The 71,767-nt window shown below is 46.9% G+C and overlaps 1 protein-coding gene and 1 pseudogene across 4 annotated transcripts; both read left to right on the forward strand.

Moving 5' to 3' along the window:
• Positions 1–4,204: 4,204 nt before the first annotated feature.
• On the forward strand, positions 4,205–55,949 carry LOC142429687 (uncharacterized). Of its 4 annotated transcripts, none has more exons than XM_075534724.1 (5): positions 4,205–4,292; positions 10,691–10,932; positions 18,016–18,142; positions 23,371–23,521; positions 24,373–26,410. In XM_075534724.1, the coding sequence occupies exons 2-5, from the start codon at positions 10,930–10,932 to the stop codon at positions 25,322–25,324; spliced, it is 1,233 nt and encodes a 410-aa protein (XP_075390839.1). In that variant the 5' UTR covers positions 4,205–4,292; positions 10,691–10,929; the 3' UTR covers positions 25,325–26,410. The 4 variants fall into 4 exon arrangements, with proteins under 4 accessions (XP_075390839.1, XP_075390838.1, XP_075390836.1 ...); XM_075534723.1 differs by lacking the exon at positions 4,205–4,292 and adding an exon at positions 8,243–8,377 and having other exon boundaries at positions 24,370–26,410; XM_075534721.1 differs by lacking the exons at positions 4,205–4,292; positions 10,691–10,932; positions 18,016–18,142; positions 23,371–23,521; positions 24,373–26,410 and adding exons at positions 33,190–33,241; positions 36,459–36,653; positions 39,687–39,813; positions 48,444–48,597; positions 49,544–55,949.
• Positions 43,152–47,448, forward strand: LOC142429688 (retinitis pigmentosa 9 protein homolog; annotated as a pseudogene).
• Positions 55,950–71,767: the final 15,818 nt, after the last annotated feature.

The following is a 71,767-nucleotide window of genomic DNA, read 5'->3' on the forward strand; positions in this document are numbered from 1 at the left end:
GGGGAACATATTAACAGGATTATAGGATTAAGGTGTGGTGTTACTTAATTGCAATTCTGAAGCTAAAGACTATGTACAGGTACCAAGTTGGCAAGGAGTGGATTGAGTTAGTGAGTTTATTGTGCCAACCTGGCTGATAAACACATGTGGGATTAATTGAAGGGCGGAAGGATAAATGGCTCCGCGAGCCTTTCCTTTTGAGTTCTTGAGTCTTTTGCTTTGTGATGGTCGCAACAGGATGCAGCTGCCTTAGCAGTTCCCTGCTTCAGCTTGCACGGCTAACTTCCTGCAAGACATTCCCGAGAAGAATCCACATGGACCTACCCCGATGCAGCCCTGGGTGCTGGAGCACCTGTATGGAGACTCCTGCCAGCGCTGACATGCTTACACATTCATTGATTCAGCTTTCCTCCTGCAGTCGGCATCATAATGTGTGTTTTGTGAGATGGAGGAGAACTTTGTGGACTGGTGTTGGACATATGGATTAATATTGGACTTGTGGGCTTGGGCAACACTGGGTTCGGATGTTTTTTTGGTTTGCACTTAACCTTTACATAAAATTCGCTCTTATAATGAGTTTCTGTGCATTTGTTTCTCTAAAGTACCCAGGCTAATACACAAACCTTGAGGGCAACGTGACTACCTGGAGCAATGCACGAACAGAGTGGGATACAGCGCTGGCCCCAATCAGACAACCTGATCCCTTCCCTAGCAGAATGTGCTACAGAGGACAACTCTAAACCTCCAAGTTGGGGAGAGTGGCTGACATGCACACTCACAGGGAAGAAAACCAAGAAGGAAAGAGAGCATGGGCCTAGACCCCATATTGGCTCACCAAGCCCTAAGGACGATGTCCCTGCACAGAGCTGCTCAGGCACAGAGAGGACTGGAGGGCCGACAACAGCTGGAGACATGATGTCCCCTCACTGGAGCGCACTGTAACAGAGGACAATACTGGGGACACACGGCAGCGAGTAAGTCCAGTCTCATAACCACAGCGGGGAGAACTAAGAAGGAAACATAACAGATCAGCAACGGGAGCAAAGCCAAGCCACGATGCCCTTGAGGAGCCCGAAAATAGACTTCAGGCTAGGAGCGGCAGTTCCCAGAAACACCCCAGGGCCAGTTGGGACATCATCATAAAGATCAGTGGACATACCTGGAATTATCTATGCCTTTTGGGGTTTTTTGGCTAGTTATTATAATTTATTATTTGCTAATTATTATTATATAGTCTTTCTGTTTCTCTTAATTCATTTTTTGTTTGTATTTCTATTGTCTACATTATTGCGGGTTTGCCTGCCTAAGTAAGATAGGCGTGGGAAGCAAGCCCGAGGAGAAAGCAATGGGACCCAAGGTTCCTGAGGGACTTAGTGGGAGGAGGAGATAGGGGAAGGAAGTGGTGAGCAGACAACGCCATAGACGAATTCAAGGAGGAGGATGTAAAGATCCTGGGCATGTTGGAGCAAAATCAATCTAGCTGACAGGAATTACTAAGCAGCAGGAAAAGGTCAAGCATGATGGTGGGGCAGGAGAAAGGCAAACGGAAACAGGAAAGGTCTAGGAAGCAAAGCTATGGATAGAGGTATAAACATGGGTCTGCACTTGTGTAAATATATTATTTTCAATCCATATAAATAGAGGTATTGGCACATGCACATATATTTATATGACAAAACACTGAGGAAGTGGACAGACTTTGGGCCTCTGCTTAAACCCTCTCTCAACGCAAGAACACTTTGTTCTGACAACCTGGCATTCTGTGATGTTCACCCTCCAGGCACAATAGCCGAAGACAAATGGGTGCACAAGCAAAGGTGGTGAAGAAAACTGATGAGGTCCAGCTATCAAAAGATACAGCTTCTGGGGTCTGAAAGGCTGACGTTAAACAAGTGGCCATCTAGCAGAGAAACAACAAGCCCACACAGAAGAAACACACCAGCCTGTGCGATCATGAGGTACTGACAGGATCAGGTAACAGGCATCAGAAGACCACAAACAAACAAAAAAAGAACATTGTTGAGAATGAGGGGGTCAGAACAGAGACCAAAACCCATCTGTGCCATTGTTCACCTTGCATGAAATTTAGAAAGAATTATGTATTCACTTGTTGCTATTGGGTGCCACTGACCCATAGCCACCCATTGCACAACAGAATGATTAACTGCCCAATACTGCACCATCTTCACAATCCCATGCTTCAACCCTATGCTGTTGCCACTGTATCGATCCTGACGGAGCACCTTCTTTTTTAGCTGCCCCTCTCCTTTACCAAGCATGATGTTCTTCTGGGGCTGGTCTGTCGTGAAAACATGTCCAAAATATGTAAGACAGAGTTTTCCCACCTGTGCCTCTAAGGCTCACTCTGACCATACTTCTTCCAAGACAGATTAGTTTGCCCTTTTGGCAGTCCATGGTACTTTCAGCATTCTACACCGGCACCACAATTCAAATGCATCAATTCTTGTGTCTTCTTATGCGATACGCAGGTTTTAACAGGCATATGAGACAATTGAAAATACGTGTCTTGGGTTAGGCTCATCTTAGTCCTCAAAATAGCATCCAGTTTTTCAATACTCTAGAGCAGTGGTTCTCAACTTCCTCAGGCTGCGACCCTTGAATACAGCTCCTCATGTGGTGGTGACACCCCCCCCCCAACCATAAAATGATTTTCGTTGCTATTTCATCACTGTCATTTTGCTAGTGTTATGAATTGGGCGACCCCCGTGAAAGGCTCTTTCGACCCCCCAAAGGGGTCGTGACCCCCCCAGGTTGAGCACCACTGTAACTCAGATAGTGGCCAAAACAAGTTCACCTTGGGGTAAAATCTAAAGGAAGAAATTGTGAATATTAGCACAGTTCATTTTTTTAAAAACCAAATCTCATTTATTTTTCACAATAGTAATGCTAAACTCCATTTTAGCAACTTCCTCGACTCTAACCTTCCAATGCGTCAACAGTAAAAGGCAACCATCATTTTCCTGGAACACCGAGAGTGGTCTGTCCTAAATGTCATCCTTCTGGGCAGGAGATCAGGTCTCAATCCTGGCTTAACCATGAAATAAAAGACAACACATCTCCCTGTGGGGAATGCTCATTTATATCAAACTATCTACGTGAGTCCTGTTTCTCTTTGACATCGTAAGCCTGTAATAAATTATGTATAAATTACTAGAACTTCACTATACATCTTTTAGAAATTCCCAGATCTTGGTTTCCAAATGGTTTGGGTACAACTATTAAATCCTGTGGGACATTCAGAATAACAGAAAATAAAGCACACAGCCAACGTTGCAATGGAAGCATCTCCGTGCTTGAATATGTTAGGTCAAGCTGCGCACCCAGCAGCTCTCACCCCCTGTCAAACGCCTTCATTCTCGGTTTGCAAAATTCTCTCTGACTCTCCCTCCTTTCAACAGAGAAGACACCTACTCCCACAGAGAAGGGAAATGCACCTCAAGAGAATTCTTTCAGAAAGAACATAAGGAGTTTTCACTGAAGAATTTTCCCACATCAGTAAGACACAGAGCAACAGTATGATATGCAGCAAATACACCCTGCTTCAAGCTCTGCCATGAGCAATGGCCTGGACCCCACAGGGAGGCTTTCTACTGTCACAGGTTGGTACACTCTCTGAAACCCACAGGACGGTCCCAGCATGTCCAACAGGGTCTGTGTGAATAAGACTTGAGGGGATGGCTGATTTTTGTTTGTTTGTTTGTTTAATTTATTTTATTTTTTTGCTTGTTTAATTTTTAAAATGTACAACAGACATAAACCCTGCCCTGTGACCTCAGTCCTCTAAGTTCAATACGGCCAGCATTATTCTTGGAGACGGACATGGTGACGGACCAGCTCTTTGCTTACTGGACCTGAAAGGCTCCATGTGCATTCGGTATCATAAATGTTGCCTGTTAAAGGGCTCCCCAGATCTCTTGGAGCTCTCTGATTCCCCGTTTCTTCTCACTCCTGAGAGCCGTGGTGTGTAGCCCTGACGGTGTGCTCTCTAAACTGCCATGTCTTCATTTCTGCTGACAAATCTCTACGTGGATCTTTATAACCAGTGGGGTAGGGGGAACAGGTCCTGTCCCTGTCCAGACTGTACTTGGGGGCTCTGCAGGCAAGACCCCGCCCTCCCCTGGCCCCGCCCCCAGCCGTATTCCTGGATCCGCCCTTGACGTAAGGCCCCGCCCCTTCCGGGAGACGGTCTCGTCCTACTAGGATGATGCAACTTCCGGTGGCCGCCACTTCGCCGCCAGGGAAGACTCCTAGAGAAGGAAGCGCGAGCTACGGTAGGTGTTTTTGTTTGTAACTCCACGGAGCACGTGGCGTGCCTGTCGGGCCTGCGCCCCAGCTGCTTCCGGGGTCCCCGCGCACGTTAAAGCGCCCGCACCCTGTCCTCCCCCGTTCTTGTCCTCGTGGGCCCTGTGATTTTTCCGGTTAAATCCACTCCCGGTCGTTCGCCGACCGCTCGGACTTCGGTCCCAAGGACTCCCTACCCCGTTGTCCGGCTCGGAGCCCCTCGCGGACCCTTCTCAGTCCCCGAGGAAAGGCCCAGGCGAGGTGGGTTCCGACCTTTGTCCTGACACTTCCGAGTGGGGTCGGGCCGTGAGAGGCCCGGCCTCGGCTGACCCTTGCTGAAAGGGGAGGCCAGCCCGTCACACTGCCCACTAAGCCGCTGCCTGGATTCTGAGTGGTCTCTGCCTAGAGGACCTGAGCGCGCGCGCTGTTGGAGGGGGCGGGACAGCCCCATCTCAAATCGAATTTAAGGAGGACTTGAGTCCAGGCTGAACAGAGACCTCGTCTGGATTGGGAGCCCAGTAGCAGAAGTCAAAATAGCTTCTGGGTATTACAAATGGGGAATCAAATTCAATAGGGCTTGGAAGAAAGGAAACACAAATTCACGATTGTTGGCAGATCAATACATTAGTATTAGTGACACCTGGGACTGCCGCAGCAGCAACGGGACCAGGATCGGGGCAGTACATGGTCAGATCAGAAGATCTTCCCAGATCGGTCCAGGGCTTTCTGACCATGGCATTTCGTACACAACTTACAGTGCTGAGGATTCTGACCTGCCCCTGGGCTGGCTGGAACCAGGGGAAATAATGCACTTCCCAAACCCTCTGCCGGCCAGAAAGGTTATCTATGTCCTTGGTTAATGATCAGAATTCGAGAAGACTTACTCCTTTACTTTTTAATTCTCTGAATTACAGATTCCAGGAATTGTTTTATTTATCTTTAGGCCCTTTTGTGTATTAATCTGGAAAAAAAAAAAAGAGCCTTTCTCTACGGGTAAAATTTAGTCTTGAAAATCCCCAGGGGACAGATCCACTGTGCTCTGCAAGGTTGCAGTGAGTCCAAATCGACTCAATGGTTGTGAATTTTTATTTTGTGCATTACAATAATCTAATGACACATGTCCTCACGGTCAGCACGTATTTCAGTTGTTTTGAGGCATTTTATTCCTGATGGGGTCACAGAAGTTAAATGGGTCCTTTATCACTGTACGTACAGAAACCTTACGGGAACCAAGGTCTAAGTGTTTTTATTTATTTCATTAATTAGTTGTTCCCATCACTTTTGTTTGATCTCACTGTGTAAAAATTGTGGTCTAATAACCCTTTTGTGTGTGTGTGGATATCTGTTTATCTAGCTGTGTGTAATCTTATCTAATTGAAGAAATAACCAGAGATAGGATTATTTGGTGGGACAAGATATTAGCTGACATTTTCTCTGTCTCACTACTTGATCATACTTGACCATCCAAAAGGTGTATCCAAGTAGCTTTATTAAAAGACTTGTTTTATTCGCTACTTTGTTCTCCGTTGCACTCCTTGTATTTTGTAAGTGCCGCCATGTGACCTCAGTCCTCCTTAGGGACTCCAGGCTCTCATGTGTGTGAAGATTGTTCCATTCAGTTGTAGTAGTCAAGTCTTTCACTCCTGTAGGTATGAGATGCCAAATCTGGGATCAAGGGCCAGAGAAGGGTATGTCTTCTCACTTGTTCTTTTCCCGACCCACAGGTCACCCCTGGGCAATGGCAGAATGCCTTGTCCCCTCTATCAAGTTCATGACCCCAGCTCCTGCCACTTTCTAGAAATGAGTGTTCCTTAAGTACATGGCAAACAAAGGAGTCTTGGTGATGTAGGATTTACATGTGCTTCTAACCCCCAGGTCAGCAGTTCAAGCCACCTGTGGCTTTTATTGAGAAAGACAGCGTCTAGTCCCTAAAGAGTTACAGTCTTGAAAACTCATGAGGACAGTGCTACTCTTTGCCATATGGTTGCTCTGAGTTCCCACCAACCTCATGGACGTGCATTTGTTTGAAAGAGCATATACTCCACCGCAGGTTCCTATAAAGTCCCCCTCAGATCTCTTGGAGCTCTCTGATTCTCCCTTTCTTCTCACTCCTGAGAACTGTCCTGTGTACTCCTTGACTGTGTGTCCTCTAACTGTCATGTCATCATTTCTGGAGTCAAATGTTTAAGTGTGTCTTTTCTTTTTTAATCATTTCACTGGGGCCGCATACAACTCTAACACAATCCACACATACATCCATTGTGTCAAGCACATTTGTACATTTGTTGCCATCATCTTTCTCAAAGCATTTGCTTTCTACTTGAGCCCTTGGTATCCAACTCTTCTTTTTAAACCCCCTCCCTCCTCACCCCTCCCTCACGAACCCTTGACAGTTTATAAATTATTATTTTTTCATGTCTTATGCTGTGCAGTGTCTGCCTTCACCCACTTTACCATTGTCCCTTCTCCAGGGGGGAGAAATATGTGGATCATTGTGATCGGTTCCCCCTTTCTCCCTCTTGTTCCTCTTACCCTTCTGTGATCTCTACTCTCATTATTGGGCCTTAGGGGTTTATCTGTCCTGGATTCCCTGTGTTTCTAGGTCTTATCTGTGCTGGTGTACATCCTCTGGTCTAGTCAGATATGTAAGGTATGATTGGGATTGTGATAGTGGGGGGAGGAAGCATTAGAGAACTAGAGGAAAGTTGCATGTTTCATTGGTGCTACACTGCACCCTGATGGGCTGCTGTAAGGGGAGGTCCAGTTACTTAGCGATGGGCTTTGGGTCTCCACTCTGCACTCCCCTTCATTCACAGAGATGTGATTTTTCTTTGATGCTGGTACCTGATCCCTTTGACATCTCATGATTACACAGGCTTCTTTCATATAGGCTTTATTTTTTCTTAGCTAGATGACTGCATGTTTACCTTCAAGATTTTAAGACAGTGGTTCTCAACCGTGCTAATGCTACAACCCTTTAATACAGTTCCTCATGTTGTGGTGATCCCCAACCATAAAATTATTTTCGTTCCTACACCATAACTGTAATTTTGCTACTGTTATGAATCATAATATAAATATCTGATATGCAGGATGTATTTTCATTGTTACCAATTGAACATAATGAAGGTATAGAGATTAATCACAAAAGCTATGTAATTATATATTGTGAAACATTCTTTCTAATTGCAAGTAAATGAAATTTTGTCTTGAAGCATGGTGTAGCATGGGTCACAGTCTTGATGCCGATATGTGGGCATTTCTGCATGTGGGCGGACCCCCTGGAGATGGAGTGGTGTCTCCTATCCAAAGAACATGGGAAATATGTGTTTTCTGAGGGCCATAGGCAACCCTTGTGAAAGGGCCTTTTGAACACCAAAGGGGTCTGAACCCACAGACTGAGACCTGCTGCTTTAAGACCCCAGATGCTATATCTTTTGAGAGCCGGGCACCACCAGCTTCCTTTACCACATTTGCTTTGTCTTGGGCAATCATGTCGGGAAGGTAAGCATCATGGAATGCCAGTTTAATAGAACAAAGTGTTCTTGCATTGAGGAAGTACTTGAGTGCAGGCCCAATGTCTATCTGCTACCTTAATAGTAAACCTGTAAATGCATGCACATAGATCTGTTTCCCCATCCTCATTTACAAATATGTTTACATACGCCTGTCTTTAGACCTCTATAAATGCCCTTTGCCTCCTATTTCTTTCCTCTTATCACATTATCATGTTCAGCCTTCATTTGGGCTTGATTAATTCCTCTCAGTTACAGTGCCCTTGATCACGCCTTACCAGGCCTCTTATACCCTCCTCGCCATTGATTTTGGATTACTTGTGTTCCCTTGTCCCTGAGTTTTTTTAACACCCCCTTCCTTTCCCCTCCCCCTTCCCCTCTTCCATATCCCCCCTGAACCTTTGGTCCTGTTGTTTTCTCTTCCAGATTTATCCGTCCTATCTTATTAGATAGACTTGCAGAAATAATAATATGAACAAAAAACAAGACAGAGCAAAACAAAGCAACAAAAGAAAACAAAACAACCACTACCACCCAAAACACCAATGACAAAAAACAAAGTAAAGCCTGCCAGTAGTTTAAGGTGTGTTTGTTGACCTTTAGGAGTATTTCCCCATCGGTCTGATGGGGTGACACACTCTGGCCCCAAAGTCTATTTTGGCATTCCTGTGGGACTTTGTTGGTTTGTTCCCCTTGCTGTTGCACACCCTTAGAGTTTTGTCTCGGTGTGGTGGGGTCAGATAGGGTGCAATTACCCCTCTGTGTCTTGCATGTTGTCCCCTGTAGCATTTTGGGTCAGTGAGGAATGTCGTGTCTCACAGTGGGTCTGGCCCTCTGGTGCTCTCTGTGCATGGGCTGATCTGAGTGGGGATATCATCCTCAGGGCTTGGTGGGCTAGTATGTGTTCCACTCTCCCTCTTCCTTTCCCTTCATTTGCTCCTGTGTGCTCTAATCAGACATGTCCCTCTCCCTGAGCTGTAGCTTCAGTGCTGTCCTCTGAAGTGAATTCTTCTGCAGGGAGAGGATTGTCCACATAGTTAGAATTGGAGCCTAAGTTGAAGTGTATCTTTATAACCATAGAAACTCCCACCTGACTCCATGGTTTTACCAGCGGCCTCCCTCTGAGTGCCCCTGTGGTTCCTCCTGCAGCAGGTGTTCAGTAGGCAATAAATATTTTCCTCCTATAGAAAAACGAGGTCCAAATTTCTGATCATATGGTTTGCCTTTCTGGCCTGAGCTGGTCTCACTGTGTATAATCTGTAGTAGGAATTATCAGGTGCAGACCAAGGAGCCCATCTTAGTCCCTAAGCAAGCTCTCTTACTAGATCGTAGAGGTGACCCTCCTGGAGTCAGGACAAAGGCTAGAACTCTTTGTTGTTATTTCCCTTTGGATCCACTCTGACTCATGGTGACCCCTAGTGGTGCAGAGGAGAACTGTTCCTTAGGGACTTCCAGGTGGTGCCTTTTCAGGGAGCCTTGAGGTGGATGTAAATCGGGCTTGGCCATCAAGCACTTCACTGTGCCACTGAGGGGCCACAGCCAGGCCTTTAGATGAGATGCGGTCCCTCAGCCCAGAAATACAACTAGAGCTAGTCCCTTGCACTCCGTTCTTCATCGTACACTCCCTCCAGAAATGCTTGAGTGGTGCCCATATCTTTTGGTTTGATGACTCGTTTTCTTTGATCCTTCTTTTGAAGCTTCTTGAATCGTCCAATAGTTTGTGTCCAGACTCCTTCACAATTCCAGTTGAGCCTTGGATTGTTTCTCCCTTTCTTTCACCTTGAGAATTGTTTGTTCTTCCTTTTTGGTTAACTTATTCCAGGTGTTTGCACATTCCATTGTAATGCCTCTTCTGATGCTCACTTTGTTCTGTTTTCTTTCTTTGTTGTTTTTTAAATGACAGTTTTTTTCTTCATATAGGATATTCTTGATGTCATCTACAGCTCGTCATTTCTTTGGTCATTAGTGCTCAATGCATCAAAGCTTGCCTTGAGATGGTCTTTAAATATAGAGGGGACATGCCCAAGGGTCACACTTGGGCTCTTGTACCCTTGCTGAGGTTTCCAGTCCATAGCAACCGTACCTTACAGCTACCCTGTCTACACCTGAAGGAAAGGCTGCCTGATTTTGTACCTTCCTTTCAATCGCTGTTATGTTGTAGCTTATTGCTGCAGCCTCTGTGTCTGTCCATCTTTTCAGTGTTCTGTCACACCAAATACTCTCTATTGCTTAGCTATGAGTTCATAGCACAGAACCTAATGATGAAATTCATGAATAAGGTGTTTATTTATGAAGGTGTCGCAGTGCCGTGCAGGAGAGAAGTGCTCTAGATAAAGTTCTTTCATCAGTGCATGGTGGGGAGGGCGTGTTGGCAATCAGTGGTCAAAGAGTTTGCCCCTCTGCTTTAAAGCTCAAGCCAAAGGCATTTACTTCAAGTCCATGGATCAGCAAACCCAGCTTCCCCAGTTGAGGACAAAGAGGCACCCGTCCACATTCTAGCCTCTTGACAAAATGGACTAAGCTTTAGTTTCTTGTGAGGCTCACCTACCTTTCCTGCTCTGACTCCTGCTTCTGGTTCTGCGGCTGCACCTCCTGGATCAAGGAGGTTCATGTTTTCTAGCCTGCAGAGGCTTGGGTTCTTGGATGTGGAAATACCCCAGAATTTAGAATTGTGGTCAGAAGTCTGGGCCTGTGGAGCTACATGAACAATGCAAGCCTGTATCTGGCATGCTGGAAAAGCATTCACCTTCAATGCAGACCCCCTCAGAATGGAACATGACCTTGAGCCTGTGGGAAGCTCTAGCCAGGGAAAGAGCCAAAGGCCCCCATCCTGGCAGTTCCTCCTTACTCAACTGTGTGTCTCTTCATTTCAGGTCCCAGGTGTGGTGAAGGGGGACCTAGTCTATTCTAGGCAACTGGAGACCAAAGACAACTGTCTTGCTCACGCCTGGCATTCCCGTCTCGGTTTTCCCCGTTGTGACTGACTGTGGACCACACTGCATTCGTCTGTGTCCATACTGCGCTCTGCTCTGTCGCATCCCAGCACTGTCTGTGAAGTGGGTTCTTGGCCTCTGAGAGCACATTCAACAAGATTCCAGAAGCTGCAGTTGGGATGGTGAGTGCTATAGCAAATGGGGGTGTGGTAACTCAGGGTGGAGGCATGTTGGAATAGTAGTATTCACACTCGGTTCCCTAGTAAGGTTAAAAGCTGGTTGTAACTCGTTGGGGCTTATTTCCTGCTGACCCTGAGTTTCCTCAGAAAGGTGAAAAGATGGCAGAGGACACCAAGTCTGAGCACTGAAGCATCCTGGGACCCAGTTCTGCTCTATCTGGGACTTTGCTGTGGACCTACGTGATTTTCCAAACCTTTTTGGCTTGGGTTCCCTCGTTGTTTGCCTCTTATGTGACCCTGAGAGGTGGCATGTTAAGGAGTCAGCATCCCCATCTTGGATCTTGGTTCTCTGTGTATCATGACAGAACTGTGGGCCCAGAGTCTAAACATGGATTTCTGTTGGTGTTTGTTTGGTGCAGAAATATGGGAACAAATGGATTTCTATTTTTGCGGAACCTGGGCCCAAGGTTCTCCAGAGCCATCCTTGTCCCGTTTCTGCAAGTCATTTCCCTGGCTCCCTCAAACCCTTCCCTGACCCTGGAGCCCTTTCTGCAGCAGTTCTGCAACAGCAGGTCCACCCCTCCCGCTGTGGGGTGTGGAGAAAGTGGAAACGTTAGAGTTAGTAGCAGGAGGTGCAGACTGTTCATGGGGTCCTGGCTGGCCGGGGTCCTCCTGTGAACTCTTCGATGAACTCCTCTGAAATGATGCTCTGGTTTCTCGTGATCACTGCTCCTCTTCGCAGAGCATTCTGGAGCAGCTGATGTTTCTGCTGAGACGTTTTCAATTTAATGCATACCAGTTTCTCGAATACAGAAAACACCTATTTAAATCGATATAAGAGTGATAATTGAAGTAAACCTGTTATTTCCCCTCTCTTACGCGTAAGGTATCTTAGATTTAACACTATTTGAAGAACATATTTGCCTGGAATTTTTGTAACGGGACATAAAAACTCGCCCTCATTGAGTCAATTCCAGCGCAAAGCAATTGTCCTAGAGGACAATGTCGAACTACCCCTGTGAGTTTCTGAGACTGTAATTCTTTATGGGAGTCGAAAGCCTCAAAATTTCCCCTCAATGCCTGGTGCTTTCAAACTGCTTTCACAAAGCAGCCCTATTTGCTACCCTGACCACTCCTCAGTACTGGCCGTCATTGATCCCCGTTTGTCGTTTCCCCATATTTTTCAAGTGGACATTTGCATTCTGTGTACTAGTTGGTTTGACCAAGCTTGCTCTCAAAAAACTCCTTATCTTCAAGGTGATTGCAACTAATAGCGACCCTGCAGGAGTGGCTACAACTGCTGACCTTGAAGCTGGCAGCTCTACACAGGCGTCATTAGGGCCCCTCTAGTGGTAGAGATGTGAGTTCCAAGATGAGGTTTCCAAGTTTGGTATAATAGCCCTCTGAAATGAGACAAATGACTTTCTAAATTACTTTTTGAGAAATGTCTTCCTTGTGTTGTGCCATTGTTTATCACATTGAATATCAATTTATGGCAAGTCTTGATCTGGAAACTCTTTGCAGTTCAGTTTGGCCTGTTTTGAGCTTTCTGTACCTGGCCCCATAACCCTCCTGCTGGAGTCCACATGGCAACCCTGAGTGTGTCCGAGCGAAATTTCAGTCCTTAGGGTTTTCATGGGTGACTGTTCAGAAGTTGGTCTCCCATAATTTTTCCAGGCCCTTGTCCCTGCCCTTCAACCTCCAACCTCCACCCTTTTCCGCTTGACCGTGGAGAGTTCCGTGTTCATCCTCTTTAGGCCTTGCATTTAATGACACAGACCTTTCAGGGCGAGTGCTTTGTCAGTGCCCTGCACTGCCCTGAGTCATGAGTCAGCCTCCCTCAGGCGTAGTCTCTTATGTGTTCCGCTAGAGATCCTTTATTGTGGACTACATGGAAGCTCCACATAGGAGTGTAGCCTGTAGGAATACCGTTGAACATGTGGTACATGTGTGCAAAGGAATCCGGGTGTTACAGCGGGTTAGACCTGGGGCTGCTGCCTGCACAGCGTGCTATTCCACCTCCCGACGACGAGGACGAGTCGGCCGGCCCGGTCAAGATGTGCAGTGCTGCGGGCCTGTAGGGCAGGGGTCCTCTGTCTGCCAGGGTACTCTGCGGTGGACTAGACGCACTGGAGCAGCTATGTGTGCACAACTGCAAGCCTCAATCTTCACAAGCCCTCGATCATTTGTGGCTAAATGTACTTATACACGGTCTTTATGGACTCTTGTGACGTACAACAAAAATTGTGGTTGTATTTTATTGTTGGAGAACAGTTGCTTAGTTGCATGCTACTTATTTTTTTACTTCAGACGATTTGAATATTATTTTCTCATTAAGTCTCCTTTCTGACTGCTCTGATCTTTATTAACATGTATTTGCTCAAGCTGGGGGGTGACTTCCCTTCATCCGCACTAGGCACACTCCCCGCTGCTGCCCTGTGGTCTGGTGTTTTCTTCTCTGAGCACAATCTCTCTTCTGCAGCAGCCCCTGGGCTCATTGCACCACGTCCTTGAGCTCACTGTTTGCACTGAATTCCATGAATGAGACTACAGAGACCACAGGAGGAAAGACTGGAAAACACAAATTTCTGAGGGTCTTAGGAACAGGACACTGCTCCTATCTGTCTCCAGGCAGGTCCGCCCACATGCAGATATGCCCACATCTGAGTACCAGGTGTGATGACATCATCGCACCAACCCCATTGCATGCACCTGTACAAATACAGGTGTATGTGACAGGGTTGTCACCACAATGTTCTTATGTGGACCAGTCACACATGTAGAGAGCAGCTACTGTGTTGAAAGCAGCAGTATTGGAGATAATTATAATAACTGGATAAATGTTGTGGAAGATGGTCTTCGTTAGGCTCTTTCCAAGACTGCCCCAAGAATCTCTGATCTGGTGAGAAAGGAGCTATCTCCACCTTCCCCCTGACGTTGGCTTCTGACCCATGCTGTGGCAACAAGTAGCAATGCTGTTTACTGTTGTTACAGTAACACTGTTACCCATGCTACCCCATGCTTCCAGACAACATTCCATTTGTCATTAGAAATAAATGTTTGACAATATATCATTACATACTGTTTCTGTGATGAATCACTATGCTTTCATTGTGCTCAATTTGTAACACTGAAAATACGTCCTGCATATCAGATGTTTGCAATACCATTCATTCCCTTTAGCTAAATGACAGCGATGAAGTAGCAACGAAAACAGTGTTATGGTGTGGGGTCACCACCAAGGGAGGAGCTGTGTGAACGGGTCGCGGCATGAAGAGAGTTGAGAACCCCTGCTCTTTTTTTGTTTTCTTCCCCTTTTACACAGAACTTTATTTGTCACGGTATGGGAGCGGAGGCTGGGACGGGCAGGACTAGTGCCCACCTTTGGGGGCTTTCCCGGACATCAGATGTCCCTCCATTCGGGTTTAGAAGAAACGCCCTCATGGATGAAGTCCCCGCAGAGGGCAGCACAGTGACCGCCAGGCAGCCTGAGGAGGGCCCTTGGCGAGCAGGGCCTGGAGGCGGCTGGACCTGCACACAGGCACACCATCGCAGCCCACGGGGGCTTCTGAAGGTTCCCAGCAACCAGGTGCTGAGAGTGGGGTCGGTCATGAGAGCGGTGGCATCCTCACCGGGTGCCCGCAGGCCCTCCCTGAGGAAGGCGAAGAGCCGGCATGCATTGGCGCCGTGCACCTCACCCTGCTCATACAGGGAGAAGTTGGGCTCGAACCTGCTGCCAGGTCGGATGGGCTTGAGGGAATTCAGAATCTCTTGTGTTTTGGCGTTCTCCTGATGCTCAAACTGATTGCACGGGAAACTTAGCACGACCAGGGGTGGAGGCGCTGCTATAGATCGTTCTTCTGGGTGTAGTCCCAGACCACGGTGCCGCAGAGCAACGCCAGTTCTCCATGAGCAGCACCTGGCCTGCATGGGGCTCACAGGCTCCCCACAGACCCAAAGGCTCATGAGAAGGTGTGCGCGGAGCGCGCTGCTGCTGCACAAAGGGAGCGGTGCACGCGATGCAGCGTCAGGGGCGGACAGGGTCGGCCTGAAGAACGAGTGAAGGCATGAATCAGAATTGGCTGAATTGCAGTGAGGATTTGATTTGATTTGAAGTACAACAGACAGCAAGCCTGCTCTGTGACCTCAGTCCTCTGAGTTCAATGTGGTCAGCTTTTTCGTGCAAGACTCAAATGGTGACTGCCTTGCCCATCACATACTGGTCCTGAAAGCCTCCATTTGCAATTGGTATAATTATTGCTTGTTTTGTTTTAATGACTTGCTAGTCTTTATGCTCCTACTTGTTTTTGTAGAGTTCAAATTTCTGTGTGTACGTATTGCTAGTGAGTGTTTCATTCGATCACTGACCATGGCGCTTCATTTTCCCGGCCATGAAGGCTGATGGTTTTCTTTGCCTCCTCTGCCTGTGTGTGTTGGAGTTGTTGAAGTCTGTGAGCCTCTCAACTCTAACTGCGTGTACAAACCCATCACAGATCACTCCCAAACTGAGGGAATTTCCTTATCAAGCCATGTATCCCGGGTCAGGGTTCCCTCAATGGATCATTTTGTTTCTGCCTACTCTAGCCGACTAGAGGTTGAGATCCCCCGCTACTGCTTCTCCCCATTGGTGCTGTAGTTGCATGGAGTCTGTTTCAACTCACAGCTACCCCGGGCAGGCAGGGCAGAACTACTGCTAGGTAGGATTGGAAATCCAGGACCCTTACCCCAGAACAGATGGATTTTGCTTGGTTGACTGGTTTACCCAATGCTGTGTCTGCTCTGCCCGGCTGTCAGTATTACATAAGTAAATTTAGTGAGTGACAAGCCAGAGGCAGGGCTTGACGGGAAGCAGTGTTGTCTGAGAAGTGTGGCTGCGCTGGGAGATTGAGCTCCCGGTTGTCTGAGTTGAGGAGACTGTTGTCCTCATCTCCTCTCCCTACTACACAGCAGATGGCTAGTCATCTCTTCCTCTGATGATTGACAGCCAGAGGAACAAACAACATGTGAACAGACATGTAGTTGCTGGGAATTTAGTGTGGGCCCTGTGGACCCCTATGCTGAGCCAGCAGTGCACCCTTTGAGCAACACAGAGCATCCATCCCCTTCAGAGGCTGGAAGGTTCAATAAGCTCTTGTGAAACCTTTTTGAAAATTCCTTCTCAAATATCACAGTTTCTCAATAAATGCGAACCTGGATCATGAATATATTGTAGGATGGGAACCCTATTGGTACACTGATTTAATTTTTAAATTTTAGACCATACCTGGTTGGTTTAAACATAGTGGCCAAACTAATCGAAAAAGATGAGGCTCTTTGCTCCCTTATAGATGTACAGCTCTGTCTAGCAGGGAAGCAACAAAGTTCACTTAGAAGAAGCACGTCAGCCTGTGTGGTCATGAAGTGTTCATGGGATTAGGCATAAGTAGACCCAAAACAAACAATTATATCGATGCAAATGAGGAGGGTTGGAGTAGACCCAAGCCCATCTGTAGACAATTGGACCTCCCCTCACAGAAGGGTCACAAGGAAGGAACGAGTAGCCAGGATGCAATGTAGCACCTCTTGTTCTTTAATGCTTCCTCCCCCGAGTATTATGAGCCCAGTTCTCCCTGACAAACCCGCCTAGACCAGAGCATGTACACTGGGATGAATACGGGTCACTACGGCCGGGAGGGTGGGGTAGGGAGTGAAAAGAGAGGAGCTGATATCACGGCTCAAGTAGAAACAAAGGGTTTTGAAAATGATGATGGCAGTATCTGTACAAATGTGCTTGATTAGAGCTAAAGCCTGCTCCTGGGCCAGCCTCGCCGTGTTCCTAAGTTTGAGTCCATTGTTCCAGCCACAGTGTCAACACAATACGTGAACTGCTTTCTCTTTTCTGCTGCCCCTCCACTTAACCAAGCTTGCTGACCATCTACAGGGACTGCTTTGTCCTGACAAAAGGTGGGAGGAAAAGTGAAAAGCCACTGAGGTCAGGCCCACGAACAGACCAGAGGATGCAAGTGGTCATCCCGTGCAGGGAGTCAGCTGAGGGCCCTTCCAGGATTCGCAGCTGTGTGGTCATGTGGAGTGGAGCAGCGCAGGGCTGTTTGTAAGCCTCTGTTTCCCAGGATTCACGCATAGCCGGATCCACTGTAGTGCCGTGGAGCCCTGGAAATCTGAACTATGCGTTCACAATCAGCGAACACAGGGCATGCTTGCTACGACCGTGCTTCACATAGTGTGTTCTTTGTCAGCATAAAACACTAGTGTGTGATTGTGTGCCTGTCTAGGTGTCCCTAGTAGTTGCAGTACAGTAGCACCATGTCTCCTAGTGTGAAAACTGATGACCACTGTATCTTTCACCCATGCTCTGTTTCCCTTTTCAGTTCCCTGGTCTTTGTCCATGAAGTTACAGAATACACAGTAGCACAATTGTAGGGTTACTGATACTCCAATGTCCAGCATAGAAACTCGATAGAAAATTCCTGAAAATAAGCATCTCCTTTCAGCAGGTCAAATGTCAGCACTCTATCAGCTGGAGGTCTTCACAGAGAACACATGAATGCCAGGCTTTGGGAGACATTTTCTTAGTTCAGGCCACTGGGCCTCCTACACCCAGTGAGGGGACTACCGGAGCAAGTGCAAATTCTCCACTGCTTCCTAGTTGTCCCTTTGCCTCCACCCTGTGCTTTCTGTTTGATTCCTCCACTCAAGGAATTAAATCTACCCCCCTCCACTGGGAGAGTAGTGATGAATGTGGAAATAAGGCTTTTATTTTAGAGCAAGTTTGCCGGCTCTATATTATGTGTTGTGAATAATCTGGACCATAAAGATTGAGAGGAGTAATGAGTTGGTTACAGATTCCTTGAGGAGAGAGAAGTTCATTGTGCTAAGAGAGATGATCTGTCTGTGGGGTGGCATGGAATGAATGTGAGGAAGTGAGTCCAGACAGTGAAGGAATGGGACCAATAGCTCCCCACTGGTGGTCTTCCTTAGCAGAGCACAGAACCCTGTGTCTGATGTCCAGGACTGTCATCCTCGCCCTCCTTTCACCTTTTGGAGTTCACGGTACCTTGCTGAACTAGCATGTGTGGGCTGTTTTAGGACGCCGTGGCTGTTGAAGACGTGGCTGTGAACTTTTCCCCGGAAGAGTGGGCCTTGCTGGATCGTTCTCAGAGGAAACTCTACAGACACGTGATGATGGAGACTTTCCAGAACCTGGCCTCAGTAGGTATGGATGCTTCCTTTTTCCAAATGGATAGTGAGCCAGTACGTCGTACCATTGAGATTAGTCCAGTGTTTGGTCCGAGTAATGGGACTACCTTGAATAGTAGCACAAACATGGCCATTTGCTCTCAGCAGCATGCATGCCGTGGCTTCCCCCTGAGTACACAGCTCTTAGTATGAAACTCGCTCTTTTTCCTTTGTGACTAAGAGCCTGAAGTTTAAGTGTCATAAATATGACCCTTGATTTTCATTGATGCTCGCAGGACACGAGTGTCTCTGCCTTCAGAAGACTCTGTATATTGTAAATTTCACGATGATTTTGCTCTCATTGAATTTGACTCTGCAAATCCCAGCCCTTGAAGAACAAAGTTTTATGTCAGGCTCAGGGAAGTGTTGTTGCCCTTTCCATTTTTCCTTATGAAGTGACTTTATTCATGAGCAGCCTGTCAGCTGTACACTTACCCCTCACACTGCACCATGAGGCCTGCATTCGGCTGGGCTGTCCTAGAAACAAAACACTCACATTTGTATAAGAAAGCCCTGTATATAAAGAAGGTACTTCAGCCCAGTCCAACTGAAGCCATGGAAACAAAGCTAGCCAGAGACCTCGTTCCACTCACGTTCAGCAAGCTGATGGTGCAGAATGGTGAAGCAAGTTGTCCGGAGATCACAGGCTTGATGAGTTCAGATTTACATGGCTGTAAAGTGGGTGGAAACATGGCAGGTTGTTAGCAATGTTCAGGGTAGCGAGGTCTATCTGGGGCCACCCGTGGGTTAAGGGGGTGAGATTTGAGGCAGCAGTGAGGGAAAGTTACTTTTGTGTTGAGGCTTACGTGCTGCACAGGTTCTGCTCCTGCTCTTCTGAACTTACTGATCCTAATGTGACTGGCAAGTGAGGTCGGCCCGGGAGCTGCTGTCCCTGTTGCAGCCAAAGACAAAGTCCAAGAGGATTTGAGAAACTTGTAAGTTCATTCAGAGACAGAAGGAAACACTGGGGCTTCATACCTGCAAACCCAATAAAACATTCAATGAAGAGAGCAAATTGCATATCTTCTAGTGCGTGACAGCAGGACATTTCCACCATGAGCACAGGGGAAGATTGTGGGTGTTGGATGCCGTCTCGTCTGCTCCTGTCTCTAGCGACCCTGTGCACAACTGCACTAACCACCGCCCCGTCCTGGACCATCCTCTGCATTGTGCCATGCTTCAGCCCGTTGTAGCAGCCACTGTGTCAGTCCTTCTCACTGAGAACCCTCCGCTGCTTCATTGTCCGTCGTCTTTACAGAGCAGTGTTCTTCTCCAGGAACTGGGCTTTCCTTACATCTCTGCAGAGCTTCACCATTCTTGCTTCTAGGGCACAGTCTATCTTTCTTCTGCGACAGAACCGTTTGTCCTCTTGGCAGGCCCTCCATAGTACTTTCTGTAATCTTCTCCGGAAGCATGATTCCAGGGCTTCGATCCTGAGACAATGTCCAACTTTGACATGCATTTAAGGCAGTCGTGACAGGGGCTGCTTCATCCTCAAAGTAGCACCCTTGCTTCTCCGTACTCTAAAGAGGATTTACCTAATCCTAAAGGCTACAGTCCTTCGTCTTCATGAGCAAGGTCGGCACTGGCCTGTGGCAGGTTGTTCATAAGCCTTCATCCCATCCGGATGCCAGTCGTCTTCATCGGACCCAGCTTGAGCACACAGATGGATCAAGTGCGGTGAGAGGATACAGCCATGACACCGACCTTTCCTGATTCTGAGCCGTGCGGCATTCCCTGTCCTCTTCTCAGGCAGAAGTTCCACAAGAGCACAGCCACGAATTTCTTTGAATTCGCATTCTTCTCAAGGTTCTGTTCCACAATCGAGTGCCTTTGCCTAGTCAGTGAAACACAAGCAAACATCTTTCTGGTAGTCTCTGCTGAGCCAAGATCCATCTGACGCCAGCAATGATATGTCTTATTCTAAGTTTTCTTCTCAATCTGGCATGACCATCTCACAGCTCCCTGTCTGTGTACTGGTGCAAGCATTGTTGATGGCTTTTAGCGACATTTTAGTTGAGTGTGCTATCAGTGACATTGTTCTCTAGTGTGACCAATCTGTTGGGTCACCTTTCTTTGGAATGGGTGCACATGCGGATCTCCTCATGTCAGCTGGCCAAGTAGCTGTCCTCTGAATTTCTTGACACAGATGGGTGAGTGCTTCCAGTGCTTCATCAGCTTGGTGAAGCCTTTCAATTGGTGCTTCTCAGTTCCTGGAGCCATGTTCTAAGCTAATTCTTTCTGAGCAGTGTGAACTTCCCTCAGCCCCAGTGATCTTGCTCATATACTACCTCCAGAAATGATGGAATGTGGACTCCTTTTGGGTACAGTGGCTGTGTGCTCTTTCCATCCTCTTTTGATGCCTCCTCCATCATTCGGTATTTTGCCCCTTGAATCAGTATTACCAGCTGAGGCATGAAATTCAATTGAGTTCTTTCTGTTCAAGATATGCTAATTGGGTTCTTATGTTTTATTTTCTAACTCTAGGTGTCTACATATTTCATTAGAGTATTTGACTTTGCCCTCTTGATCTGCCCTTTGAAATTTTCCATTCAGCTCCTTGACTTCACGCTTTCTTCCGATGTTTTAGCTACCGTACGATTAAGAGCACGTTTCAGAATCCCCTCTGACTTTCTTTTTCATCCTTTTTCCTCTCCTGTCCATTTAATGAACTTCTGCTTTCTTCATGAATGATGCTTTTAATGTATTCCCTCCCACAGCCCATCAGGGCTTCTGTCCTTCGTGACCACAGGATCAAATCTGTATGGAATGTTCCCGAAATTGAGATGTGTGACACTCCCAGTTGTATTTTGGCTGTAATGGATTTGCTTTCATTTCTTCAGCTTCTCATCCTGAGCTTACGTGTGTTCATGGATGCTCTGTTCCACAGTCAGCCCTGACCTGCTGTTAGCTGCTGGCCCAGAGGCCTCTGTCACAGCATCTCTTCCCACACATCGGCAGTTTCTTTGTATTCCATCTGGAGACATTCACCTGTGTAGTTGGCGTTTGTGTTGTTATTTAAAAAAAAAAAAGATAATTGCTTTAAAAGTCATTGATCTTGCAAAATTCTATCTTGTAATCTCCAGGTTTGTCTTTCACCAAGTTCATATTTTCCACCACTGTCCTTCTGCTTTGTTTTCCTCTCTTTATTCCTGTCCCCAGTAAGTATCAGTGCATCTTGATTGCATGATTCCACGGATTCTGACTGAAGGTGTCTATCGAATTCTTCCAATTCTGCTTTACTGGTTTAGTGTTCAGAAAAGAAAGTTGATGAATCGTTGTATTATTGGATTTCTTTCAAAGTGAATACATATAATCTCATCACAGTCAGCTTTGTATTTCTTGATACATTGTGAGATGTCCCCTTTGACATTACAGACCATCCCTTCCCTCTTAATTGTGTGCTTCCAGCAGAGGAAATATGATGCTTTCTTTTTTCAGAATGGCCAATGCATTTGTGTTGACTAGCGCCTATGATTTCAATCTCTATGTGTTCCTCCTTACTTTTGACGACTCCCAAATTTCCTAGAGTCACATTTAGCACATTCTGATTTATTATTAGCAGAGTTTTGCAGCTGTTTCTTCTTGCATTGAGTCTTGCCCCGTCAGCAAATGAACATTCTGCAAAACACCAGCCTTTCCTCCATTCCCATCACCGTGGCAGACTCTACTTTGAGAAATCATCTCCACCGCAGTCACATTTCCATTGCCCTCGGGCCCAAAGGCCCCTCCTCTGGCACTGTCTCCCACGGTGGTCTGCTCCTGTACAAGAGGCCTTCAGCATCTGGCAGTGTTCTGCAGCTGCGCATAGGGTTGTGAGCAGAACTTCCTCCTGAGTGAGCAGGTGATTCCTTTGTCATTGTTCTTAGTCTGAAAGCTTGGCTGAAACCTGTTCACTTGGGGTGTCCTGCTTAAATTTGAAACACCAGTGACATAGTGTGTTAGACAGGCTTCTCTAGAGCAACAAAACCAGGACGTGTGTGTGTGTGTGTGTGTGTGTGTGTGTGTGTGTGTGTGTAAATCACTAGGAAATATAATAGCTAATTAGTCCACAGAGCCAATACAGAGGACTGAGTTCAATTCCCATTAAGAACTTAATATACTGAAAGTCCTTCAACTCCCAAGGGCTGCTGGGTCTGAGGTCAAGGAAGCAGATAGCCGAGTCTTTCGTAGAGCAATGCAGACAGGTCACAGGCAGCAAACAGCAGGGTTGGTCACCAACACTCAGCAAGAGAACAGGATTAGACAGTGCCAAGCTCAAGTGATGTATACACCTGCAGTGGGGCAATGCACATCTCAAAGGTACCTCAATCTCTAGCGACATGATCCACGGATTGTGTGTCTCACAGGTAGAGTAGCTCGCAAGTTGAGGCAGAGAACTAGCTAAGGCAGCCACACTCTGCTGGTCTAATCACCAGAGAGCAAGAGAGAGACAGGGAGGGTCTGCCAAGCCACTTATCTCTTTTCCCTCCCATCAGACTGCAACCTTATTAATACCACGTGTTCTTATTGGCCGTGTTGTTACAATAAACGTACCTATCACACATAGCTTGCACATCACAGCTTCACAGAAGCCACTAGAGTAGGACACACGGGCAGACACGCGGTGGCAGGAATATATTAGCAATTTTCACAATGATCTCTAGACATGATACCCGCATTCCCCGAGGGCATGAGACATAACTCCCTAGAGCCTCCCACATCCTAGTTAACTAGTTTGGGCAGTGCTTCCCTTCCTAGCCCTTTATCTTAACAGCCTTGTTTTGTGCCTTACTAAGCTCCAACATCTCTACTGTTTGAGCATAAGAGGGATTCTTTGAGGCTGGGAGGGAGCTGTTACCCTTTGGATTTATAAAAAGTAAATCTTGAATTATTTTATATTTCTAGTTTTTTGCATTAAGCTCAGACTGACTGATTAAGCCCCATTTTCACAACACACTTGTGCACTTAGAAAACAATCATCCCTTTTTCCCCTCCTGTAGCAAGTCAATACCTTTCTATGTAGCTCTTCTTAGTCACCCCTATTTGTGAGTCTGGCAATCTCCATTCATGGGAGCATTTCCTAGGCAATTTTGTATGGATGACTGCCAAAGCATGAAAATGGAAAAGTAGCTTTTTAATTTTTTCACCGCTGCTTTTCCCCACTGAGTAATGCCTTTCCTCTCTGTTTTATTTTGTGAACCACAACTTGTTCTTCTGGGTCAGTTTTACAAAACCTGGATGATGGAGAAAAGCTGTCTACTGAATATCCAATAGTGAAGTTCCTCCAAAAGGACACCTGGTCCTCCATGGTAGGAAAACTATGTGGATTTCATGTCATTAAAGATCAGGATCCGAAGCAGAACTCTTGCCGTAGGTGAGTATTATTCCCTGGAGATAGCCTTGCAGATGAAGGGAATCTGAGGCAGAATGATGGCCTGAAACATCTCTGTCCTGTTAGGCCTTCCAGTAATGGGGAAATGGAATTAAAATATAATATTCATCATCATCTTTGTGAGTCCCTTTGTATATATTTGTATAAGTACAGGTGTGCATGTGTACGTATACACACAAACTTACATGGGTAGTAGCATTCCTGGTGCAATCTCCCAGACCTCGTCCTGTTGAAATGCTGATGCATGGCAGTGCCACTCTGTGTTAAAGCCAACAAGCACTCCAGTTTTGGTGAGCGTCAGCCCTGTGTCCTGTCCAGCTTCACGAGTAGAGTGAGTCCAGGTGGCATAGTGGTTGCATGTTCTGCTGCGAACCTCAAGTCCACCTGTCTCCACCAACAGCTGCCCCTCCAGAGAAAGATGGCCTTTCTACTCCAGGAAACAGTTAAATTTTGAAGTATACAGTGACAGTTCTATCCTGTCCTACAGGGTCACCATGAGTGCACATGGACCTTATGGTCCTGGGTAGGCATGTGTGTGTGAATACATATATGTGTGTGTGTCTACATAATATTGGCTCTAATATTATGTGTTCCAGAAACTTCACACTACTTGCATAAATGTGAATTGGATATTAAATATGTAAAACGTAGTTCACCTGTGCACAATGAGAAATCCTCGTAGGATAGAAGTGGAGTGAAATAGGAGCATCTCTCTAAGATGATTTAATCTTTGAGAACTGAAGCAGTTGAACGTGAAAATACAAGTTTGTTGTGATGGTCATGGTGCAATTGTATTCAATACGTATCTAACTGCATGTTACTATTTTTAGTAGAAGACTTATGAAACGGCATGTCTGTGAGCTGAGTAAGGAAAGTCAGTGTGGACAGACCCTCAGCTGGATTCCAGACCTTCACACGCTCAAAAGAACCACTCACAAACAATATCCTGTGTCCCTTCACCGTGGAACATCCTCCACAGACCAATCTTCATCAGCACTTACGCGTCAGACGAGTTTGCACTCTGGATGTGACCCCTGTCAGGACGGAGACCGCGAAGAAGCCTGCAGTTGTCCTCCTCATTCCTGCGGTCCTGTGAGAAGTCTTCCTGGGCGGAAACCTAAGGAGTGTAAGGACTGCGGGCCCAGTGTTGGTGCCTTCTCAGAGGTCCCCATACATTTGAGAGGTCATAGTGAAGGCAGGCCCTTCGTGTGCAAGGAATGTGGTCGAACCTTTCTGTATCTCTCAGAGCTAACGAGGCACTTTAGAACTCACAGCGGAGAGAGGCCTTATGAGTGTCAGCAGTGTGGCAAAGCCTTTGCTCACCACTCAGCCTTGGTTTTACATAGCAGAACGCACAGTGGAGAGAGGCCTTATGAATGCAAGGAGTGTGGGAAAGCGTTTATTCTTCGCTCCCGCCTTATTTCACACAGGAGAATACACAGTGGAGAGAGGCCTTATGAATGTAAGGAGTGTGGGAAATTCTTCACTGACTCCTCAAACCTCATTGTGCATAGGAGAATTCACAGTGGGGAAAAGCCTTATGGCTGTAAGGAGTGTGGGAAAGCATTTACTCATCAGTCGGCCCTCATTGCACACAGGAGAATTCACAGTGGCGAGAAGCCTTTTGAATGTAAGGTATGTGGGAAAGCCTTTACTCGTCAGACATCCCTCATTGCACATAGGAGAATTCACAGTCGCGAGAAGCCTTATGAATGTAAGGCGTGTGGGAGAGCCTTTACTCAGTCCTCCCACCTCACTAAACATGAAAGGATTCACAGTGGATAGGAGCCTTCTGAAGGGAAGCACTACTGCAGTGTCTTCAGCTGTGCCTCAACCCTCATTAAACATGGAGCTCTCAGTGAAGAGGCCTTACGAATACAAGGAGTGTGCGCTGACTGTACTCCTCGTCGACATTGGCCACATCACCGCGGAGAGAAGCCTGATGCATATAAGGGATGTTCACGGCCTCCGCTTATTCTTGGCTCTCAGTTCACATAGGATTTCTCAGTGGAGAGAGCTCCTGTGAACGTAATTATGTTGGGAAGCATCTACACTAAACACATGAGTACTCCCAGTGGGGAGAGGCTGTAGGCTGTCAGGGTTGGGAAAGCCTTACTCAGTCACCATAGCTTCTTGCGTAGGTAGGAAGACGTCTCAATAGAGAGGCATTACGAACGTAGGGAATGTGGCATAGCCTTTGTTCTTTTCATCTTATGACACACGGAAATTCGCAGTACGCGAGGCTGTATGAATGTTGAGGAATGTAATAATAGCAAAGACTTTCACTGGTCCTCAAATTCACCTAAGATTCAAGAATTCACTGGAGACAGGACATTGAGAGTATAGGATTGTGACAGGTTTTCAGTATCTCTCAGAAATGGAGAGCTTTCTTAGTCCGTGGTATCTCTGACCTTCCTGCAGTCTTGGACTATTACCAATAAGGCTGCTGTGAAGACTGCCGAGCAAGTGCGCTCGTGTTGAAATTGGTGGTAACGGACATGCAGCAAATGCACGGAATTTGTATTTGAATGTGTGTCTTTGTTTTCATGTTACAAACGTTGTTCCTATGTTTTTCATCGTATTTTTGTCTGCATTCCTATATATCCATTGATAAATATTACATGAAATTATGATGAATGTGGCCTGAGCATTTTGTTGACCAGCGATTTAAAGCCATAGGCCTGTCTTACAGCCAACTTGTGTGAAGACACCTGTTGCTTTCAGGCTGATAAATTACATGAATTAACCTAGGTGTACACATGAGATACTGCATGACCCATCCGCCATTTCCAGATGGGAAAGCACAAGTACTTTTGTCGCTGGTGAACCAAGTGCTAAATAAATGGGAATTTCCCTTTTCTGCCACTTTTATTCTGTGTTTTCATTGTGGTTTTTCACTGTCAAGAATAGCTTTCTTTGTAATCACTTTATTTACTCATTCTCAAAAGGCCCCAGCTTGCCTTTAGTAGGTTCTTACTGTACCCCAAATAGGCATGCATCATCTCTGACAGCTGGGGCGCAGTGGTAAAGCGCTTAGCCAGTGGCTGGAAGAGAGTGGCCGGAGCCCCCACGCCTGCTCGGTGGGCGATGGATGCAGCAGTGGGCTTTCTTAGAGCTCGCAGCCCTGGGCCCCCTACAGAGCAGTTCCGCCCAGTCCTCTCAGGTTGCTGTAAGTGCAAACGGACACAACCGGAATGGATTTCCTTCTCAGGGTTTCGTCTCTGTGAAGAATCAAATGGTTGTCACGTTGTGAGCTTGTGTGTTGCTGTGATGCTGGAAGCTGTGCCTGGGGGTTTCCAACACCATGGGGGTCACTGGTGGGCAGGTCTCCATGGAGCGTCCAGACTCCAAGTAGCCTATGAGGAAAGGCACAATGGGCTCTGAAAAGTAACCATTGAAGGCCCTCTGGAACGTCACATCATACTGTCCTTTGGCCCCAAAACTGCCGAGGAGCATGCAGGTGGCGCTGAATGGGCAGTTCTGTATTGTGTTATCTGAAGGGTCAGTTCAGCCTGAGTTGGACTGCACTGGACGCGGCACCAGAAGTCTGTAAGAAAGAGTACTTGCAAGCTCTCCTCTGAAGATCTACAGTGCTGAGCGCCTCCATTAACGGGAGTATGATCTGTTAACATTAGTACATCCTGCTGCTTCTGTCAGAGGAGTTTCATAAAATTTTTGGCAAGGGCCCATGGCTGGGCTATTGAAATATTTTAAATCCCTGGTTCTGGTTACCTAAGTGGAGCAATAACAACAAACCCAAAGTACTTTCAAATAGGTCTTTCTCCGCTGACCACATGCAATTATCCATCTTAAAATTAAGGTTCCAATTGGGCCACTGTCAAAATCAAACCCGACTGGTCTTGAAATGACCGCATGTCTGGGAATTAGTAGTTGAAAACACTGCAGAGACCTTGGGCTTTTTCCTGAATGCAGAGATGTGCTGATTTACATTGGAGTGTGGACCGAAGGGTGCTTGGTCTGGTGTTTCTCAGATCTTTGTCCTTGGAATGTCGAGTGGATACAGGCCTCAGCAGAGCATCGCTAATGGGTGAGCTATGGATCTTGGTCCTCTGTTCCTTCACTGTTGGTTCCATTTTGCCCTGGGAACTCTGCCTTTCTTTTGGTGAAGACCTTATGTAGCCTAGTTTCTGCTACCTCCTTATCTGTGTGACCATGGTCAACTTCTAGGACTTATTTGCCCGTATTGTAAGAAAGGAATGAATGATGTGTGGTTAGCCAGGCTCTCCAACACTGTTACCTAGTCCCACCACTCAGCCCGTACCTACTGTGTGTTGGAAGGGGAACCTCCTCAGCTCTGCGTGACTCAGGAAAGTGACACCCAACAGCCACTGTGCTTAGAAGTGGCCTGGCTTCTCCTGAAAATGAGACTAGTTCCACAGTGGTGCCGTTTTTGTAAGGACTCCCCAGAATTGCATCGCTGCCCTGCGAAAGACCCACATGAAGTCCCCGCGCCCCATCTCTGAGTGCCTCACTCCCGGCATGCTGGTCGCAGGTCTTCCCTTGCACTCCAGAGGGCTTTTGCTTTTACTCACTGTGGAACAGCTCCAGTTCTCCATGGCAACCTGGATGCACCTCACTGTGACCAGGATGGTGCCTGGGGTAGTTGAGAGTCTGCGGGAAATGAACAGAGGGGAGGGCTTGCCAGAAAAGAACACATCAGTCCCTGAGGCATGCTTGTGAGTCCTGCGCTTTTAGCATGACCAAGGGGCCTGCGGTCTAGAGCAGGGGCTCCAGCAGCACCCCTGTATGCATGTTCTTGCTTCTATGGGCCTTCAAAGCAATGTTGGGCACAGACGGGCACATTCAATAGGACTGGAGCAGTGGGTGCTGCAAGTGTTAGGACCTGACAGACTTCAAGCCCCTGCGTTTGTGCTTAATGATGTTGGGATTTGAGAACTGGCCATCCCTGGGCTCATCTTGAAAATGTGGAACACGATGTGCATGGTGTGCAAGGGGAAACCAAGCCCAGATTTCAGCATGTTCTCCAGAAGCCCCTGTGTGAAGGCTGAAACAGGACAGAGCGTAAACAAAACATTGTCCCAGCTCAGGCTAATGATACGTAGAATTGTAGACCCATTTTCATGGTGGTCTTGTTGAACATGGTGTACCTGGTTCAGGTCTGTGTTACACAGAAACCCATGACTACCAAGTCAATTCCTACTCAGGAACACTCGGCAAACTACCTCATTCATTTCCTGGGGAGCCACTGGTGGGTTTGAACTGCCCACCTTGAGGTCAATTGTCTTAACCTGACTGTGCCTCCAAGGCTTCTGTTAAAAGGCTAGATTGATGCTGGGTTTTTTTTTCTCCTCCGGCTGTTTTTGTGGTGTCTGGAGTAGAGATTTAAAACCCCATGCTGCTGCAGAGGGGAGAGAGCACTAGAACTGATAGTGATTGCTCAGTTCATTGAAAAGGTTATTTAACCATGGCGGGCAGGGGCACGCTCTAAGACAGATGTAGTTCTCGTTGTACAGTTCCCCTTGACATGTTTGTACAGTTCCCCTTGACATGTTTGAGTGACTTAAGTATTCAGTCGTACGATATGTAAATTTTGTGCCCATAAAAATATTGGAGAAAAGAAAAGGCCAGGCTACCTTAATCATGTTCCCCTGAGAGGTACCCTATTGAAAGAGATGATGAGCTTCACAGGATGTTTGGCTACTTTACTGACATGCCAACCATATTCCTCAGTTCTCTGGAAATGTTTTGCATAATTTCCCTTTGTTACTCACTTCTGTTGACCAGTGGGCCTTCTCCCTGGGACTACCCTAGAGTGGTAGCTAAGCGTAGCAACTTGGCTGCGTGTAAATGTTCTGCTGTGGAGACAAGAGTCCAGTAAGGGTTGCTGTGGGTCCAGTGGGGGAGGGAGGCTGAAGGGCTGTTATTAACGAGTTCAAGAAGGAAGAAATCATTCTCAACCTGATTGTGGGAACAGTTGTGCAATACTGCTTGATGGGGTTGAAAATCAGTATCAACTCTCAATAAAATGGTTTTGAAGTGAATGTTCTTCAAGCTTAAGAATAATTAAAAAGAAATCAAATGGCATATTAACTTATTTGAACCTTCCACATGGATTTAAGGCTCCCTCCAAATATGGATCCATCTTTTCACCACCAAGAGTTGTAGAATTTAAGCTCAAATGCAATGGACCTCCCAGTAGGGCCACCAGTGGGCATCTGATTGTGCTGCTTTGAAGCATTTCCTTTGGAGTCATTTTGAAGATGGTAAGTCAGTGTCTTCATTAAATCTCCAAGACCTATAGACGTCAATGATCTTTTTTGAATTGTCACGGTGTCAACCTTTAAAAAATAGCAATGTGGGTTGAGATACAGGCAGTCAGGTGGGGGGCAGGCCAAACCGAAGAATGGACATGCCATTGCAAACCAAAGGGGCGGGGGATTGGGGAAAAAAGGGGTGGGGAGAAAATGGCATGGGGGAGCAGGGCATGCATGTCTCCACAGAATTGGGAGTGTTCATGCAGATCCCACCCCCAAACCTTGAGGGCAATGTGACCACCTGGAGCATTTCATGAACAGAGTGGGATACAGCACCGGCCCCAATCAGACAACCTGATCCCTTCCCTACAAGTATGTGCTACAAAGCACAACACCAAACCTCCAGGTTGGGGAGAGGCGCTGGCATGCATGCTCACAGGGAAGCAAACCAAGAAGGAAAAAGCAAGGAACTAGACCCATATTGCCTCACCAAGCCCTAAGGACGACATCCCTGCAGGGAGCTGTTATGGCACAGAGAGGACTGTAGGGCCGACAACAACTGGAGACATGATGTCCCCTCACTGGAGCACACTGTAACAGAGGGCAATACTGGGGACACACGGTGCGAGTAAGTCCAGTCTGATAACCACAGCGGGGAGGACTAAGAAGGGAACACAACAGATCAGCAACGGGGGCAAAGCCAAGGCATGATGTCCCTGCGAGGGGGAGTTTCCGGAAAGCACCCAGGACCAGTGGGGGATGGTCATAAAAGTCAGCGGGCAGACTGGAATTATCTATGCCTTTTGCTGTTTTTTTTGGGCTAGTTATTATAATTCATTAATTTTGCTAGTTATTATAATTCATTAATTTCATATATGCTTTTTCTCAATTTATTTTTGTATTGTGTACATTATTGTTTATTTGCCTTCCTAGATAAGAGAGACATGGGAAGCAAGTTCAAGGGAAAAGCAATGGAGCCAATGGTTCCTGAGGAACTAAGGGGTGGGGGAGGCAGCAGAAGGGAGCGATGAGCAAACAATGCCATAGACCAGTGGTTCTCAACCTGTGGGTCACAACCCCTTTAGGGCTTGAAAGATCCATTCAAGGGTCGCCTAAGACCATTGCAAACAGTTTCCAATGGTTTTTGGAGCCAACACACTGCTAAGATAAAACATGCAAGTGCTCCCAGCAGGACGGCCATGATCTCAGCAGCCACATCTGCACTGTGTGAATATGTCTCCCTCCAAGGCTTATGTACCTTCAGGGGCGTGCAAGCACCCCTAATTATGGGTCAGCACATGCATAACAGGAAGGGGTTGTATAATCGAGATACTTGAGACAGGAAGGAGACGAGGTAGGCGTATACCCGCAATAGGATGGAGAGGAACCAGACGCATACATGTGACAGGAAGGCACAAATGTACCAAGAGGGGGCGGACTCTGGAGTCAATATGGCAGCCTAAGCTTGGTCCTCCCTGAGTTGGCTGACCTTAGTCTTTGGGCGGGGGAGGGAGAAGGAAGCATTTAGGAACTAGAGGAAAGTTGTATGTTTCATCATTGCTACTTTGCAACCTGATTGGTTCGTCTCCTCCCCGAGACCCTTTAGTAAGGGGATGACCAGTGGCCTACAAATGGGCTTTGGGTCTCCACTCCACACTCCCCACCTTATACACAATGATGTGATTTTTTTGTTCTGATGAGCCTGATACCTGATCCCTTCAACACCTTGTGATCACACAGGCTGGTGTGCTTCTTCCATGTGGGCTTTGTTGCTTCTGAGCTAGATGGCCACTTGTTTACCCTCAAGCCTTTAAGACCACAGATGCTATCTCTTTTGATAGCCGGGCACCATTAGCTTTCTTCGCCACATTTGATTATGCACCCATTTGTCTTCAGTGATCGTGTTGGGAAAGTGAACATCATAGAATGCCAGAGGGAGTACTTGAGTGGAGGCCCAATGTCCATCAGCTACTTTAATACTATACTATAAATATATGCACATAGATCTCTTTCCACATCCTCATATATAAATATATTTACATATGTACATGCAATTATTTAACCTCTATAAATGCCCTTTGCCTCGTAACTCTTTCCTCTATTTCCTTTGACTTTTATCTTGTCCCACTATCATGCTCAATCTTCATTTGGGTTTCAGTAATTCCTCTCGGTTATATTACCCTTGATCACGCCGTACTAAGCCTCCTACACCCTCCTCACCACCTAGTTGGATCACTTGTTCCCTTGTCCCTGGGTTTGTTAACACCAGTACCTTTCCCTCCAACTCCCCTTCTCCCATGAGCACCGGAATTGTTCCTGTTTTCTCCTCCGATTGTTCATCCAGCCTATCTTATTTAGACAGACCTGCAAAGAAAATAACATGCACAAAAAACAAGACAGCAAAACCAAGCAACAATATAAAAACAGCAAACCAATGTCAAACAACAGGACAAAATACAACCAGAAAGGAAAGTTTGTAGTTCTAGATCTGTTTGTTGGCCTTTAGGAATGTTTTCCGTCCAGCCTGTTGGGTCACCAAACCCTGGCCCCAAAGTCCACCTTTGGCATTCCCTAGGGAACTCGCTGCTCCATTCCCTTGCTGTTCTGTTGCACCCCCTCAGTGTTCTGCCTCAGTGTGCTGGGATCAGATCGGGTGCAATTCCCACATGGTGCCTCCGGTGTTGTCCCCTGTAGGGATAGATGGGTCAATGAGGGGAGGTTACGCTTTTCTTCTGCTCGGGTGCTGAACACAGCCCTAGCCACCTCCCTGGCAGGTTCCTCTCCATGTCAGCAGACTATTAGTACCATCTCCTGAATCCTGCTGTAGAGTGTGAACAAAGTCCAGACAGGGCAAGGGTCTTCCTGTATATTTCTTAATGATTTAGCTGCAAGGCCCATCTCTTCCGCCGCCATCAAGGAGAGACTCCCAGAATAGCCCCTTAACCGTCCATTCTGTGACATGTGGAACGAGGTGGGGAAATCTAGGCTCTATTCCACCCCTGCAAACATCCCTCTGCCCCTGTCTAATGGCTCCCAAGAGGCTGCTGCTATTTCTGTCTTTTGTTCCTTTCTTCCTTTAACTTTGAACATAAAACTCCTGTTGAAGTTTAATTGGCCAGCATAATTGTCTGCACCTCAGGACCTCCTGTGTTTTTGACGGGGCCAGGGCTCTGGGCAGAGCTGAAGCAGGCTTTCCTTTCTGTAGGGGGTCATGTTGCCCTGTGTGTTTTTGGTTTGAGCAAATTCTTTGGAAAAAGAACTCTTTTTTTTTTTTTCCCCTGATGGGGCACAGCAAGACCCCGCCCTTCCCCTGGCCCCGCCCCCGGCCACTCCCGGACCCGCCCACAACGTCTTGTCCCCGCCCCTTTTCACGGAGAGCCTCGTCCCACTTGGATGACGCAACTTCCTGCCGAACGCCTTTTTCCGGAAGAGCGCGCTCACTGCGAAGGGGCCGTCCGGAAGGAAGGTAGGTGCTTGTGTTTGAATGAGTGGAGCACGTGGCGTGCCCTGCCAGCCGCCCACAGCCGTCTCCGGGGTCCCCTCGAGCGCTCAGACGCCCGCCCGCCGCTTCTGGTGGGTCCTCGTGGACACTCCCCAGCCCCGTTTTTCCTGGCCGGAGCCCTCGCGGACCCTTGCTCCCACTTTGGAATGTCCCAGCGCGGGGTGCGTTCTGACCTTTGGCCTCATCCTTCGGGGTGGAGGCGCGACCCTGAAAGGACCCCACCCCCGGGCTGGCCCTTCCTCGTGTACCCAAACGAGATTAATCACAGGCCATTTCAGACAAGAGCCTTATTAACGGCTGGTTCGCGAGCGGCTAGAGCAGGGGTCCTCAAACTACGGCCCGCGAGCTACAAGCGGCCCGCCGAGGACCTTTATCCGGCCCGCCGGGTGTTTTTGTTGCCACTGCCTGCCCTGCTTAGCAGCCGACTGGTCCAGTGTGCATAGGAATTTGTTCATAGTTTTTTTAAAAAACTCTAGTCCGGCCCTCCAACCGTCTGAGGGACAGCGAACTGGCCCCCTGTTTAAAAAGTTAGAGGACCCCTAGGCTAGAGCGTGGAGAAGCCTTCCACCCAGGACAAAGAAAGTATCATATTGTTAGAGTTGGAAGCAGAGGGCTGGCTGAAGGGGAGGGACACTCGATCAGCTACATTGTTATCAGACCGGCAGGCTTTGGGCTAGGGGGAACAGCGCTGCTGCGGGTAATAATTCAGGGTCTAACAGGATGCTTTACTTTTCTCGCTAATTGGGCAGGCAGAGTCCGGAGAGTCTAGATCTGTCAGGACAGCAGGGAGGGGCAGGCAGAGCTAGCTGCTCGCGGTTGGTTGAGGGCAGTTTCAAACGAATTGAAGCTCCTCACATTGCTACGTTACTACCAGCCAAGCAGTCATCACCCGTTTCTTGTCCACTAAGATCCCGACTGCGTATCCTGTCCTGAATTATCTCTGCCCATCAGAACTGAGCTTGTGCTCCACCTGAGGGGGACATAAGCCCCCAGTCTCAAATATAACGTAAGGAGGACTTGTGTTAAATCTTAGGCAAAGACACAGAGACATTGTTAGGCTTCTGGAGTGGGCAATACCTCAGTTCTTTGCTCCCCGTGCTGAAAGAATTCACTCGATGGCAGTGAGTTTGTTTCTTTCTTCTTTTTGGAAGACTATGACAGAAAATATACTCCCCCACCCCCGCTCCTATTAAAGGACTAGCCCAGATCTGTTGGGGCTCATTCTGATTCTCCCTGTCTCCCCATTCCTGAGAGCTGTGACTGTAGCCCTTGACTGTGTTCTCTAAATTGTCATGTCCTTATTTCTGATGTCAAATGTCTGAGTGAATCTTTATAACTGTAGAAACCCCCACCTACTTCCATGCTTTCACCAGCTGCCTCCCTCTGAGTGCTGTGTGGTTCCTCCTGCAGCCGGAGCTCAGTGACCTGTAACTATTTGCCTGCTATAGAATCTAGAAACCTAAGCTCCAACGCTGATCATATGGTTTGTCTTTCTGGCCTGAGCTGCTCTCAGTGTGTAAACTGTGGCATGAGCTATCAGGTGTAGACCAAGGAGCCCAGCCTCAGTCCCAAAGGCAGTCAGTCCTCTTCCTAGATTGTACAGGTGACCCTCCAGGAGTCTGGACAAAGGCCAGAGCTCTATTGTTGTTTCCCTTTGAATCCTTGGTGACTCATGATGACCCCTAGTGGTGCAGAGGAGAACTGTCCCTTAGGGTCTTCCAGGTGGTGCCTTTTCAGGGACCCTTGATGTAAGGGTGGATGTAAGCTGTCCTCCTTTGGGCTTGGTCATCAAGCACTTCACTGTGTCACTGAGGAGCCACAGCCAGGCCTTTAGATGAGATGCAGTTCCTCAGCCCAGAAATACAACTTGAGCACGTGCCTTGCACTCTGTTCTTCATCTTATGCTCCTTCTAGAAATGCTTGATGCTCACCCTGTCTTTTGGTTTGGTGGCTTGTCTTCTTTCTTCCCTCTTCTTTTGAAGTTTCTTGAATCAACCTATATGTTGCTTCCAGAATCCTTCACGATTCCAACTTGAGTCTTGAATTTTTTTTCCTTCAGCTTGAGATTTACTGAGGGCGCTCATCCCTCTGGGTTTTCTTACTCCAGGGTTTGCACATTCCATTGTAATGCCCCTTCTGACACCCACGGTGTTCCTTCTTTCCTGTTTTGTGAATGATAGTTTCCTTCTTGTAGATGTCCTTGCTGTCATCCTGTAACGCCTCAGTTCTTTGGTCATTGCTCTTCAGTACTTCTCTTGAGATGGTCTCTAAATGTAGATGAGACCGACTCAAGGGTCATACGTTGACTCTGTTACACTTGATGTCGGTTCCAGTCCATCACAATTGTATTTCATAGCTGCCCTGTGTACACCAGCAGGAAAGACTGCCTGGCGCCGTGCGCCTTCCTTTCCATTGCTGTTGTGCCCTGGCCTCTTGTTGTGGCCACTTTGGGTATCCAGCTCTTCGATGTTGTACATTCTGTCACGCCATGCGTTCATAACAGAGAATTCAGTGTTTACTTATGAACTTACCGGGTTGCAGTGCATGTGAGACGCACAGCATAAAGTTCTTTCATCCATGCGTGTTACAGGGTTCTTTGGGGGGTGGGGAGAGAGGGAATGGTGACTGGCTGCTAATAAATGGCCAGAGGATGTGCCCTTATTCGTTCAGCCTCAGTTCAAAGGCATTCACTTCCAGCCCCCATGGGTCAGCAAACCCGCTCCTGCTATTATGGACCTATGCGCACCGCGCCCCCCTGTCCATGCTAGCCTCCTGCCAAATAGACGCAGCTTTACTTCTTGTGGGAGCCCACCGCTCTGTTTCATGTGCTCACACCTGCTTCTGGTTCTGCTGCTGCACCTCCTCCATTCCTCTGACGTCAAAGCTCTCCGGAGCAGGAGGTTCACGTTTTCTCGCCTGGGCAGCCCTAGATGCTCCTCATGTTCTTGGACATGGAAACACCTCAGACTTTCCCATTGTTGACAAAGGAAGGGGCCCGTAGAGCTACATGAACAAGGGAAGCCTGTGTTCTGGCGTGCCGGAACAGCATCTGCCTTACATGCAGACCCCCTCAGGATGGAACATGACCTTGTGTCTGGGAGGAAGCTCTAGCCAAGGCAAGAGTTGAAGGCCAAGATCCTGGCACTCTCTCCTTACTCAACTGTATGTCCTTCCATTTCAGGTCCCAGGTGTGTGAACAGAGACCTGGTCTATTCTAGGCAACTGGAGACCAACGACAACTGTCTTGCTCACCCCCGGCAGCTCCAGTCTGCGTTTTCACCAGCCTGGTTGTGGACCACACAGCATCCATCTATCTGTGACGTGAGTTCTAGGGCTCAGCACAGTCAGCAGGATTCTAGAAGCTGGAGCTGGGATGGTGAGTGCTATAGAGAACAGGGGTCTGAGAACTAAGTGTCGAGCCTGCTTGGAAATAGTACGGGCCTACTTAGAGTTGGTCCTGGAGTTCCTCCGTAAGGTGTAAAAGGTGGAAGAGGAAGCCAAGAGTCTGAGCACTCTGAGGCGTCCTAGGACTCAGCTCTACCATGTCTGGGTCTTTCCTGTGCGCCTGCGTGGTTTTACAAGTCTTGTAAGTCTTGGGTTCCCTCTGTGTGTGGCTCCCATGTGACCCCTAGAGCCATCGTCATAAGGAGCCATCATCCTCATCCTGGCTCTTGGTTCTCTGCACAGTGACAGAAATGCGTGAGCAGAGTCTTAACATGTGGTTACATTTTTGGGGGAACCTGAGCCCAAAGTCCTCTAGAGCCATCCTTGTCCCATTTCTGCAAATAATTTCTTTCCCGCCCCCAACACCCCTACCCTGCCACTGGAGCCGCTTCTGTGGCACAGTTCTGAAACAGTAGTTCCCCTCTCCCCTGCGGGATGCATACGTCGGAAGAGAGTAGCAGCAGGTGCTGACTGTCAATGGGGTCTTGACTTGGCTTGGTCCTCCTATGAACTCTTCAGTGGATGAGGCACCTGGGATAGTGAGTCCCGCCGGGTCGTGTGCGGGCTCTCCAGATCTATCTGATTTGGAGGATGTTATTTCCTGGAGGCTTTCCAGTGTGGGGGAGGCCCATTTTCCCTGTGTACGTATTAGTCCAGCTGCCCATCTGTGCTGGAAATGGGATTAACTCCCTGTACTTTTCCACTGTGGAATAGGAATCTGTGAAACGTGGTCTTCTCTGCTGGGTGGGTCCATTTTGAGGACATATTTTCCTGTCACCGTGTACCCTAATTATTTGGGGCCATTGCAAAGAATACCTTTGTTCTTAGATGCCATCAAGTTGACTCCAAACTCTATTGACCTGCTGTGCCCTGGTGGGGTGCTGGGTTATGCTCTGGACTGCTAACCCCAAGGTCAGCCTTTGAACCTGCCCACCTTTCTCAGCAGAGAGGTGATGATGTGCTGTCATGTTCCATCTGGTCTGCATGCATCAGAGTTGACTCAATTGCTTGCAGTGAGTTTTTTGTTTTTATTCTATGTACACAAAAAGCAGGCCTGCCCTGTGACCACCATCCTCTGAGTGCAATATGGTAAACTTTTTTCTTGGAGATTGGAATGGCGACTGGCTCGTTCTTCACACACTGGATGTGAAAGTCTCCATTTGCATTTGGCATCATATCTAGTGCCTGTTAGGATATTTACCTGGTACATCAGCACTATGATCCTGACTGTGCTTTACTTACCTGCTAATGTTTCTTTCATGGAGCAGGTCCATGCCGTGTTCCAGGGTCACAGCGAGTTAGAATGGCCTTGACAGCGCCGCATTTGGGTTTTGATGGTCATAAAGGAATGAAAATTAGGGCTGTGAAGACTTGAAAGTATGTCACCTGTCACACCGCTGCAGAGGAGATTTTGAAAGAGATATTCCACTGTTATACCATGTGATTAGCTTGGTGCTGGCAGGCCAGGTCACTCTGCTTTACAGCTGCTTGGCTGTGCAGTGAAATTTTAGTATCAAAGTGCATGCAACCTGAGCTGTCTTTTTTTTAATCTCTTGTCTGTGCTGATGTTTGGTGCCTTGAAGTCGGTTCCAACACATAGAATCATAAATATTCCACAGTGAAACACTGCCTGATGCTGGGCCAGCCCCCCAGTGTTTCAGTCCATTGTTACAGCTACTGTCAACCCATTTTTGTCCAGGGTTTTCTTTTTTTTGCTGCCCCTGCCCCCTCCCAAACTTGATGACATTTTTCAGGGACTGTTGTGTCCTGACAACATGTTGAAACAAAAATGTCAAGATTCATAGAGCCTTGCCTACAAACCAGAGGATGCCTGTGGACTTGGCATTCAGATATGCATTCTGATGTGCCTTCCAGCGTCCGCAAACGTGAGAGAATAAGGAGTGGGTCATCTCAAGGGCTGGTGTGTGCGTTTTCTAGGATTCTTGCACAGTTTAACAGCCAAATCCACTGTGTTTCAGCGAGCGTCTGGAAAATGTATCTGCTTTTTCACAATCAGCCAACACACAAGCATGCGCGCTGATGATGCTCCACATACTGTGCCCTTTGTTAGCATAGGCCCTTAGTGTGTGTTTGTGTGTCTGTTCAGGGGAGTAGTCAGTAATCATTGCGGTACAGCAGCGCTGTGCCTCAGAGGGTGAAGGCCGTGGCGACCTGTGCGTTCTCTTGTTAAGTACCTTCCCTTCTGCCCTGCTCATCTTCCCAGTTCCCCGGTCTGCCTCCACAAAGCTACACAATCACAGACTTCCCGGTGAGCAGATGTTTCACATAGAAACGCTACAGAAAATTCCACAATTCCTCCAAGTAAGCATCTCTCTTCAGCAGCTCAAATGTCAGCTCTTTATCAGCCTCAGTTCTTCCAAGACAGCACTATGAGTTCAAGGCTTTGGGTTGACATTTTCTCAGTTTAAGCCCTCTGTGCCTAATGAGGGGCAAGAGGAGAAAATGGAAATTATTCACTGCTTACTAATTGTTACTTTGCTTTCACCCTGCGCTTCATGGTTTGATAAATACTCTGTTTGGTCATGTATAAGGACGTGAAACACCCACCCACCCCCACCCCACCCCGTCCATTGGAAGAGAAGCAATGAATGTGAAAATAGGTCTTTTATTCTAGAGCATGTTTGCCTGTGTTCTTATGTTACATGTTCTAACTGGACCGTTAAAGATAGAGAGGAGTAATATTGAGTTGGTCACAGACCAACTGTTGGGAGGTAAGTTCATTGTGCTCGAAGAGATGTTCAGTGTGTGGGATGGCGTGTAACGAGAGAGGAAGTGAGTCTAGACTGATGGGATGAGGTTCATAGCTCACCCCGATGGTCATCCTTAGAAGAACTTTGTGTGTAATGTCCATGAAGTCTCAGTTTACAGGACTGTCACCTCCCCCTCCTTTCCCCTATTGGAGTTCACGGTGCCTTGTTGAACTAGCATGTGTGGGCTGTTTTAGGACGCCGTGGCTGTTGAAGATGTGGGTGTGTTTTTTTCACCGGAAGAATGGACCTTGCTGGATCGTTCTCAGAGGAAGCTCTATAAACACGTGATGATGGAGACTTTCCGGAACCTGGCCTCAGTGGGTATGGATGCTTTTCTTTCAAACTTACAGTGATCCAATAAGTTGTCCCCATTGACATTACTCCAGTATGTGGTCTGAGTAATGGGACTACCTTGTTAAAGAAGACATTGTAGCCATATGCTCTCAGCAGCATGCCTGTCATGGCTTCCCCCTAAATTTAAAGCTTAGTATTAAACTAACTTCTCATTTCAATTGTGACAGATAACCTTAAATTTAAGTGTAATAAATATAACATTGATTTCACTGGAGCACAGATTTTTTTTCCTGTGGCTTGTGAAAACTTTATTACAAGTTGAACATAATAATTTTTAAAAATTATTTTATTGGGGGCTTGTACAACTCTTTATCACAATCCATATATACATCCATTGTGTCAAGCACATTTGTGCATTTTTTGCCATCATCATTCTCAAAACATTTGCTTTCTACTTGAGCCCTTGGTATCAGCTCCTCATTTTTTCACCTTCCGTGTCCTCAGGAGCCCTTGATAATTTATAAATTGTTATTATATTTATTATAATTTATAATTGTTATTATTTTATATTTATATCTGACACTGTCCAACATCTTCACCCACTTTTCTGTTGTCCATCCCCCAGGTAGGGGGTTATATTTAAATCCTTGTAATTGGTTCCCCCTTTCTACCCCCACTTTCCCTCCACCCCCCCGGTATTGCCACTCTCACCATTGGCCCTGCGGGGTTCATCTGTCCTGGATTCCCTGTGTTTCCAGTTCTTATATATGCCAGTGTACATCCTCTGGTCTAGCCAGATTTGTAAGGTAGAATGGGGTCATGATAGTGGGAGGAGGAAGCATTTAAGAACTGGAGGAAAGTTGTGTGTTTCATTGTTGCTACCCTGCACCCTGATTGGCTCATCTCCTCCTCATGACTGTTTCTGTAAGGGGATGTCCAGTCGCTTATAGGTGGGCTTTGGGTCCCTACTCTGCAATCCCCATCATTCAGAATTATAAGATTTTTTTGTTCTTTGATGCCTGATATTTGATCCCTTTGACACCTCATGATCACACAGGCTGGTGTGCTTCTTCCATGTGGGCTTTGCTGCTTCTGAGCTAGATGGCTGCTTGTTTATCTTCAAGCCTTTAAGACCCCAGATGATTTATCTTTTGATAACCGGGCACCATCAGCTTTCTTCACCACATTTATTTATGCATCCGCTTTGTCTTCAGTGATCGTGTTGGGAAGGTGAGCATCATAGAATGCCAGTTTAATAGAAAAAAGTATTCTTGCATTGAGGGAGTGCTTGAGTGGAGGCCCAATGTCCATCTGTTACCTTAATACTAAACCTGTAAATATATACACATAGATCTATTTCCCCATCATCATATAAATATATTTACATATGTACATGCCTTTATTTAGACCTCTATAATTGCCCTTTGCCTCCTAGTTCTTTCCTCTATTTCCTTTTACTATCATGCTCAGTTTTCTTTTGAGTTTCAGTAATTCCTCTCAGTTACATTGTCCTTAATCAAGCCCTACCAGGCCTCCTTCACCCTCCTTGCCATCAGATTTAGATCACTGTTGTTCCCTTGTCCCTGGATTTGCTAACACCACTTCCTTTCCCCCCCACCCCTCTCCCATGTCCCCTGGGAACTGTTGATCCCATTGTTTTCTCCTATGCCTATCTTATCTAGATAGACCGGCAGAGATAATAATATGCACAAAAGCAAGAGAGAGCAAAACAAAGTAACAAAATAAAATAACAAGAACAACAACAAAAAATGACCAAAAAACAATGACAAAAAAAGAAAAGCCTGTAAATAGTTCAAGGTCTGTTTAATGATCTTTAGGAGTGTTTTCTAGTTGAGTCTGATGGGGTACCACGCCCTGGCCCCAAAGTCTATTTTTGTTATTCCTTCAGGACTTCCTTGCTCTGCGCTCCTTGCTGTTCTGTTGCACGCCCTTAGTGGTTTGCCTCGGTGTGGTAGGGTCAAATTGGGCACCACTCCCACACTGTGTCTCCAGTGTTGTCCCCTGCAGGGCTATGGGTCAGTGAGGAATGTCGTGTCCTGTAATGGAGCTGGCCATAGGGTCCTCTATGTTTATTGGCTGCTTTGAGCAGGGATATCGTTCTCGGGGCTTGGTGGGCCAGGATGTGCTCCACTCTCTCCTCCTCCCCCTTCATTTGCTCCTGTGTGCTCTGCTCAGACATATCCCTCTCCCTTAGCTGTAGCTTCAGTGCTGTCCTCTGAATTAAATTCTTCTGGGGCCAGGGGCGGCTGTCCTCATAGTTGGGATTGGGGCCAGCCCCTCTGAACATGATAATTTTGCTGTTAATGAATTTATCCTTGAGGAACAAAGTGTTGTCTCAGTGTTGCGGAAGTGGTGTTGCCCTTTCAGTGTTTCCTTTCTTCATGAGCAGCCTGTCAGCTGTACCGTTAGACCTCACCCTGCGCCAGTGTGTTGGGGGCCTGCGTTCAGCAGGGTTGTCCAGGGAAGAAAAACCTCTGACATTATGTATATTTAAGAAAAATCTCTCTATCTCTTTATAATCTATCCTAACTTCATTTGTTTTTTCAACTTATTTTTTGGGAGTTAATACACAGCTCATATAAGAAGTAATCTTTTATCGAGAAGGCTTGCGAGCCCAGTCCAACTGATGTCCATGGTCCCAGTGCTAGCGGGAGCCCTCCGTATACCCACGTGGTGCAGACTGATGAAGCGAGTTGCAGGGAGGCAGAGTCGGTGGAAACATGGCAGGTTGACAGCGGAGCTCTGGGTCGAGGAGACCATACAGGGGCTACACGTGAAGGGAAGCACAGAGTCCCCGCAAGCAGGAAGACGAAGGGCAAAAGAGAAATTGCGTCCTCATTTCTCTCCCATACAAAAGGCTCCCCGCCCCCCACCCCAAGGAGGCATCAGCCAGCTGCCAACTCATTGTCATGTTTGATTCCACCCCGACGTCAACACGGGTACAGTCAAGTTGACAAAAAGTCTAGAAGAAGGGATCTTCTGGAGCACCACCTTTGGGGAAAAGGTACTTGTGTGTTGACGCATCAGTGCTGCCCAGATCTCTGATCCTGCTTTTCCGACTTTTACCAATCCTAATGTGACTGGCAAATCAGGGAGTTCTGGGATCTCTTGTCGCTGTTTCACCCAAAGACAGAGACCTTGTGGACTTGGGAAAGTCAACTGTAAGTTTATTCAGAAAGGAGAGACAGGAGGAAACAGTGTGATTTCATACCTTGAAGCCCCTTCAAAAACCTCTTCAACTGGGTCACAGAAACAAGTTCTTGCAATGGCCACAGGAAAAGATTGTTTAAAAAAAGAAAAGATTGGGCATTGCCCGGCGGGCTCTTAGTTCTGTGTAGGCCGAGATGTCCTCTAGGCCGGGGGTGGTGTGGGGGCTGCGGGGAGGTGGGTGATGACACGGCACCCGAGGGAGCTGCCTGAGCAGGAGCTGCAGTGCCACCAGGAGCCGAAATGGCGGTATGATGCTCAGCAACTGAAGTACCTGGAGTCCTTTTATGGAAAACTTCCCTCCAGGGCTTATCAAGGAAGATGAGACTAAGCCAGATGTACCAGGCAATGAACACCCCTGGGGATTTCTGGCTCATGCACAAAGCGGAGGACGATGGATGCCACTGGGGAAAGAAGCCAGAGTTATGCAGTACACGTGAAGGCCCCACGTCGGACATCGTGTGAGAGAGTAAACGACATGGCGAAGGATGGAAGGGTACAGCAACTCAAGCAGCTCTCTCCGGTGCAGATGGCCCAGGTCCCCTTCCTCAGGTGATAAAGAGAAGCACAGAAAGAAGAGGGAAGAAAGGCACGAGAAAAGGAAGAAAAGAAAAAAGAAGGAAAAACGAAAGCACATCTTCTAAGTCAAACGAGAGTGAGGCTCAGACTGGTAAAAGAAATGGGTCTGTCCACTTTCTTAAACTGAGACTCTAGTGGCCAAAGCAGCAGGCAAGAAGCAACTGGGGAGAGCAAAGCCAGGGTCTCCCTGGCTGTGAACAATTACCTGCCTCCCAGTCAGGTGGCACCCACAGCAGGGGAGGTGTGGCTCCTCCTCCCTGGTGCTAGTTTGGGACAGTTGCTGCTTTCAGTCAGGAACCCTGACAGTGTTCTCCTATGACCACTAACTACGTGTGATCCATTCGAAAGGCCTCCTTCGGCAGGTGCTGGGGGACAGGACTCTCTGAAGGAGCTTCTGTGGGTTCCCCCTCATGGTGAGACTACTTCATTCCTACAGATTTATTTCACAGGCTTGTGTTTATTCTGATGCTGACGGTAATCAAAGCTGATTATTGTATGTATTCAAAGAAAGGTTGATAATTGTGGTGTGTTTGTTAGGTGCTCTCAAGTCTGCTCACGCCTCCAGTGACCCTGGGCACAACAGAAGTAAGCCCTGCCGGGTCCTGCACACGCTGAGACTTGTCCCCATGCTGGGGCCCACGGTGAGACCTGTGCCAGCCCATCTCCTGGAGGGCCATCTGTTATCATTGTCTCTCCACTTGACCAAGCACAAGGCCGTCTCTGGGAGCTGGACTTTCTCACTGGCGTCTACAGAGGCTCGCCATCCTTGCTTCTAAGGAGCACTCTGTCCATATTTCTTCTAGAACAGATCACTTTCTCCTCTTGGCACTTAGTGCACGGTACTTTGAGTATTCTGCCCACCCCAGTTTCCAGGGCATCGATCCTTCCGCAGTCTTCTTTAGCCAGTATTCAACTCTGACATACATACAAGGCAATTGAAAAAACCAGTAATCATGATGCTACCTACTGGTCCAGTTGTGAGGATTTTGATCTTGAAAGCTGCAGTACTTGATCTTCATCAGCAAGTCCTTCAGACCCTTATCACTGTCAGCAAGCAAGGTTGTGTCACAGGCCCATGATAGGTTGTTAATAGGGCTTGCTCCGATCCTGATGCCCCAGACTTCCTAACAGGATCCCGCTTCTCTGATGCTTTGCGCAGCAGACAGATTGAGAGCATGCTGCGGTGTCACGGACCTTTCCTGACTCGAACCCATGCGGTGTTCCCTCGTTCTGTCCCACAGCTGTCGTTCGATCCATGTGTAAGGTCCACGTGTGCACAGTGAAGTGCTCTGGAGCTTGCCTTCTTCTTGAGGTTATTGTCCACGGGTTATTAATTTCTACACAGTCAAATGCCTTTGCAGGGTTAGTGAAACACAAGTAAACCACTTTCCGGTAGTCTCTGTTTTGAGCCAAGTTCCATCTGACACCAGCAGTGATGTCTCTTGTTGCAGGTTCTCATGAATCTGCCCTGACCCTCTCTCTCACAGCTCCCAGTTGCTGTACTGCTGCAAGCATTGCTGGACGATCGTCAGCAGCATTTTACTTGAATATATTAGTGACATTGTTCTGTAGTTTGAGCATTCTTTTGGGTCACCTTTCTTCGGAATGGCTGCACATATTGATCTCTTCAAGTCAGTTGGACAAATGGCTGTCTTCCCAGTTTCTTAGCATAGCCGAGTGTGCGCTTCCAGTGTTTCATCAGCTTCTGAAACATTTCACTTGGTACTCTACTCATTCTTGGAGCTTTGTTCTAGGCTAATGCTTTCAGTACGTCTTGAACTTCTTCCTTCGGCCACAGTGATTCTTGTTTACATGCTACCTTCTGAAATGGTGGTGTGTCAACTACTTTTTGGTACAGTGACTGTGTGTTCTTTCCATCCTCTTATACGTCCTACATCCTTCAATATTTCGCCCGTAGTAGACTCTTTCAGTATTGCAACTTGTGGTGTGAGTTTTTCTTGACTCCTTAGAGTGTAAGATAAGCTCATTGTGGTCTTCCTTTTGATTTTCTAGTGCTAGGTCTTTACGTATATCATTATAATCATTTTATTAGGGGCTCATACAGCTCTTATCACAATCCATACATACATCAATTGTGTAAAGCACATTTGTACATTCATTGCTCTCATCATTCTCAAAACATTTGCTCTCCACTTAAGCCCCTTGGCATCAGGTCCACTTTTCCTCATTCCCTCCCCACTACCCCCTCCCTCATGAACCCTTGATAATTTATAAATTATTGTTTTGTCATATCTTGCTCTGGCTGATGTCTCCCTTCACCCGCTTTTCTGTTGTCCGTCCTCCAGGGAGGAGGTTATATGTAGATCCTTGTAATCGGTTTCCCCTTTGCAGCCCAGCCTCCCTCCACCCTCCAGGTATTGCCACTCTCACCACTGGTCCTGAAGTGATCATCCACCCTGGATTCCTTGTGTTTCCAGTTCCTATCTGTACCAGTGTACATCCTCTGGTCTAGCCAGATTTGTAAGGTATAATTGGATCATAATAGTGGGGGGTAGGAAGCATTTAGGAACTAGAGGAAAGTTGTATGTGTCATCATTGCTACATCACACCATGACTGGCTCATCTCCTCCCCGAGACCCTTCTGTAAGGGGATGTCCAATGGCCTACAGATGGACTTTGGGTCTCCACTCCACACTCCCTGCCTCATCACAATGTCAGGATTTTTTTTTCTGATGATGCCTGATACCTGATCCCTTTGACACCTTGTGATCGCACAGGCTGGTGTGCTTCTTCCATGTGGGCTTTGTTGCTTCTGAGCTAGATGGCCGCTTGTTTACTTTCAAGCCTCTAAGACCCCAGACGCTATATCTTTTGATAGTTGGGCACCATCAGCTTTCTTCACCACATTTGCTTATTCATCCGCCTTTGAGATTTTTCATTCAGCCCCTTGATTTCGTACTTTCTTCCATTTGCTTTAGCTGCTCTGCGATTAAGATCATGTTTTATATTCTCTTCTGACTTCCAGTTTGATGTTCTTTTTCTCTCCTTTTCATTGACTTTTGCTGCCTTCATGAGTGGTGGTTTTAATGCCTTCCCACAGCTCACCAGGTCGTGTCTCTTTAGCGTTCAACATGTCAAATCTATTTGAGATGTTCTCGAAATTCACATGGGAAAGACTCAAGGTCTTGTTTTTTCTTCCATGGACTTGTTTGAATTTCCTTCAGCTTTATCCTGAACTCACATATGAACAATTGATGATCTGTTCCACAGTCAGCTCCTGAACAGAGCTTCTCCATCATCTCGTCACATGGGTTGGTTTTTTCCTTGTGCATCCTATTTGCAGAAGCTCATGTGTATCATTGTGTATTTGCTATGAAAGAAGGGATTTTCTAAGGCAGGTCATTGATTTTGCAAAATCCTATCCTGTAATCTCCAGCTTTTTCTGCCACCAAACCCATATTTTCAAATTACCGTCCCTTCTCCTTTTTTCAAACGCTTTCATTCCAATTCGCAATCATGATCAATTCATGTTGATTGCATGTTTCATTGATTTCTGACTGAGGATGTCTGTCGAACTTTTCAACTTTTGCTTTACTAGTTTTAGTGGTTATTAAATAAATTTGTCTATATGGATATCTTCTGAAGGTGGATGGATAGATGTAACCCTATCAGACAGCATTGTATTTCATGATAGATTTTGAAATGTTCTTTGTGAGAATGAATGCCATGACATTCCTCTTGATTGTGTTCTTCCCAGTGTGGTATCACATGGCCAATAGCAGAACATTGGTGCTCAATGATGCCAATGATAGGGATCTTTATGTGTTCCACGTTGTATTTGAAGACTCCCAATTTCCTAGATTCACACTTAGCACATTCTAATTTCTCTTTTATTGGTAGGATTTTACAGCTGTTTCTTACTGCATTGCGTCATGCCCCTCAGCAAATGAAGATTCTGAAAATGTCAATACTGTGGGCTTTATTCCTTTCATATCACAGTGGGCAGACTCCACTTTGAGGACACAGCCCCTCTTCAGAGACTGTCTTCCGAACTGTTTTGCTGCCGGTCACTGTGCCGTCACTGTGTGCTAGAGCTGCCCAACCAGCTCCTTCTAAGTGAGCAGGCGATTTCTTTGTCATTGTCTGCTCTCCTTCGGGATGCTCCACTGAAATCTGTTCAACCGGATGTCCCTGCAGGAATTTGAAATACCAGTGAGAGAGATAGCTTGCACATCACAGCTACCCAGAAACCACCACAGTAGGGGGAAAAGGTACATAAGTGATGGCAGGAAGAGCCTAGCTAGTTTTCCCAGTGATCGTTGGGAAATGATACCTGCCTTTCTCTGAGGGACGTGATACCAACAGCCCTGAAGTCTCGTGCGTTTCTCTTCAGCTCACTGTGCCATGCTTCTGTGTCTGGCCTCAACAGACCGCCTCCCGGGTAATGCTTCCTGCTTCGCTCTTTTATCTTCATGGTTCTCCCTGCTTTCCTGACTTCTAACAACCCTACTGATGGAACATAAGCGCGTGTATTATGTGTGTTACCCTTTGGATTTTTAATAAACTAAGTCTCAATAAAATTGCTTGTTGTATATTTCTAGTGTTGACTAAGTCCCTCTCGCACTGACACCCCTCGGTTCTTGGAGAAAGACCATCCCTATCTCCGTCTCGTAGTATTCCATGTGGAGGGCGCCCACTCCCTTTCTCTCTGGCTCTTATGAGCCACTATGAGCTCAGTTTTCATGGGGGAATTTCCTACTCAATTTCATTTTGGTCACTGCCAAAGTATTAAAACGACAAAATGGGTTTTGTGCTGTTGTTTTTTCCCTCACAGCTCTTTTTCCCTCTGAGTAATGCCTTTCCTTTTTGTTGTTATATCGTTGGGTCAGTTTCACAAAATCCTGATGATGGAGAAAAGCTATCCACTATTGAAAATACAATAGTAAAATCCCTGAAAAATGGCACCTGGTCCTCCATGATAGGAGAAATATGTGGATTTCATGTTGTTGAAGATCAGGATAACAAGCGCAGCACTCGTGGGAGGTGAGTATCATTCACTCTAGAAAGCAGTGCTTCAAAGGGAATCTGAAGGCATGGAAATATTTCTGTGCTGTGGTTCCTCAAATCATGGAAAAATGGAATCAAAAGGTATTATCCACAAAATTTTGAAACTTCCTTTGTATATATGTGTATAAGGACATGTACATGTGTGTATATACACACGTATATGGATACTAGCAATTGTAGTGTAGACTCTGGAACCCTGTACCCTTTAATTTTATCATGAATGGAAGTGCCATTCCATGTTTTGAAGCCACCAACCATTCAGATTTTGTTGAGCATCAATCGTTTTTGCTGTACAGCTTACTACGTATAGTGAGCCCTGGTGGCTTACTGGTTCCACATAGTACTGCTACATGCACGGTCTACCTGTTGAAACCGCCAGCTACCCTTTGGGTGAAAAACAGGGCCTTCTCCTATAAACCGTTACAGTCTTGGAAACAGAGTGACACTTCTACTCTGTTCTACAGGGTTACTATGAGTGGACATAGATTCGATTGCTGTGAGTACCATATATACTCGAGTATAAGCCGACCCGAATATCAGCCGAGGCACTTACTTTTACCACACAAACTTCATTAAAAATGTGCTGGAAAACTCCGCTTATACACGAGTATATACGGTATGTATGGATATACTTATGAATATATACAAGTGATATATGTCTATATATAGTAGCTCTAATGTTATGTGTTCCAAGAAATCCCACATTACAATATTTAAATGTAAATCAGATACTGAATATTTAAAACTTAGTTTACTCATATAGGATTAGAAAACGCCACATTGGTAGAAATAGAGTGAAATGAATAGGAACTTCTTTGTGAGGTGAAGTAATCTTTTGAGAGTTGGAGCAATTCAGAGTAAAAGTACATGTGTATAGTGAAATTGTACTCAATATGTGTTTAATTGTGTGCTACTATTTTAGCAGAAGGCATATCAAACAGAATGGCTGTGACATAAATAAGGAGAATCAGTGTGGACAGACCTTCAGTTGGATTCCAGATGTTCACATGCTCCAAAGAACTTCTAATGAACCATGTCCTTCAAAACCCCTGCACAGTGGGACTTCCTCCACGGACCAGTCTTCACCTACACGTTATTGTTCTCACTCTGAATGTAACGTCTGTCCAGATGGAGACCACAGAGAAGGCTGCAGTTGTCCACCTTCCTCCCACAGCCCAGTGAGACTTCTTACTGGAGAGAAGCCTACGGAATGTAAGGACCGTGCAAACGCCTTTGATAAATCCTCCGAGGTTCCTGTACAGTTACGAAGTCACAGTGGAGCGAGGCCTTATGAGTGTGACGAGTGTGGCAGAGCTTTCAGACATTCCTCCAGCCTCACTCAGCACAGGCGAGTTCACAGTGGGGAGAAGCCGTATGCATGTCAGGAGTGTGGCAAAGGCTTTAAGCACCTCTCGTCCCTCACCACACATGGGAGGAAACACAGTGGCGAGAAGCCTTATGAGTGTAAGGTGTGTGGGAAAGCCTTCACTCGCTCCTCAATTCTCCTCAAACATAGTAGAACGCACAGTGGAGAGAGGCCGTATGAGTGTAAGGAGTGTGGCAAAGCCTTTACTTATCACTCAAGCCTAATTTTACATCAGAGAATACACAGTGGAGAGAAGCCTTACGAATGTAACGAATGTGGCAAAGCCTTTACTCAATCCTCGAGCCTCATTCAACATCGGAGAATTCACAGTGGGGAGAAGCCGTATGCATGTCAGGAGTGTGGCAAAGGCTTTAAGCACCTCTCGTCCCTCACCACACATGGGAGGAAACACAGTGGGAAGAAGCCTTATGAGTGTAAGGTGTGTGACAAAGCGTTTACGTGCTCCTCGATTCTCCTCAAACATAGTCGAACGCACAGTGGAGAGAAGCCATATGAGTGTAAGGAGTGTGGGAAAGCCTTCACTGACCACTCTCACCTCATTTCACATTGGCGAACGCACAGTGGAGAGAGGCCGTATGAGTGTAACGAGTGTGGGAAAGCTTTCAGCCATTCCTCCAGCCTCACTCAGCATAGAAGAATTCACAGTGGGGACAAGCCGTATGCATGTCAGGAGTGTGGCAAAGGCTTTAAGTACCTTTCGTCCCTGACTATTCATGGGAGAACTCACAGTGGCGAGAAGCCTTATGAGTGTAAGGTGTGTGGCAAAGCCTTCACTCACTCCTCGGTACTCCTTCAACACAGTCGAACTCACAGCGGAGAGAGGCCTTATGAGTGTAAGGAGTGTGGGAAAACCTTTACTAATAACTCACACCTTTTTTCACACAGGAGAACACACAGTGGAGAGAGGCCTTTTGAATGTGAGGAGTGTGGGAAAGCCTTTACTCGCTCCTCAAGCCTCACTCAGCATAGGAAAATTCACAGTGAGGACAAGCCGTATGCATGTCAGGAGTGTGGCAAAGGCTTTAAGCACCTCTCATCCCTCACCACACATGGGAGGAAACACAGTGGTGAGAAGCCTTATGAGTGTAAGGTGTGTGGCAAAGCGTTTACGTGCTCCTCGATACTCATTAAACATAGTCGAACGCACAGTGGAGAGAGGCCTTATGAGTGTAAGGAGTGTGGCCGAGCTTTCAGCCATTCCTCCAGCCTCACTCAGCACAGGCGAGTTCACAGTGGGGAGAAGCCGTATGCATGTAAGGTGTGTGGCAAAGCCTTCACCCACTCCTCAACCCTCACGGAGCACAGGCGAGTTCACAGTGGGGAGCATCCGTATGTGTGTAAGGAGTGTGGCAAAGGCTTTAAACAGCTTTCATCCCTCACTGCACATAGGAGAATTCACAGTGGAGAACGGCCTTATGAGTGTAAGGAGTGTGGCAGAGGCTTTAATTACAGTTCATCCCTAACTAAACATATGAGAATTCACAGTGGAGAGGCCTTGTGAATGTAAAGATTGTGACAAAGGCTTTACTGCCTGTCCCTCACTAGCCATGAGAATTCCCAGTGGACAGAGGCCTTACAAATGTAAGGATTGTGGTGAAGGCTTTGACTAATTCTCTTCCCTCACTAGACACATTAGAATTCACAACGGAGAGAACACTTATGAATGTATGATATATGGGAAAGCACTTAATCATCCCACCTCACCAAATATGTGGAGATTCAGGATTCACGGTAGATAGAAACCTTGTGGATCTAAGAAAGGTTACAAGGTCTTTAGTCATGTCTCAACCTTCATTTAACATAAACACCCACGTAAATAGATCTTTCGAATGTAAGGAGTATGGCAAAGTTTTTGAGTACTACTCACCCCTCATTCAGTATATAATTCACAGTGGAAAGTAGCCCGATGGGTGTGAAGATATGTAAGAAAGCATTTACTCGGTCTTCATACCATGCTAAGTACATGAGAACTCCAGTGGCGAGAGGTCTTATGACTCTTAAGGATTGTGGAAGCCATACTCTGTCACCACAGCTTTTTGTACAATAGGAAGAGGTCTCCGTGGGAGGCCTCATGAATGTAAGGAATGTGGCGAGACATTTTGTCATTGTTCTCGTGTCAGTGCACAGATACTTTATGAAAGAAGGCTTTATTAAAAGAGTTACTTTGTGCCTTTGGAAGAAGTAAACATGGTCACTGTGTAGCTGTTTTATTAGGATGATACCTAATAAATATTCATAACCTTAATCCTAGTTTCAATAACCAGCCTCACATCGGGAAAAGTGCTATTTAAAAGTTGACAAAATAAATGTGCTGTTGGGAACACGCATCAAATGGTTTATTAGAGTTCAAAACAAAGTGAAGATCACCCCTTTAATTGACTCCAAAGTAAAGTCTACACTTGACCGACTGAGTGGGCTCAGGCGTTTTATGTGTACATGCTCAAGTTTTGTACACGTGCACTGATGTCATTCAACATTTTACCAATAAGACATTGCATCCCAATTGCTGTGCCTCTGGGACATGCACTGCCTGGAGAGGGGGCCAGCCACATGCTGTGCACAGGGCTGTCCTGGCTGTGGCTGCTCATGGAGACGTATAAGAGGGGCTAGGGGGAGCACAGTGACCCTGCACTGTGATTGAAAGACATGAAAAAAAGAAATCAGTGTACGAACAGTACTTTACATTATCCATAGGTGAATCATGAGATCTACTAGGAATTCTATTTGAAGAAATAGGCAAGGAATAGAGCCCTAACATTCCTCAGTGGTTTGCTGGGCCTAATGGAATGGGAGAAAAGGAATGAGGGAAAGTTAGAAAAGAAACATTTCAGCTTGAACAGCAAGAGGAAACATCATCCCTGTCACCGAGTCTTAAGGTTGTAAGTCCAGAAGTATGGCTACAAAATTAAAAGACCGCTGCTAAGAAAGATAACACAATGAGGGTCTTCCTTGGCACACCCTCCACAAAGTCTTAGACACCTCTCCACATAGGGTCTTCTCTAACCCTTCCCCCAAAGAAATGTGTTTCACTTCCAAACCCCAAGTTTGACATCTTTGAAGGATTCAGACTTTGTTCTCTCACTGATCTTTCAGACCTAGGACAAAAATGAGTGCAGTGATCGTTTCAGGACTGTAAGGGTCGATTGGGCAAGGTTCACCAACGACATTCTCAAAGGAAAGCCCTGCTTCACTGAATGAGCAAGTACATTGCTGAAATGCGAAAAGATGGCAGGAAGAATGAGTCACATTCCTCGACACGAGGGATTCTGGGCCTGTTCACCAATGTGCTTTGCAATTTAACTAGATTTCCTAATGAGTATTCTTGTTCATTCTTTGCCCTTCAGAAATCTTTAGCAAGCCGAATCCTTTGGCACTGAAAAAATACTCCCCGTAACCTGAGCTGATGTCTGATGACTTGAGCTCAAGCAGCACTTCGCCAAGAGACTCACTGTGATAGGTTTTGTGCCAACTTATGTGGTAGCTATGATCAAGGGGAAAAATGTTCAGAAATTGATTGTGGTAACAATTGTATGATACTGCTTGATGTGATTGGACCATGGAACGGTATCTCCATATTAGCTCTCAATAAAATGAATTTGAAATACATGTTCTTCAAGCTCAGGGATAATCACAAATGTCATCTGAAGTGAACATTCAAAATGAAGTGAAGGCTTCCTCCAAAAGTGGATTGCAGGTTTTCTCAACCACGAGCTTTAGAATTTAAGCCCAAATGAAATGGAGAAACCAGAAGTGCTGCCAGTGGACATCCAATTTGACTAAGATAACTTTTGGAGTATTTTGAAATGGTAAGGGAAGGCACTCACTAAGTCTCCAGGACATACGGAAGCCAAACTTTCCTGGCAACCCACACTTTCTGGAATCTTTACAGTATAAGCATCCTATAAAGAATGGCAGTAAAGTGCCATTTTTTTCACCTTGCATAGAATTATGTATTCACATGTTGCTGTAGGGTGCTATTGACCCATACCCAATGTATCAGCACAAGAGAATGAAACACTGTCCATGCCGAGCTTGCTTTATACTATGCTTGGGCCATTGCTGCTATCACTGTATTAGTCCATCTGATTGAGGACTTTTTCCTCTTTAGCTGCCCCTCTCCTTTACCAAGCACGATGTCCTTCTCCAGCTACTGCTCTGTCCTGACAACATGTCCAAAGTATGTAAGACAGAGTCTTGTCATCTATGCCTCTAAGGAGCACTCTGGCTGTGCTTCTTCAGAGACATGTTTGTCTTTTTGGCAGCCCATGGTACTCTCAATGTCTTCACCTGCACCACAATTGAAATGCATCGACTCTTTGCTCTTCCTTATTCAATATGCAGCTTTCACATGCATATGACACCGTTGAAAATACCATGTCTTGGATCTGAGATTTTCAATACTCGGAAGATGTCTTGTGCAGTAATTTTATCCAATGCAATGTATTTTTTTGTTCTCTCGACTGCTGCTATCATAAGTACTGGTCCAAGCAAAACAAAAAACGTTGACGTTATCAATGTTTTCCCATTTACCTATAGGAGTAGTTGTAAAAATTTTTATTTTCTTCATATGGAATGGCAATCCATACTTAGCTTTGGTCCTTGATCTTCATCAGCAAGTGCTCCACATCCTCACATCCAGCAAGCAAGGTTGTGTCATCTGCACATCACAGGTTGGTAGTAAGCCTGTCTCCAATGTGATGCCACATTCTTCATATACTCCAGCTTCTCTGGTCATATACAGAATACATATGATTATATATATACACGTTAGGTGGCATCAAGTCTGTTCTGACTCATAGTGACTTTATGCACAACAGAATGAAACACTGCACTCTCCTGTACTACCATGCGCACAATTGTTCTTATGCCTGAGGTCATTGCTGCAGCCACTCTCAGTCACTCTGATTGATGTATGTACTCATGATGTTACGTATTCACATAAGTCCTGGAAACATTCTTTGGCAATTTATAGGACTGTGGCAGTTATGTAATCTGTCAACTTGCAAAGGGGTGGAGTCTAAGCTGTCAATCAGGTTGCAGCTTTATGACCTCATTTAGCAGCACGTAGGAGATAAATAGCTCACTGGGGGCCAAATACTCTTGCTGCTTTGTCTTCCACATGGAGCTATGCTGATAGAGCAGAGCCCTGGAACCAGAGGAGCCACGTGGAGACCCACGCCAGCACTGTGATGCTTCCACCCCACTGGATCCACATGACTTTCCACCCCCTGGCCTGTGCTCTTCTGGCATTAGTTCCATGAGTCTGAAGAGGAATTTATAGACTGGCGTGGCAGTTACATAGTCTGTCAACTTGCAAAGGGGTGGAGTCTAGCCTACCAATCAGGTCACAGTTTGATTACCTCATTTGGAGGCGCAAAAGAACTCACTCATTGGAGGCTGGATACACTCACCCCCTGTGAGACATTCCTGTGACAAGCCACATGGAGACAGGTTGATAGAGCCAGAGCCTTGGAGCTGGAGGAGCTACATGGAGACCCACTCCAGTGCTGAGATGCTTCCACCACCACTGGATCCACAAGACTTTCCACCTACTGGCCTGTGATCTTCCTGCATTCAGCATCTTTGCATGGCCGTGTGAGTCTAAAGAGGAATTTGTGGACTAGTATCAACAGATGGGATAATATTGGACGTAAGGACTTGATCTGGACTGTGATGTTTTCCTAATGTACAATTGCTCTTTGATATAAAAGTTCTCTCTTACACACACATGAGTGTCTAAATTTGCTTCTCTAGTCTACCAGATTAGCACATTATGGTATCTTGGGAGTGGGGTACTAGAGAAACAAATCATAAAGATGGAGAGTGGAAGCTTGTTTGATCTCTGCCTCATGCTACTGTATATCTCGAGTATAAGCTGACCCAAATATAAGCCGAGGCACTAATTTTACACAAAACTGGAAAACTGACTGACTTGAGTATAAGCCTAGGGTGGGAAATGAAGCAGCTACTGGTAAATTTCAAAATAAAAATGGATACCAATAAAATTGCAATAATTGAGGCATCAGTAGGTTAAATGTTTTTGAGTATTTATTTCAAAGAAAAACCAGTAAACTAACTCTGTAAGTGGAAAAGAGGGTCAACAAAAGCAATATGGTATCCACAATAACTTTAAAAGTACAAAAACGTTAGCTCAATCAGCAACCAAACTGAAGCACAAGAGTTAAAATCCTTCAAAACTGGATGCATCATCTTCATCAGTATGTCCAGCTGGTGTGGGGTTATCAGCACAGACATTGTCTTCCTCACTGAGTTCGCAGTCATCGCCATCACTGCTGTCATTCTCATACAAAGCGCTGTCTTCACTGCCATCCACAGCATTGCTGACGCCACATTTCTTGAAGACGCATTGCACCATGTCCTCTGGAATCTCTTCTCATGGGCCACGAACCCACTTTGCTATCAATTCTATGTCAGGCTTCATCATATTTCCAACTTTTGTCAGTCGGGCTTGACCAGATGACATCCATTCATGCCACGTCTTTCGCACGCGGTCTTTGAAAGGTTTATTTAAACACACATCTAGGGGCTGCAATACGGATGTAAGTCCACCTGGAATAATGGCCAAAGTATGTAACTTGAGAAGACTTTGCCATTTTTGTTATTATCATCAGATGTGTGGGCTCTGAACATAGTCCAAACTAGCAATGATGATTTTTCTTTAAGGCTGCTCCTGGTCGACCATTCCAAATTTCTTCCAGCCATTTTTTTGTTTCATCTTCATCCATCCAGCCTTTAATATGTACGCACACTGTAATTCGTAATGAGAATTTACCTTTTTAGGCAAGGTCTTTTAAAAATAACGACAGGCTGCAGCTTAGTTCCATTAGCCAAACATGACAGAATGACTGTGAAATGTTTTTTTTAATCATTTCCTGTGGTTCTCAGTAAAATAGTTTTGTGTCCCAAACTTGCCACAGTTCTGTTGCATGGTAGATCAAAGGTCATAGTTGTTTCTTCCATATTTCCAATATCTCCCAGACCAGAGTTAGGGATCCTTCTTTGTTTTATGATGAGTGAATGGAATGACATCACTTTTTTAAAAAAATCATTTTATTAGGGGCTCAAACAACTCTTATCACAATCCATACATACATCAACTGTGTAAAGCACGCTTCTGAGCTAGAGGGCCGCTTATTTACCTTCAAGCCTTTAAAACTCCAGATGTTATATCTTTTGATAGCTGGGCACCATCAGCTTTCTTCACCACATTTGCTTTTGCATATATTTTTCTTCAGCAATCGTGTCAGGAAGGTGTGCATCATGGAATGCCAATTTAATAGAACAATGTGTTCTTGCATTGAGTAAGTACTTGAGTGGAGGCCCAATGTCCATCTGCTGCCTTAATACTAAACCTATAAATATATGCACGTAGATCTAATTTCCCCACCCTCCTATATGAATATAGTTGCATATGTACATGCCAGTATTTAGACCTCTATAAATACTTTTTGTCACCTAGTTCTTTCCTCTATATCCATTTACTTTCCTCGTCCCATTGTCATGCTCAGCCTTCATTTGGGTTTCAGTAATTTCTCTTGGTAACATTGCCCTTGCTGAATCCTTACCAGGCCTCTCACACCCTCCTTGCCACTAATTTTGGATCACTTGTTGCTCCCCTGTCCCTGGGTTGGTCAGCAACACCTCGTTACCCCCTTCTCCCATGTCCCCCCGGAACCATTAGTCCCATTGTTTTCGCCTCCAGACTATTGATCCAGCCTATCTGTCTAGATAGATCTGTAGAGATAATATGCACCCAAAATCAAGGCATAGCAAGATAGGTGACAAATGAGAGCACAGCGATGACAACACAAAAGAAAACCAATGACCCATAAAAGAATAAATTCATTCAAAAAGTTTTAAAAAGAAGAACCTGTAAATAGATCAAGGTCTGATTTTTTATCTCTGGGCGTGTCCTTCAGTCAGTTCCAATGGGGTTCCATGCTCAGGTCCAAGAGTCTGTCCTTTGTACTCCCTTGGGGACTCCCTGCTCTGCTCCCACAGTTGCTCTGCCGCACATCTATAGTGGTTTGTCTCAGTGTCGCGGGGTCAGTCCGGGCTAGTCCCAACACTGAGTCTCCAGTGTTGTCCCCCTTAGGGCCCTGGGCCAGCAAGGGACAGCGTGTTTCTTAGTGGAATCAGCCATATGGTCCACTTGTGCATTGGCGGTTCAGAGTGGGCATATCATCCTCTAGGCCTGGTGGGCCAGGATGTGCTCCACTCTCTTCCTCCTTCATTTGCTTGTGATGTATATTTTTGCCACAAGAAAAACATCAGACTGAAACAATGAGTAAAAGGAAGAAGTAAAAGGAAGCAGTAACTCCTTGTTCCTGATAACAATGACTAAGAGTAAAAAGAAGTAAAAGGAAAATGTTCTCAAATTGATCGTGTAATAATTGTACAAATTTTCTTTCTGTGATCGAACTCTAGAATTGTATAATATGTGAATTAAGTGCCCATAAAACTGCATTTTAAAGGGGCTGGGGAACCTGGGGGACCACGAACTGTAGAAGGGACCAAGTATCAGGTACCAAAGAACAAAAAAATCATATCAGGGGCTTCCCCTTTTCCTGATATCATCACTGAAGAGAAATGTGTGCATAAGCAAATGTGGAGGAAAAACCTGATGATGCCCGCCTATCAAAAGATATAGCATTTGGGGTCTTAAAAGCTTGAAGATAAACAAGCGGCCATTTGGCTCAGAAGCAACAAAGCCCACATGAAAGAAGCACATCATCCTGAGTGACCATGAGGTGTCAAATGGACCAGGTATCAAGCATCGAAGAACAAAAACATATCATTGTAAATGAGAGATCCAAAGCCCATCTTTAGGCAACTGGACACCCCCTTACAGAAGGGTCACAGGGAGGCGAGGAGCCAGTCAGGGTACAGGGTAGCAATGATGAAACATAAAACTTTGCTTTAGTTCTTAAATGCTTCCTCCCATGCACCATCATGATCCTAATTCTACCTTACAAATCGGCCTAGACCAGAGGATGTATGCTGCTACATATAGGAACTGGAAACACAGAGAATCCAGGACAGATGATCCCTTCAGGACCAGTGGTGAGAGTGCTGATACCCGGGGGGTAGTGGGAAGGTGGGGTAGAAAGGGAGAACTGATTACAATGATCTACATATAACCTACTCCCTGGGGGATAGACAACAGGAAAGTGGGTGAAGGGAGGCATCAGACAGTGTAAGATATGACAAAAAATACTTTATAAATTATCAAGGGTTCATGAGGGAGGGAGGAGGAAAGAAGGAGCTGATATCAAAGGCTCAAGTAGAAAACAACTATTTTGAGAATGATGATGGCAACACATGTACAAATGTGCTTGACACGATGGATGGATGGATGGATTGTGATGCGATATATGGGACCCCAGTAAAGAGATTTAATTTAAAAAGGGTGGATAGGGTTAGGGAGGAAGAGATTTGGATGTAGCTAGGAAAGGGGAACATGAGGGATCGTTGTGATGCTGGAAATATTCTGCATTTGTATCAATGTCAATATTTTGGCTTTGACATTGAACCATATCTTTCAAGAAGTCAGACAAACAATACATGGGATTTTTCTGTATTATGGTTACAACTGAAAATGAATCTACAATTATGTCAAGCTTAAAGTTTGAATTTTAAAAGCTAAAGAAGCTGAAAAGGAAGAAGAAGAGAAATAAAAAGAAGAGAAAGAAGAAGAAGAAAGAAAGACAGTCCTGTGATCTTCCAAAAACACCGCCTGAAGTCCCTATGGAACACAGCTCAACTTGGACACACGTGTGGTCATCTTGAGTCTGGTGGACTCCAGGAGAGCCCGCCCCCCTTTGTTTATAGAGAGCTGGTTTATATAGAGACACAAGCATAGGCAAGACAGAGATATTGTTGTACACACAGAAATGACAGCCCATGAGGTAAGATGTTAGCAGTCAGGGAAATGGTTAATGGGATGGGAAGGAAGTCTACTCTCCCTGCTCTGTTTCTGAACATTTGCAACCTTCTCTGAATTGACAGATTCCCGTTTATGCTCCTCCAGGCCAGTCACCAAGTGAGGATACTGAACTGAGTAACATTCAGGTAAGGAAAAGGTAGGATTAAATGGGGGAAGGAAGCCACAGAGGGCCAAAGGAACTGTGAGTCAGTGCCGAGCAGAGAATGTCCCAATGGCCAGGGCTTCTGGGGGGACCATCAGCTCCAGAAACCTAGCACAGTCTGGATTGCTGACGCACTCTGAGCTAGGGTCTCAGTGAAGCCGAGGCGCTCTGACGAAGCCATGGCTCTGGAGACCCCACATGCTGTCTGCAACACTGGACTCTCACACAGCACAAGCTGGCGCCAGGGCTCTTGGGACCCTCGGCAGGCTGAGGGCAGAAAGAGAGTGAACTTTCATCTTCTGGGGGCCCAGTCCCAGGTGGACCCTTGCTCCCCACCTGGAGCCCTGATCACTCTATCCAGGATTGCAATCAATTCCTTCTCCCAGGACCTTTTAGTGGAAGTCATGGTTGGGGTCCTTAGAACATCCTCAATGGAATTTTGCATTCATCCATCTGGGGGTGTCATTCTGGGGATGAGCCGTGTTTTGTGTCCTGTGAAGCCTAGTTGTGGGCATGTGTGATTCATGTGTGACAGCTCCAGGGAGTGATGCCTGCTATAGAAGCAAGATCGTGCCATCTGCACATCACAGGTGGCGTGGCAGCAACATAACCTCCTGTCAACTTGAGTGGAGGGGTGGAGTCTAGCCTGTGCACAGGTCCTAGCCCATGAGGCCTCTGTATGGAAAATGGCGTCGTTCTGAGCATTCTTACACCCCTATCTTATTCCTCCCGGGGGGTGAGACACACTCTCCCTGTGAGACATTCCTGTTGACAAGACACGGGGAGCAATGCTGATGCAGCCAGAGCCTGGAGCCGGAGGAGCCACGTGGACACCCACGCCAGCGCTGACATGCCTCCACCACCACTGCATCCACAAGACTTTCCACCCACTGGCCTGTGATCTTCCTTCATTTTGCATTATTGCACGTGTTGTCTGAATGTGAAGAGGAATTCATAGGTTGGTAACGGGCATTTGGACTAATATCGGACCTACGGACTTGATCTGGACTGAGCTGGGATGTTTTCTTAATATACAATTGCTTTGATATAAACCTTTTCTTACACACATCTGAGTGTCTATCACTCTGTTTCTCTAATCAACCCAGGCTAACACGGGTGGTTAATAAACCTACCTCCAATACAGCTGCCAAGTCTTTTTTTCCCTCTTTTCAACAGTTTTCTTCACATATGATTGACACATCATGCAACTGACTAGTTCAATCACATCAAGAAAAGTTGTACAGTCAGCACCACAATGAGTTTGGGAAGATTTTCTTCATTCTGGTATTAATCGTTATTAGCTCCCTCATTATTCCCCAACTTCCCCTACCATACCCGCCTATCCTAGATTTAGATACAGAAATATTTTTAAAAGTTAATTAACTCACCAACTAACTAAAAAGAATAACATGGTAAAAGAGATAAAACTCTCAATTGAAAGGGAGCAGAAATAACTAGAAAGAAAATGTTTTCAAAATGCTGATGGTTGTGCATGAGGGGAAGTGCAGTTGGGGACCCAAGACCCATCTGTAGGCAACTGAACATCCCCTTACAAAAGAGTAGCGGTGAGGAAACAAGCCGGTCTGCGTGAAATGTAGCAACAATTAAGCATATAACCTTCCTCTAGTTCTTAAATGTTTCCTTGCCCCCACCTCACCCCTCTATCATGATCCCATTACTAACTTACAGATCTTCTTAGACCAGAGGGTGTACACTGGTATAGATAGAAACTGGAAACACAGAAATCCAGGAAAGATGATCCGTTCAGGACCAGTGCTGAGAGTTGCGGTGCTGGGAGAGTGGAGGGAGGGTGGGGTGGAAAGGGGAAACCGATACAAGGATCCACATATAACCTCCTCCCTAAGGGATGGACAACAAAAAAGTAAGTGAAGGAAGTGTGTAAGACATGACAAAATAATAATAATTTATAAATTTTCAAGGGTGAATGAGGGAGGGGGCTGTAGGAGGGAGGGGTAAACCGAGGAGCTAATACCGAGGGCTCAAGCAGAAAGCAAATATTTTGAGAATGATGATGGCAACAAATGTACAAATGCATTTGAAACAATACATCTATGTATGGGTTGTGATCAGAGTTGTATGAGCCACCAATAAAATGATTTTATAAAATGATGACAACATGCACAGATATGCTCGACACAATGGATGTTCACATGGATTATGATAAGAGGTGTATGAGTCCCCAAAAATTATTAAAACAACAATAAAATAAAGAGATGAGAAAACATTCAAAACTAAAACAGATTTGGATGAATCATAAGCTACTATGGTAGGGTACTACATTTTAATCTGCCTGCAGCGTTATCTACCCACGTTCCAATGCATTCTGCATGTTAGCAAAACTGTTCACATCCCTGGCCCATGGCCAGAGGGAATTCACCAGGGGCTTAATCCCCGATCACTTAAAAAAATGTAAACACTGAAACAGCTTTAAAATGGGTCCAAAGGGAGATCAAAAACAAGATATTACCTTTAACCTAATGCCATCTACCATAATCAACTTTACAATGCTCTTTCTGATTAAAGGTCTATTTACAGCCCTCAAATATGGTCAGAGGGGATTCACCTGAGACTAAATCCACGTGTGGACCCAGCAGATGGATTGGGGCGTCCACTGTCATCCATAGCCTTCTGCTAACCAAGAATTTACACTTTAGGCTCTGATGCCATTCTTTCTTTGGATTTAGATTCCATTTTTTGCAATCCTTGGATCACACCATCTGATGTACTTCTACCATGGGACTTAGCTGAGGCCTCACTTAGATCCCTGCTGGTTTGAAAATAACCTTTAAGACTCCAGACTCTACTCTCTCTGAAAGCTGGACAACATCTAGATTCTTCACCGCACTTTTCTACAGCACGCATGTCTTCAGGGATCTCTTCAGGCGTTCAAGCATCAAGTAGAGCCAGGGCATAAGAACTCATTGCTCTTTGACTGGGGCTAAAATGAAGTGCAAGCCCCAAATCCACTCCTATATCGATGGCTTCCACATGTCTCTGGTCCCCCTTGAAGACATCATTGTTGTTTTATGTAAGAGAACATTATCAATCATCCCCGCTGTGGCAGCATTTTCACCGCCATCAAGCCAATACTCAACTTGGAGTGACAGCTTCCCCTGTGAGCCTTTGAGTCTGCAAACCTTCACTACACTAGAAAACCTCAGGAGACAGCTGGAGGTTTGGAACTGCTGGCCTTTAGTTAGCAACCCAATATGGAACCACCATGCCCTGATAGTGCCATTCGTTTAGCCTTTGGTATAGACTTTAAATCACTGTTGAGAGAGGGGGTTATGTGAATATAGATCAGCTATGGACTGCAATACAAGTATTGTTGATTTGTGTAGATTAAACTCTTAAGGGACAGGACTCATGTACACAAAGGATGGGGGTTGGTGATAGGGCAAATTTTTCTATAATATTAATTCACAGCAGCAGAATCATGCCTATCTGATTAATACATGTCATAATGAAGCAGGGAGGAAGAGGTAGTTTGTTTATTGTGCCAACCTGGCCGATAAACACATGTGGGGTTAATTGAAGGGTGGAGGATAAGTAGCTCAGTGAGCCTCGCCTTATGAGTTTTGGGTTTCTTGCTTTGTAATGTTTGGACTAGGGTGCAGTTGCCTTAGCCAGTTCCTGCTTCAGCTGGCAAGGCTCACTTCCTGCAAGACATCCCCGAAGAGAAGCCACATGGACCTACCCTGATACAGCCATGGGTGTGGAGACCCCTGTCAGAGCTGAGATGCTGACACATTCACTGATTCTGTTTTCCTCCTGTAGTCGACGTCATAGTGTATGTTTTGTGAGATGGAGGAGGACTTTGTGGATTGGTGTTGGACATATGGATTAATGTTGGACTTGTGGGCTTGACAGCACTGGCTTGGGATGTATCTTGATTTGCACTTAACCTTTATATAAAACTCTCCCTAATAGATGAGTGTCTGTGGATATGTTTCTCTAAACTACCCACACTCACACAGACAGCATTAAAATAGCAAGTATACGGTAGTTCCAGGCCCCCATTCCTTAGTCATCCTCAGAGCAAGAAATGGAACCAAAGTCCTGTGTCTGTCAGTCCTGTGTCCGTGGGCTGGTAGTCACCTGCGTCTCACACTAGGGAGCTTCAGCCTGAAGTCCAGTGGCTGCACATGATCCAGTAAGTTGACTGATACCCCCACAAACACAATGTTGTTGAGGACAACTCAAACACCATGGCAGCAGTCCCGTCACAGGGAACCAGCAACAATTCAACTGGATTCAGAACAGTACATGGAGCAGGGTGAGTTCTGTTCTGTTTTGCATAAAGACATTGTGGGTTGGAGACAACTGAACTCTGCCCGAAAACAACAACAACAACGATGTCCAGAAGGCAGTCCTTTCATCCAGTCCACACTCAAGAAGTGAGCAATACGCACATACGTGTTTGCAGGGGGTGGGGCACTGGGAGTCAGCATGCAGTGTAAGAGCAAGAGCTTGGTCCAGATTCTAACCATCCTGGAAGCCACTGGAGGTCTTTCTACCCGTGGGTGGGCGGAGTCTGACTGTTACTGAAAGTCATGCCCTCAGGGCACAGGCAGCAACCTGGGACCCAAAGCAGAAGCAGCTCTCCCACCATCACCGCCAGAATCCAACACTGTCCTGAGTGACGCCCCATACTGCTTCCTGCCCACCATTCTTTCCATGGTTCCCTTTTCCTTCTGTGTTTTCCTAACTCATACTTTTTTAAATGTACTGAGAAATTTAAATTTAGTATTGACACACAGTTTACTTGGTTCCGATTTTATTGGCAGCATCTAAAGTGTCCTAGCCAGGATCCTTTGGATATATGCCTTCTTCTCACCATCAGGCGTCATGAAGGTGTTGACCTTGGCGAGGTCAATGTCATAGAGCTTTGTCACAGCCTGTGTTACCTAGTGCTTCTTGACCTTGACATCCACGATGAGCAAACGCCTGCTGCTATCTTCTGTCTTCATATTCCTGACTCGGTGGTCAAGGGGAACGTGATGAGGGCACAGAGGTCAAACTTGTTTCTCTGGGGGAGCTCTTCAGGGCGTATGTGGGCTGCTTTCTCAGCCTTATGGTCTTGGGCCACAAGAAAGTGGGTAACGTGTAGACTTTGTGTGTGTGTCTGCGGCTGTGGACACCTTTCAGCATGGTCTTCTTGGCCTTTAATGTCTTTGCTCTGGAATGATTTTTTAAATCATTTTATTGAGGGCTTGTACAACTCTTATCACAATCCATACATCCATCCGTTGTGTCAGGCACATTTGTACAGTTATTGCCACCATCATTCTCCAAATATTTACTTTGTGCTAGAACTCTTAGGATCAGCTCCTCATTTTCACCCTTTCCTTCCCACGACCACATGGACCCTTGATAATTCATAAATTATTATGTCATGTCTTTCACTGCCCAACATCCCCCTTCACCCACTTTTCTGTTGCATCCTTGTAATCAATTCCTCCTTTCTACCCCAATTTACCCCTACCCTCCTGGTATCAGCTCACTCACCACTGGTCCTGAGGGTTCATCTGTCCTGGATTCCCTGTGTTTCCAGTTCCTATCTGTACCAGGGTATATCCTCTGCTACAGCCATGTTTGTAAGGTAGAAGTGGGATCATGCTAGTGGGGGCCTGGGAGGGCAGGAAGCATTTAGGAATTAGAGGGAAGTTATAAGTTTCATTGTTGCTACACTGCACCCTGACTGGTTGGCTTCTCTTTTGTGAGGGTGATTGGCTTACATTTTTTGCCTTCCGCCCTCTTCCTGAGAAGACCCTAACTAGATTTTTGTTCATTAGATACACATGACATCAACCCATGGCTTTTCCTAGGATGACCTCACTAACAGCTGATGGTGGCCACAGAGAGCAGATGCAGATTCCCATTATGCATATTGGCAGCTGGAGAGCCAGGAGAAGCAAAATAACTGGACAAGAGTGATGTCTTCGGTAACAAGGAAAAGCCAGGATCGATCCCAGCTCCGTCTGTTCGAAGTGTCACTAACTGTATTTCCCTTCCTGGAAGCCTGTAGGAGGGAACCGTATCGATTGTCTTCCCCATCCACATTTCTAACTAAAGGTGACGTGGGAGGGAAGCGAGAAACACAGAGGCCCGTTTGCCTCATTCAAGGGGGCGGCCTAGGTAAGGGGCACAGAGTTCTCACTATGATGGGGAACAATCCCAACGGAACTTGGAACTCTCCTGACCCACACTTGAAATAACCCCCGAACCTGCTCATTTGAGCTGAGAAGCTCAAGAGAGCAACATGTTTCCTTGTTGTTTGTCTACTTCCAGAGACGAGACGCTCCAGAGATCGCAGAATGAGGGTATTGTTCAGCGAGCTGCACATTGGTTCCGCCTTCAACTACAAATCCTTTGGCCGACTGAGAGGCACGAACCAAAGGTAACACAGAGTGGACCAGGCGCGGTTCAATGCATGCCTGGCCACCACTGTGCTCTCGCCTCGCAAGTATCACACCCCTTCCCCAACCACCCCAGCGCCAAGGTTACCCGGCCATGACCCCCAAGGGGTCCCCGTTGGATCCGTGAGTAGGAAGAAAGGACCTGACTAATGAGAAAGGAAGTGGTCAGAGGGAGGCAGGACCCTTTGGGAAAGAAGAACATGGACATGACAAAGGAAATCCTGGAGGAGATGTGATGTGGATCGGGAAGATTTTTCAGGGGAGTTGTGAGGATGACAGTGATACCAATGGTGTTATGACTAAGGGGTTCCCTGGATGTGTTCCGGACCATGACCCTCCCACTTGTTCATTGGTCCTACCCCAGAATGACTTTCTCCCCTTTGTCCCACCTCCAGAAAAAACATACAAAGCCCTCAGGAGAGATCTCCGAAGCATTTACGGGAGAAGTGTCAGTGAGTCCCCTCGTGTCTGCTGTCCCCGAGGCGGACACCGCGGACATCTCCACTTCTCTGGGCATTTACCGCTCCTACAGCTCCACCAAAGAGGCCTTAGGAGCATTTTTCAGAAAGTAAGTGCCTACCCCTTCCACAGCACGGGAAAGGCTCTGAAACCCACTAGCCACATGTCTTTCAATGTCACTTGTGTTTTCTTTGTTCCTCTTCACACACACACACACACACACACACACACACACACACACACACACACACACACTGAGGGAATGAGAGGACCCACTGCCTAGGGCTCTGGTGAGGTCTGCATGTGGACGTGCTCGGGGAGTGGTTGGCTCTGTGGGAAGGGCTTACATGTGGACGTGCTCGGGGAGTGGTTGGCTCTGTGGGAAGGGCTGCAGGTGGGGCTGAGGGTGTTCCTAGCTGTTTATGTTCCTTCCCTGCGGGGATGCTCTGCCTCACCACTCACTGATATCAGGATCTTGGCCAAAATGGTCTTCCCATTTCAAAGGAGATTCCAAGTCCCATCTTGGAGTCCCTGTCCCTGGAGCAGGGATCTCTAAGGGCCGTTGCGGGACAACAGGACTGCTCAGGTCTCTGAGAAGAGGCCGGCAAACGATTGACTTTTTAGATGTGTAAGTCAATGGCCACCACTTGCAGGTATTTTCTAAGCACTTTGCAGGGTTCCTGGAGGAAAGCAGACAGAGCCCTACCCTTCGGGGCTCCCGTTCTAATTCTGTGGGGCAGGAGCATTCAGATCCATACACAGATATATACACAGAGGTCAGTGGTGACACATCTACGTCTTCTCTAGATTCGGATATGTCATTGGAAAAGGAGAGCCTCAGGACCGACTTAAAAAGTGAGTGGCTTTTGGGTGAGCGGTGGGGGACTGTTTTCACCAGAGAGAAGATGGGTGAACCAGGCCTGGGAAGAAGCTGGGTAGAATCCTGGCTCTCCACAAGCTTGTAAACCCCATTAGAAGACTGGTCTATGGGCTTCCTTGGTTGGAGACAAGGTACAAAGACCTGAGGGTGGGATGCAGAATGCCTGATGGAGTAGGAGGGCAGGAAGCTCAGAGAGGGTTCCTGACAGGACCTACTTCCACTGTAGTCACACACCTCAATTCAGTCTGCACCCACCACAGCACCCCCTCAGGGCCCAGAAGAGCTCTAATGAGCCTTCTGTGTTCCAACAAGCGGTGTTCCTCAGGATGGTGTGCCTGCCTTCCCATAGGGCTGGCCGAGCTGCAACTCCATCATTTGGGGAGCCTAGTGTCAGGGGACACAGGATCACACTGGAACGGAGTGCATAGAGAAACATTGGGGTGCACAAATTTGAGTGGCGCTGTCACAGGGGTCCTGGGAAGGTGAGGCCAGGAAGAGAGACTGGTGTGCTCCATAATCCATCATACATATATGGAGCACCTACTGTGAGTCCAAACAGAGCAGTGAGTAAGGTTCTTCACCCCCTACCATCCTCCAGTTTACTATCCAGGGGAGTGTTCAGGGGAGACACACAGAATACCATATTCCTTCTGGTCAAGTAGAGCATTAGTCAAACCATGGATGCAGACATCCCCTGCTTAAGGACTGGGTCACCATGGCCAAGACAGTGAGAGTAGGGGTGGGTGCTGGCATGGGCCTGTCCTCTGGATGGGCAGGGCAGACAAGAAACCCAGCTCTCTGAGACATACCTTGGAGAAAACATGGAAGGCAAGGCTAGGCTTCTGACTGTGCCCCACGACCCTGCGCTACCCCACCAATCCCCCATCTCCAGGGCCGTCTCTTCCATCCTGAGCATGTGGCTGGAACAATACCCTGAGGATTTCTACCAGTTGCCAGATTTTCCCTGCCTCCATTTGCTGGTGGACTACATAGAGCTCAACATGCCTGGATCCCCTCTAGAGCAGTGCGTCCACCTTCTCCTCACACAAATGGAGCGTCCAAAGGCCACTGACGTGGAGCCAAAGGGTGAGGATGATTGAGAAAGGCTGTATGAGAACATGTGGGGAGGGGCGCTGACTGGGTACACAGAGGGGAAGCACCCAAGTTTGGGGCGGGGTTGGGAGCAGGACCAAAGTCTAAGCACAGATGGAGGATGTGAATGATGTTGTGCACTTCAAGCTAAGCAGCCTCCCTAAGTTTCTCGAGCTGGATTGCTCCAAGACAGTGGTGTGGTTTCCTTGTGTGGAAGAGCACAGGGAGAGCCTTTCTGTCGCTGAAACGTTGTCTCTTCTTAGTTCTAGGGCCAGATCTGGAGCTCCCCACTGCTTCCATAGCAATTCTACCAACAGATGCAGAACCGGAGGCCACTACTGTAGAAAGTTCTGAACAAAGCCCATCACCAGCCCCAGCAGATACAGTGGAACCAGAACTGGTACCAGAGCCGGTACCACCACTGGGACCAGAGCCAATAACAAACACAATACCAGAGGTGCTACCAGAGCAAACATCACAGCTGGGCCCAGAGCCAACATCACAGCTGGGCCAGGAGCCTACAGCACAGCTGGGCCCAGAGCCTACATCACAGCTGGGCCTAGAGCCTACAGCACAGCTGGGCCCAGAGCCAACATCACAGCTGGGCCCAGAGCCAACATCACAGCTGGGCCCAGAGCCTACAGCACAGCTGGGCCCAGAGCCTACAGCACAGCTGGGCCCAGAGCCTACATCACAGCTGGGTCCAGAGCCTACATCACTGCTGGGCCCAGAGCCAACATCACAGCTGGGCCAGGAGCCTACAGCACAGCTGGGCCCAGAGCCTACAGCACAGCTGGGCCCAGAGCCTACAGCACAGCTGGGCCCAGAGCCTACATCACAGCTGGGCCCAGAGACTACAGCACAGCCAACACCAGTGCCAACACCAGAGCCTTCTGAAGTCAGAGAGGAGAGGCCAAACATCTTGAAGTTTCCTCCCAAGCTGGTGGCAGAGCAATTAACCCTGATGGATGCTGTAAGCACGTGGGCTAGGAGATGGGCCTGGGGGAGACCGCCATGCTTCCATTTGATGCCCAACAACGATCTTTCCTCCATCGGGGTTCCAATGATCTGTGGATACTTCCAGCTCCACCGCTTACCAAGCATGGGCTGTGGACCAGCTTCTTCAATCCTGGGCCTCTGTCCAAATAAGCAGAGTAGACAGGTTACTGGTCCAACGTGCTGCTTTGAGTGACTGTGAAGTTTCAAAACATGGGACAAAGAACAATTGGCGAGTGATCCATTCTAGTCCTAATGGCGCATTGGATGCTCCGCTATGGAAGACTTCCAAACAAAGCCAATAGTCATAAGACCCAAGGAGAATGGATATGTGAATGGGGAGGCAGACCAAAGGGATGGATATGGGCAGAAGGTGCATCCTTGGTCAGTGCAGGCAGGGAAGCCTTCTGGGTGGCAGCTCTGTGCTCTCTTACTTATTGGCAATGCTATTGGGTCACTGCTTTGCTGCCTGCTCTCACTGGAGAGATAGCAAAACCAAGACACACCCACAAGGCTTAAGACAGCTTCTCAGCTTCCCTAGTTGCAGGGCAGACCCGGGAGTCCAGACCGAAGACTGGGGAGCCCCAGGATGGGGAAGGCTCAAGTGGCGTGTCTTCTCCTCTGCAGGACTTGTTCAAGAAGGTGGTGCCCTACCACTGCCTAGGATCCATCTGGTCCCAGCGCAACAAGAGGGGCAAAGAGAATCTGGCACCCACTGTCCGGGCCACAGTCACCCAGTTCAATGACGTCACCCTGTGTGTAATTACCACCTGCCTGGGGGACAAGACCATGACGGCCGCGGACAGAGCCCGGGTGGTGGAGCACTGGATCGACGTGGCCAGGGTAGGCTGTGGGAGAGGCCCAGAGGATCCCTGTGACTCTGATCCCAGGAACTCCCTTTTCTCTTGGGTCAGTTTCAGGATGAGAATGGAAGGTGGGAGTCCCTTTGCCAGAGCAGAGGCCCCTCCTGTGCAGTGGCACACTGGCCCTGGGCAACGGGGTAGCACTCACTGCAACCTAAAACTCCATCCTCACCTTGATTTCAAATCACGCTTCCTGGTCTCCTTGTCCCGTGTGTCCAAAGTGGGATGTGGAGTGGACCCCAAGTCCTGCCTCCTGGAGGAGAGATGTCAGCACAATGGACTGAGGCTGCAGCAGATGGAGGTCTAGCCTCCCCACTCATGCCGTATCCCTTTCCCACCCACAGGAGTGTCTACTCCAAAGGAACTTCTCCTCCCTCCAGGCCGTCCTCTCTGCTCTGCAGAGCACATCCGTTCACCGCATGAAAGACACTTGGCAAGAAGTGTCCAGGTGGGTGTGCCTCTCCCCGAGGCGCCCAGAGATGGACCTCAGACTTCCCCCTGGGATGGCATTACTCGTCTGTGAGCGTGGGACCTGCCGGCAAGAGCTGTGGGAAAACACTGGGGTTTCTGCACAGAGTCTCAGGGCCGCCCCATATCCTCAGGGCCCTGTTCGGTGAGAGGACTACATTTCCTGTTCTGTCACATGCACCCTGATCGGGGGTGGAGATGGCAAATCCCATAGGTCTGTGTCTCGGCGGAGGAATTCGAGCTGTTGTGGGGAATGAACAGGGATCCTGGTGGCATCAACCTGAGAACACGACGACTCTGGCTCCGGGTCCCTGAGGGTCCAGCACAGCTCCACTGAAACCCTCGGGCTCCACCGGGAGAGACCCTTAGGCTCTAGGAGCCAAGGATTTCTACTGATGCTGCTCCGTCTTCCTTACTGTTGGTCCTTCTCACTGCTCCCCTCAGCCGCAGAG

The sequence above is a fragment of the Tenrec ecaudatus genome, chromosome 16, assembly GCF_050624435.1.
Source record: "Tenrec ecaudatus isolate mTenEca1 chromosome 16, mTenEca1.hap1, whole genome shotgun sequence".
NCBI classification, from domain to species: Eukaryota; Metazoa; Chordata; class Mammalia; order Afrosoricida; family Tenrecidae; genus Tenrec; species Tenrec ecaudatus.

Excerpts from the sequence above, each read along its gene's own strand:
- LOC142429687 (XM_075534721.1), top strand. Across the intron at positions 39,814-48,443 it reads CCGGAACCTGGCCTCAGTGG|TTTCACAAAATCCTGATGAT; the intron begins GTATGGATGCTT and ends TCGTTGGGTCAG. Across the intron at positions 48,598-49,543 it reads AAGCGCAGCACTCGTGGGAG|CAGAAGGCATATCAAACAGA; the intron begins GTGAGTATCATT and ends CTACTATTTTAG.